The following is a 72,089-nucleotide window of genomic DNA, read 5'->3' as shown; positions in this document are numbered from 1 at the left end:
TTTTTGTGGGCTCCAAAATCACTGCAGATGATGACTTCAGCCATGAAATTAAAAGGCACTTACTCCTTGGAAGGAAAGTTATGACCAACCTAGACAGCATATTAAAAAGCAGAGACTTTGCCAACAAAGGTCTGTCAAGGCTATAGTTTTTGCAGTGGTCATGCATGGATGTGAGAGTTGTACTATAAAGAAGGCTGAGCACCAAAGAATTGATGCTTTTGAACTGTGGTGTTGGAGAAGACTCTTGAGAGTCCCTTGGACTGCAAGGAGATCCAATGAGTCCATCTTAAAGGAAATCAACCTTGAGTGTTTATTGGAAGGACTGATATTCAAGCTGAAACTCCAATACTTTGGCTGTCTGATGTGAAGTATTGACTCATTGGAAAAGACCCTGATGCTGGTAAAGATTGAAGGCAGGAGGAGAAGGGAACGACGAGTTTGAGTAAGCTCCAGGAGTTGGTGATGGACAGGGAGGCCTGGCGTGCTGTGGTCCATGGGATAGCGAAGAGTCGGACACGACTGATCGACTGAACTGAACTGAACTGAATCATAATAGTAATAGAAATTGACAGTAAAGAAAATCTACCCTGATCATTCATTGGAAGGACTGATGCTGAAGCTGAAACTCCAATACTCTAGCCACCTGATGTGAAGAGCAGACCCTGATGTTGGGAAAGATTGAAGGCAAAAGGAGAAGGGGGTGTCAGAAGATGTGATGGTTAAATAGCATCATCAACTCAATGAGCATGAATTTGGACAAAGGCTAGGAGATAGCGAAGGATGAGGGGGAGCCTGGTATGTTATAATCCATGGGTTGCAAAGAGTCAGACATGACTTAGTGAATGAGCGACAACAACAGTAGTAATAGAAATAATGTGCATTAAGATTTTCCTATATGTTGAGTCCAATTATAAGCATTGCTTATGTATTCACTCATTTGACCCTTACAGCAACTGCATGAGGTAAAGGTTATTGCTGTCCCCAATTTGCAGGTGAGGACACTGAGGCACAGGGAGGGTGCAATTTGTCTGAGGTTGTACAGCCAGAGAAAGGCAAGGCCAGTGGTCAACCCAAGTAACCTGTCCCTGGAACTCATGCTCGGTCACCAACTGGGTCTTTGTAAAGCATGGTATGTTTCCCCTTAGGAGCAAAGACATCATTGGTTGGTATATTCCCAACCAAGAGCTTAGCCTTGGATTAAAATAAATGGTAAACCTAAAGTCAAAAAAGTGAAGATATACCTAAGTGAATCTTTTCTCAGTAGAAATATTCAGTGGTCAAGGTGAGGTCCCAGTCAGTGGGTCCCACATGCTGGCCTGCAGAAACAGGCCCTAACCTCAGAGCTTGGGTTCAAGGCCAAGCATGAGAGTCTATTGCTAAGTTTCCTCCAGGTGATTCTAAAGTTAGGAAATCATGTTTAATTTTCAGATACTTAATGAGCATTTCCTATTTGATAGGTAAACGGAGGTTAAAAAAATGCAGTCATCACTTCAAGTGTTCAAAAATGTAGGTCTGTGTGAGGTGAGGGGAGGTAGGGAAGTAAACAACTGTAATATAATACAACAAACATGTCTCACTAAGTAAAGTGAGTGATAATTCCAAGAGAGGAAGCGGGGCAAGGATAATCAAAATGCTTGGGAGAGGAGATGACATTTAGGCTGTTATCTGAAAAGATGCGGATGAGATACTCAGGAAAGGAAGGTTGGAGGAAAAAGGGTAAGGAGGCATTTTTCTGGACACAAGGACATCTATTCGGTCAACAACCATGACAACTTATTGCATATTTGCCATGTGCTAGGAATTGATTCTCCTGGAGGAGGGCATGGCAGCCCACTCCAGCATTCTCACCTGGAGAATGCCATGGACAGAGGAGCCTGGCTGGCTACAGTCCATGGGGTCACAGAGTCAGACACGACTGAGCGACTGAGCACAGAACAGCGCAAGAACTGATTCATGTTCTGCACAAAGAATGTGCACAGAAGAACGCAGAAGTGGAAGTGTGTGACCTGCTCAGGGAATTTGGAGCAGCCAGTTTTGTTGGGAGGGACCCCTGCAAAAGGACAGCATGGTGAAGGAGGTCCCAGCTTCTACCAAGATGGAAATTAGCATGTGAGCTCCTTGTTAGGGTTGCCCTGAGATCAGAAATTGTGAGACACAAGGGGAGGAAGGTAAGACTGTGCAGACAGAACCTGGACCGGGAGCCTCAGCCAACCCTACAGGGAGCTCTGGATCATTATGCAGAGAGCAGAAAAGGAAACCTAAAAATGGTGACTGCTTCCCCTGTAAGTGGACAACATAGTGTGTGGGACTCCTCTTTGCTGCCATCACGAGAAGGAGAATGGGAAAGAGCAATGATGTTGTTTCAGATGCTTGTGAGTCTCTGAAGGTATTCTCCTCCCTGACCCCCCCCACCCCTTCTAACTCATAGCCCAGGGCCTTGCTCTGAGGGATGGTGCCGCCATCCAGGGTTCCTTGTCAGCTGAAAGGGGGGCCGCAGACAGTCCTCATCCCTGCCTCAAAACCGGCATTCGTTGTTCAGTTGTGAAGCCAGGCAAGAGAGCCGTTTATTTGGATGTCTCCTTGTTTATTTGACTTTGGCTGCGCTGGGTCTTCCTTGCTGCATGCAGGATTTCTCTGGTTGCGGAGCGCAGGCTTCTCAGCATGGGGCTTCCCATCTTCTGGAGCGCGGGCTTCTCATCGTGGGGCTCCTCTGGTTGCGGAGCATCAGCTTTAGGGTACCTGGGCTTCAGTAGTTGTGGCACACCGGCTTAGCTTCCCCATGGCATGTGGCATCTTTCCAGAACAGGGATCAAACCAATGTCCCGTGCATTGTGAAACGGATTCTAAACCACTGGAGCAGCCCCTGAAGAGAGCCATTTCATGTGATTAAGTGACAGTCTGAAGCTCACATTATGCAGAATAAGAAGCAGAGCCACTCCAAATAAATTACCTATTCATAACTAGAACATTCTTTAGTGCCAATATTAACAAACATTACATAGGGTTTGGCAAAAGCCCTCTTATCTGAATGCACTCACTATGCCCTTAATGTCTTAAGAGACAGGTGGCAAAAACATTAGTTCCATTTTGCAGAAGGACAAATTGAGGCAGGCAATGTGAAGTATGTCCACTGGCCTGATTTCCTCAGGCTGACGTGATGAGCTGCCTTCCTCACGACACTAGTGGCTCCTCCTCGCAGTCTAGGATGGTGCTCACTTGTGTGTGTGCATGCCAGTCTGCACCATCAGGTGGTAAATCAGTTGAGAGCAGGAGATTTGTGCCCCAGTCACCTTTCCAATCCCTGATACACTTCGTGTGGTTTGTGCAAGTATCCAGTGCTCATTTGGTGAGATGACCAGGGGAAGGGAATGAGTGAACTTTATAAAACAGTGGTTGATATAACTGTAGATGTAGCATGTGCCTGGGTTGTCTGCCTCCCAGATGAGTGTTCATCTCTAGATTCCTTTCTGATTCAAAATACGGTCTCAAGGCCAGCAATAATGCAAAGATGGGTCCCCTAACACCAACTAAGTCAGAGGCTGCATTGTCCCAAGATCCCCAGGTCATTCTCATGAACATGATTGCATGAGGAACACAGCCTTAGACAAGAAGTCCTCACTTTCAAAAGTATGGAGTCATTTACCTTGAATAAATGTACATCCATTGGCCTTCACTCTCCGTGCTTATCTGTATGGTTCAACCGTGGCCCAAGGGCAATAGACCAGGCTCACATGTGATAGCACCTAAGGAAACTGACATGCAGCAAACCAGCTGTGGAAATGAATGTTTCATTAAAACAATGCTAATAACAACCATAGTACTGAGAGACAACATTGACTGAGACTCTATATGGCAGGTACTGCCCTAAGGGCTTTATTATATTTATCACACTTACTGTATGTCTAGCACTTCTCTAAATATGTATACATATATTATTTATATGTATATTCAAAAATCTCATTGATTATATTTTTTCCTTTGCTTCTCATGTATCATTAAGTGAGACTTTACACACACACACACACACACACACACACACACACACACACGGGTCAAGTTCTCCTGTTGTTTCCACATCACAGGTGAGGGTGAGGACACTGTGTCCCAGATTCTCTGGCTAGAATGTGGCGGGCCCTGGACTCACAGTCTGGCTCCTGAGCCCCTACAGCTGAAATGTTGTACTTTATTTCAGGATGACTTGGTCTCTATGTATATTCTTTCCTCTGTCCCTGACATCTACACCAGGGAAAGAGCTTTGGCAAGACAGTCCTCAAATGCAGAAGAAGGGGAGGGGAGGACAAGTTCGGAGATGCAATGGGTTCTCTCTGCTTGGAATATCTGGACCGGGGTGTCAGCCCTCTGGTACCAACCCCCCCACAATTTGAGCACCATCTTATTTCCGTAGGGTCTCCCTGGTGGCTCATCTGGTAAAGAATCCCCCCTGCAATGCAGGAAACCTGGGATTGATCCCTGGGTTTCAAAGAGCCCCTGAAGAAGGGAAAGGCTACCCACTCCAGTATTCCGGCCTGGAGAATCCCATGGACTCTATAGTCCATGTGGTCACAAAGAGTCGGACACAACTGAGTGACTTTCACTTTATTTCCTTAGGGCTTCCCTCGTGGCTCAGCTGATAAAGAACCTGCCGGCCAATGCAAGAGAGACACGTTGGATCCCTGGGTGGGGATGATCCTCTGCAGAGGAAATGGCAACCCGCTCCGGTGTTCTCGCCTGGAAAACTCCATGGAGAGAGGAGCTTGGTGGGCCCCAGTCATGGGGCCGCCGAGTCAGACATGACCAGTGCACAGGCAGGCACACGTGCGTGCTCATTTCCTTGAATTCCGATCAGTAGTTTAGCACCTCCATGCTGTCGTCTGGCATTTCTGCCTCCCCCTTGACCCCTCGTCCTTATGTATCTATATGAAACTAATAAAGACTTGAACAGGAAATATAAAATCACCATGAAACTAAACTAAACCTGCAGCAAGACCTCAGAGGGCTCCATGCAATCAGAGCTGTGTGAAGCTATTTTCTGGGAGCCGTAAACCTAATAGCTTGCTTGGTGCGAGGCACAGTTGCAAGGCTCCGGGGACAGATATGCCCCTTGTCGGAAAACAGAAGGGCTTGTAAAATTATTTTCACAAATTTTTTCCCTTAATATTTTCCCAGATACCTCGGGCGCTCCTTCCCCTCTGCCCTACTTAGCTAAACAACTAGAGTCTGGGAGGAGCCGTGATGAAGGAAGAGTGAGATTTCCCCACTTATTACTACTGATAAATAGCAAATTGTTCTGACATCTTTTCTACTCAGTTTTTGAATAAATCACTTAAAAATTTTTTAATGTAAGGACTTTCTTTCTTTTACATTTTTTCCGGGTGCACGTGTGTTTTGGGAGGGAGTCATCCTAAGTTTGAAGTTTGCCACAGGAATATTCTCTTGCTTCCAAGGACATGGCTTACACCCAAGGCCGCCTTGCTTCTGCTTGTTCTGCTGTTGCCCACTCTTCATCTAACACAGACGTGGATTTCCCCCAGCTCTTCTCTCCTGTCTGCGCTCACAGAAGCCCTTTCTCTGGTGAACCTGCATCCCTGCACAGTTCTCTGTGCTTCCAGAGACGTCTCTTGATGTACATTTCTCAGCCTGTGGTCCTGGTCAGAGGGATTGGATGCTCTTTTTCTTGGCCTGGTGTCTCTGCTCACTTAGGCACTAAGGCTTTGGAATCAGCCACAGCCAGGTTCCAATCTTGCCTCAGTGATTACTACATCTATAATATAACTTTGAATGGATTACTTCCTCTCTCTCACACTCAGTCTCCTCAATTAAAAAAATGTGTTTAATAATACGCACCATTTGAGTGTTGTGAGGATCAGTGTGGGAATGCATGAAAAATGTATGGTGAATTGTAAGGCCCTCCACATATGTTACTTCTGTAAATATGCACCATTTTTATGGAGAGGCTTTTAGGAACAGTGATCACCTGTGAGTGTGAGAATAACTTAGAGGACCAATCTCATAGAGGAAAAATATATTGCAAATGATTTTAAAATATATGTGAAACTTTTTAGGCTCCTCATTTTTCTGACCCAGAAATTCTTCTATATTTATGAAATTTTTCTAAAAATTTTCCAGGCAGCTCTGTTAATAGACTTGTCCACTCTCTGTTAAGCTAGAAGCCACATACATCTATAGTCATTCTTCAGTTCAGTTCAGTAGCTCAGTCATGTCTGACCATGAACTTCAGCACGCCAGGCCTCCCTGTCCATCACCAACTCCTGGAGTCCACCCAAACCCATGTCCATGGAGTCGGTGATGCCATTCAACCATCTCATCCTCTGTCCCCTTCTCCTCCTGCCTTCAATCTTTCCCAACATCAGGGTCTTTTCAAATGAGTCAGCTCTTCGCATCAGGTGGCCAAAGTACTGGAGTTTCAGCTTCAGCATCAGTCCTTCCAATGAACACCCAGGCCTGATCTCCTTTAGGGTGGATTGGTTGGATCTCCTTGCAGTCCAAGGGGCTCTCAAGAGTCTTCTCCAACAGCACAGTTCAAAAGCATCAATTCTTCGGTGCTCAGCTTTCTTCACAGTCCAACTCTCACATGCATACATGACCACTGGAAAAACCCTAGCCTTGACTAGATGGACCTTTGTTGGCAAAGTAATGTCTCTGCCTTTTAATATGCTGTCTAGGTTGGTCATAACTTTCCTTCCAAAGAGTAAGCGTCTTTTAATTTCATGACTGTAGTCACCATCTGCAGTGATTTTGGAGCCCAGAAAAATAAAGTCTGACACTGTTTCCACTGTTTCCCCATCTATTTGCCATAAAGTGATGGGACCAGATGCCATGATCTTAGTTTTCTGAATGTTGAGCTTTAAGCCAACTTTTTCACTCTCATCTTTCACTTTCATAAAGAGGTTCTTTAGTTCTTCTTCACTTTCTGCCATAAGGGTGGTGTCATCTACATATCTGAGGTTACTGATATTTCTCCCGGCAACCTTGACATTCTTACATCTGTCTAAACTTTGAATACCAGACTAATAATAATAATAATGATGACATGCAGCATTTTAAGAAGTATCTACCATGTGGCCAGTCTCTGTCCACATATTAGCTCACTGAGTCTGCACATAACCCTTTAAGGAAGGAGCAATCAACATCCTGTTTTACAGATAAAGAGAGGAGAGGACAAAATCATGCCCAGGGTCATAGACACGATGGCCTGGAATACACTCATGGTTCTTATGACTCAGGAGCCCTTGCTTTTAACTACCCTGAGATGCAACCTTCCAAACTCTAGGGTTACTGTGAAGAGCAAAGAAATGATAACTATTGATTCCCCACCTGGCTCTGCGAGAATGTATAGTAAATGTAATTTCCCCTCCCTGGGTACATTCAGGTTTATGAGCACTGTCTCCTTCCTCTTGGGTCACACCTAAACTCAGAGTTACTGCACTCTGTTGCCTCTGCAACTCTATATGCATGTGAGAGTTGGACCATAAAGAAAGCTGAGGACTTCACTTTCACTTTTCACTTCCATGCATTGGAGAAGGAAATGGCAACCCACTCCAGTGTTTTTGCCTGGAGAATCCCAGGGACGGGGGAGCCTGGTCGGCTGCCGTCTATGGGGTCGCACAGAGTCAGACACGACTGAAGCACCTTAGCAGCAGCAGTCTTTATAAAAAAAAAGCTCTCTGGTCCCTGGCTTAGGGAATTATAGGAGCAGAAACTTCCAAGGCAGCCACTTGGAGGTGACTCTGCCATATATATACTTTGTGAACTTCGGAAAATTTCCTTCTGATCCTTAGTTTTTGCCTCGAAACAGAGAAAGAATGTTCTAACTCCCTTGTAAATGTGTGATCAGGTAATCCAGGGAAAGATGCAAGCAGAATACCTGACACTTAGCAATCATTGAATAAGTAGAAATTATTTTTAATGAAGCAAACTAGAAAAAAATCATTAATTAATTGGTTAGTTTGTATTTGAATCTTAATAAAAGTAGAAAAAATATCAAATTAAATTCATTTTTGAGTAGAAAACAAAGAAAAACTTTAGGCCTATAATCCTTCAACAGGAAATACAAGTTTTCAAAGTAATAAAATTGTGTTATTCTTTAAAAGTAACTTCAATTTTAAAATGTATTTGTACACTTAATATCTTTAGGCTTGAGCAGAGCCCATTAATAAACATTCATATCTTAATTCTTTAAAATTTTGCAAATCTTATTCAAAGCTTTTATTTCAAGCACAATCTACTTTTGACATTTTTTCCCCCTACTATGGACATTAAAGTTTGAACTTCGTGTTAATAAATAACAAGAACTACCATTCATTTCCCAATGTTTACATATATATTCACTGCTATATATTATTGTATATACATGAGATACATGTATTCTGTATTAACTGAAATGTGGTGGTTTAATCACTGAGTCCTATCTGATGCTTGTGACCCCTTGGTCCATGGGATTCTCCAGGCAAGAATACTGGAGTGGGTTGCCATTTCCTTCTCCAGGGGATCTTCCCAACTGAGGAATTGAATCTGGGTTTCCTGCATTGCAGGCAGATTCTCTACCAATTGAGCTACAAGGGAAGCCCCATTAACTAAAATGGGGAGGGTTAAAGGTATATAACTAAGGTTTCCATTCTATCTGTATTCACCTTGAAGTTGAAAACAACATTTTTTATTATTATTCATGATTTTGTGGTTTGGCTGGGCTCAGCTGAGCAGTTTTCTGTCATGTAGCACAGGTAAGGTTGCTTATTAAGCTGCACTCAGCTAGAAGATCTGCTGGTGGCTGAGACTCCAGGACAGGCTCTCCCCTGCCAGGGTGTACCTCTATGTGGTCTCCCATCAAGCAGTAGTGAGCCAGGCCACAGCAGTTTCCAAGGCCACAGGCTTCCAAGATGGGACGTTCCGAGAAGACAAGACTCAGCATGCAAGCACTTATCAACCTTCTGCTCACACCAAGCTTACTAAGCTCCTATTAGTTAATGCAACTCACGTGTTCAACCATACGGTCATGTGTAAGGAGCGTGAATATACCAGGGCATGAATACTAGGAGGTTTGTCCACTGAAGACACCAGTGTACTAATTAGTCACTACCAATAACTTCTGAATAATGATAATTCAGTGGATCTGGAACACACATTGATTGTCTAGACTGCCTAGATTTTTGTGGGTACTGGAGAAGGGCAATGACACTTATTTATTTCAACATGTGTCTGGAATCAATCAGAAAAGACAAATTTGTTTCTGAATGTTTGTTTAAGGACCTAGTTTGAATAATTAAAGCACAAAAGGAAGAGCTTCTATTTCTCCTATGTCCTCCTTTAGGGAGTTTGAGCACCAAATGCAGGACAGTTGTTTTGGATTAGCTTACCATCCCACACTAGGACAGCCTGAGTTTGGAGGGTGGTTGTATAATACACAGATTATGCCAGATTTTTCTGAGATGAGTCAAAAGCCAAGCTCAGATAATAAGATATCAAGGTGGCATTTGGCTGGTATTGTTGACACAGATAAAAAAATTGAAATGCCTCTCACCCAAACTTCTTAGTAATAAGCTGGGTCATAAATACAATTTAATGCTACAGTGATGGCTGATTTTTAATCCGCGGCCAAAATCTCTGATTCTTTATCACTTGTGCTGAATATTTGAGGAGATTTACACATGTTTTCCATCAAATGATACTGGAATCAATTTAGATTATATGGTAGTCAATGTAATAAAAATAAGAAGATATCATTGTCTTCTGGAAAGAATTAATTTATTTGAATGTGTTAGATACCATTATAGTCTTCTGGAAATCTGTTTCAAGTTCAGTAAGAATTTCTTTGGGGTTCTTGAGGGGATCTGCTTAGATATCCTTGAGTAAGAACTGCCTTCCTCTCTCTGAAACATCATCCTCTCTGAATAAATACAGAACTTCAGGAATGAATGCCTGTCACCCCAAGCAGCTGAAGACACCCTAGTGATCACTAGTCCCCAGAGGGACTAAAGGGTTTCTGTATCAGTCTCACTTCTGTGCAGTCTTGACCCAGCCTCTGCAGTAACGAACAGTCCCTAGAACTGAAAATATCATTCAGTTTGCAGATAGTCTAACAATAAATGCAAGTGGGTGTTTAATAAATGATTTATTTTGAGGGACAATGATGGTGCTGTAAGACTGTGTTGGTGAAGACAGAGAAGAAATTGTGAAGACCAGGGGATAGACTTCATTCATTCACTCACTCAAGGGACATTTCTGAGTACCCACTGTGTATCCACCCTGGGTATGTTGAAGAATTTTCCCTTCTTACAGAGTTACAGGGAAGGGTTTTTCTTGAATAGGAAGAGAGATTGCAGTGAGGGGAGCAGAAAATTTCTATGAATCCCCTGAACTGTTTCCATAATTTCTTAAGCAGTGTTATTTTTCCATAGTTTTTGCTAGATTCTAGCAAAAGAAAGAAGACCTCAAAATGTTAAAGCTAGTAGAGAATTATGAATGGCTGAGATCATGACTCATGGTCCTAAACCTCATTTTCTAGCCTAACTCTTTCATTTCTCAAGTGAGAAAAGCCAGATCCAGAAAGCTGACATGAGTACTTTGTTCAAAAATCACTCATCGGGTTGCTGATAGAGCTCCGTTTAAACATCAGTAGGTTGCACTGCCTTTTGGGTGGTTTCACTAGAAATGATGACTGTTGATTATCCAAATGTCCTATTGATATAAGCATCCCAAAACACAGAAAGGAATTGCATTTCCAGCCATGAAGATGTGTTATCCTAGCAGGAAATAAAACGTTTTGCCTGGTTTCCTAGATAAAGAACATTCTTGGCTAAGATCCCCGACAAATCTGGGAAGAATGGTTTCAGTGAATTGATGGTGCAGGTAAGAAATTCTGCCCGCTGACCTCTATGGAATGGCAGCTGGGAAAGTGTTGTGCTTTCCCCTTTCTAAGTTCCTCTTTCTTGGTGCAGTGCATCAGATTTTGTTGATTAGAAAACGATCCACAATATTAGTATACTTGGACACCGAGTGTGTTAGCTCAGAGAACTCAGGAGAATTCTGGAGGACATCAGGAGGAAGAGACAAGACCTAGATGGGAGGAGTCCAGCTCAATCACATTCTGTGGGCCACACGAGTAAGACCAGTAAGAGACAAGTCTCTATCAAATGGAGAAGAGTATCTAGTAGTGACTGAACTGCCGTAACCCACTTCCAGCTACATAATTACAGGGCTCCTCTTTCTATGATTGATGTTATAAAGGAAAAAAGAACCTCACAAAAATGAAGTAAGTTATAGTTATGGGTGGTGCAGTGGACTAACTCTACCATGAATTACTGTTTGGGGAAGAATTTGGGAGAGTTCTTGCAGCTGACAGTCAGCAGATCCACTTGAGTTATAATGAAAGAGGTTGTATTAAGTCTGCATATGTCAGAACTTCTTGGATACTATATACCTTCTCATTGACTACTCACACAATCATGGAGAGTGTCAGAATTAACTGTGTATCCCTGTGACCGCTCCTTCTTACCTGGTGATCATTGCAAGGTGGGCAGATGAGCCAGAGGAAGAATTTGTGGTGTTGCTGCTCATTTGAAGACTTTTAAAGACAGGCTTCATTCATTTGTGTGGATGTCCATTCAATCCATGGTCTGAACGTCCACCTCCACTGGGTAGATTCTTCTCTGGTCCTGTGGGTAGCCCAAGAGGAAAAGAGGAGCTCAAGCCCAGGTTCTGTCCATGACCATGAGATCACAGCAAGTTCAATGGTTACAGCCACTTTTCTGTGTGTGTGTGTGTGTGTGTTTTTAAATCACATAGAAAGAAATATTTTTAAAAAGGTGTATTTGTTAATGCTCTGAGAACCTGGCTACAATACTGCCTTGTAGGTGTAAAATAGGAATGCTCTTGGCACTGCTTGCTTTTACTTTTACCAACACCAGGATTTTTTTTGGACAAGTTGAACCCAGGAGACATCTTTTATGGGAAAAGAAAGTGAAGCCATAACTGCATTCCTTGGACCTGATGGTTCAAGGAAATTTACCCCAGGAGGACTCCTATAGGATGGTTTACTTAGCCCAAAGGTAAAGCAGTGGCAGAAAAATTGGGGTCAAAGTCGTACTTTACTGGGTATTAGGTCATCATGTTTGTCTGACGAAACAAGACTCCCCAGGAAGAAAACTCTGACTGCCCCATGTCTGAGTGACGCTTAGGTAAACGCCAACTCCACTCATCTGTTCCACCGACGAAGACAGACTTCCTAAAACACGTCTGATTCTGACACTCCTTTGCCTGAAACTCTTTGACGAATCCATGTTACCTTCAAAAGAGCCCAGATGTCTTAGAGTGAAATTCCAAGACTCTACCTTACCCTAATCTGCTCTTTACTAGCCTTCTCTCATCTTCTGCAGACCCCTGTCTCCAGCCATAATTGATAATGTCTCTTTCTCTGAAATTTCTGCCTTGCTCACACCTCATTCTCATCTCTCCAACTGGAATGTCTGATAATTCTCTACAATCACTCAAAGGTGTCCTTCTTTTTGTCCTAGCTAGGCTTTTCCCAAGTTAAAAAAAAAAAAATCTGTCCTCTTCTCTGATTCCTCTGTCCCCCTGTAAATGCCCTATTTTGGTAGATTTCTCTTTCTACTAGTGTTCGAACTTTGCAGGGATCATGCCTTACGTGGCTGTATCCTAAGCATTTGGTATGGTTTCTAGAATAGTGAGTCCTCACTAAGGTATGATGAAACAGTAACTGGAAGGCTACTGCAGACTTCAGTAGCACTCCCATTGAGAGTGTTTCAAATGTCTCACCCCTTGATTGAGAAGGAGATGCACAGTCAAAACTCTTTTCATGCAGTGATGCATAGAGAATCTCTTTTAATATAACAGTGATAATTCCACAGAACCAACTCCTTTACAGAAAAGAAACTAATGACACCTCCCACCACTTAAAAAGCCTCATCAAAGTCTGACCAATGCCAAAAGCATATCAATTTATGGGCTCATGGGGACCCAAGGTCTAGTACTGCAGGTTTTATGTTGAAAGGCAGCAGAGAGTAGGGGCTGAAATCATGGGTTGAGGGGAGATCTCAGCTTTGTCACCTACTAGTTGTGTGACCTTGGACAAATTACATGAATTCTTTCTGCTCTAATTCCCCTACATATAAAAATATGAGGATAATGATTGAACCTACCTCACAGATATCATGAGACAAGCAAGAAATCTGTTAGTGTCAAGAGCATGACCAGTGCCTGGCATACTACTCTATGAAGCAACATGAAGTAATGGCCAAAGGCGCCAATCTTAAATAGACAGTTCTGGCTCTGAGTTTTTGTTCCCCACTGACTAGCAGTGAGATCTTGGGCAAGTTGTTCATTGTCCTTAAACCTTAGTTTCCCTCTGTAACCTGGAGCTAATAATTATACTTTTTTTTTTGACCTTCACCTATTAAGTGAACTATCTCCCTAAAGCATTTATCATAGTAAATGTTCAACAAATGCTGACTTTTATTGCTATTACATAAGATAGGCTCTCAGCAAATGCACGCATACATGCTTAGTTGCTCCAGTCGTGACCAACTCTTTGTGACCCCGTGGACTGTAGCCTGTCAACTCCTCTGTCCATGGAATTCTCCAGGCAAGAATACTGGAGCGGGTGGCCATGCCCTCCTCCAGGGGATCTTCCCAACCCAGGGATCGAACCTGGCTCTCCTGCATTACAGGTGGATTCTTTACCAGCTCAACCACCTGGGGAATCCTCTCTCAACAAATATTTGGGGCTAAATCTTAATTAGATTAATAATATACACTCTTTCGGTAGCTCCACCTTTTCTCCCCATCCTTACTGGTATAAATTAAGAATTGAAAAGAGGGGCCTTTAGCCTTAGCACATGTGCTATGGATCTAGAATCACGAAATGTTACACTCGTAGCACCCAAGGTTATCGTACATTTTAACTGCTTTATTTTAGAACAGTGGTTCTCAACTGAGGGTGACTGTGCCTTCGCCCCTTTCCCTAGGGGACATCTGGCCAAGTCTGGAGACCATGGCAAGTGCGGGGGAGAAGGGTGCTACCGCATCAAGGGCTCAGAGGCCAGGAATGCTGGTCAACACCCTCAGAATACAAGGATGTCTCCCAGGACTAGGGATTACCTGTCCTCAAAAGTCAATAGAGAGGAGGTTGAGAAACTCTTTTGAATTTAAGGCAATTGAAGCTAAGAGAGGCTAAATGACTTGCCTGTCATTAGAGGGTTGATGACATTATGTCTGATTTCATTTGATCTACTGTGGAATTTTCCAGTAGTCATGTATGGATGTGAAAGTTGGACTATAAAGAAAGCTGAGTGCTGAAGAATTGATGCTTTTGAACTGTGCTATTGGAGAAGACTCTTGAGAGTCCTTTGGACTGCCAGGAGATCCAACTAGTCCATCCTAAAGCAGATCAGTCCTGGGTGTTCATTGGAAGGACTGATGTTGAAGCTGAAACTCCAATACTTTGGCCACCTGATTCGAAGAGCTGACTCATTGGGAAAGACCCTGATGCTGGGAAAGATTGAAGGTGGGAGGAGAAGGGGACGACAGAGGATGAGATGGTTGGATAGCATCACTGACTCAATCGACATGAGTTTGAGTAAACTCTGGGAGTTAGTGATGGACAGGGAGGCCTGGTGTGCTGCAGTCCATGGGGTTGCAAAGAGTCGGACATGACTGAGTGACTGAACTGAACTGTGGAATACCTAAACAAACCAAGAAGGCAGAAGAAAGCCCAGCACTGGGATTCCTTTGTCATCCTTCCAAACCCCTGTACTGTAATATGAGAGTACAGAGCTCTTATTTTTCTCACACACCCCATTGCCTCCATGCACCCAACACACACGGGCACACAGTACCGTCCCTAGAAAAGTAAAGCCAAGTTAGCCTTGTTCAAGCAAAGATGAATTTTCCTCCTGATTACATCTGTTTCAAACCAACCAATTTCATTACCACTGTGAGCCCCAACAGAAGTGGGATGAAAAGGTGATCAAAGACACAGATCTCCATGGCTCTCGGACAAGAACTGGGCCAAGGTGATCACGTCAAATAATCATGGCTTTGTGGTGAGCAGGGGCCACAAGCAACTGCAGAAATCCTGTGACTATGAGAATGAAGAATAAGAATAGCAAAGGGGGTAAGAGTTGATGTACATGCCGCACAAATTCACAGGAAGTAGACTTCATCAGTTCTAGTATCTGTGGTTTTCTTGAGTTCTCTTCAGATCTTATTCTGGGAAAAGAAAGTTATCAGGTCAGTCGTGGTAATGTACTCTGTTTTGTTTTGTTTCTGCTCTGTTCTCCGCAGGCAGAATGAGGAGATGTGAGCCCTCACATCAGACAGGGCCCAGAGATGAAAAGAGACCCTGAGAAGGAATCCATGAATTCATGCGAGAGGTGCGTAGAAGGAGGGGGAGGAAGGGAAGGAGAGGCAGCGTCCTGGGATGTGAAAAGCATGACTGAAAATAGCCTGTTCTCTAATATCACTAATGAAACCACGGTGATGTCACTTCTGATCACGCTGTCGTTCGAGGTGCTGATCTTGCGATAGGAAGCTTCCCTTTGCGCATTCACAGCAGTGACAGTGGAAAAGACCTTCAGGTTCACAGTGAGTAGGTGGAACTCGTCAAGAAAAATAACTTCACCACAACAACAACAAATGATGGGAGAGGCAGAAACTTCTCTGGGAGGGCAGAGGGAAAAAAGCAAAGTCTAAGTGTTATGACACATGTGAAAGAGGAGTCATTTATTTAGTAGGAAGTAACCCATTCACACAAATCTAGCTTTGTGGTCCCTCAGAAGTACGTAAATACTACCAATCTGTCCACCACAGGTTCTCATCAAAATTTCTTGGGAAATGCCTCATTAAAGAATCTTTAAAGAGTAGTATGACTGCACACGAGTCGAACAATTTCAGAAAGACAGTCAACGCTATCTACTGTAATATTAATTTCCTTCCCTTCCACGGGGACCACATTTTGCCAAATTTAGTATGAGTTTTGAATTAAGGCCAACCATGAACCCTCTGAACCACACTCTTCTCTGCAAGAGAAAGCTGTTTCCTGTTTCTAAGAGGAAGGCCTTACATGGTCTGAGGAAAACTTTTCTTTGGCATTAAATAGTTCTTCCCAGATGTCTTTACTGGATACTCGATGGGATGATTCTAGCTCATAAAACTTTACAGAAAATTACTGGTGAGAACCGGTTGAGGATTTTTCAATTGTAGACTTTGAAAAATAATTAAAAAAAAAAAAAAAAACAGATGCTCTCAGATCCACTCACCTTAATTGTTTGTTCATTTCTCTCTTATGCTGTATGTAGCCCTCAGGCTATTGAACCTGTGTACCTTCCACGAAGAGAGAGTCAGTGGTCATGCCGAGGCTTTAATTAAACATTTCATCAGGAAGATCCGCAGGTGACATGTTTTGAGTTACCAGGTTCACTGCCCGCCACCCACTGAAGCTGACCTCCGTGAGCCGCTGGCCTGCTGAAGACTACGTCTCAGTTCTGGGTCAGGGTGCTTCTCCAGGCTGGAGCTCCTGGTCCACCCAACTCACAGGCCTCCACATAAGCCTGTTAGAAAAGTGTGTCTGTGCCCAGTCCTGGCTTACTCAATCAGAACCTCTTGGCAAGTGGCATTCTGAATTTTACATTTTAACCTATTTCTTAAATGACTCTTATCTGTTCAGGAGTAAATGTTAAAGATTTACAGGCAAGAAAGTCAATCATGCTTCTCACACGCATGGAAGGGGAAAGAAGCAGGATTAAGGTAGCATAAGGAGACGTTTTGAAGAACAGGACTTTTTTATGAAGAAGAAAAAATGATACCGCCAAACCATGTGTGTGTGTGCATGTGTTTGTGCGTGTAACTGATTTCTTCATTTCATCCATATCTGGGCTCTTCTTACTCCTTGATTATTTTATTTTTCCATTTAGTCTGTTTTTACATCTCTGCCAGGAGAGGAGAAGGGGAAAAATTTAGGAATTTAATATGCTCTTAAAAGTAATTTAGCATTTTTAAAATGTATCTATCTTGACCTTTATAAGGTTGTTATCTGGCATTATCCAGTTTGTGTTTTATATAGTGTTACATGTTGGTTAACGGAATAGTAGCTAGAATTATTTTTTAGACCTCAGTTAATATTATTTGCCCTATTAAATGCATGTGGTTATTTACTTACATAATTATTTATTAGTTACTTAAGAAAGAGTACATAGAAAGCACAGGCCACTTGTTAAGTGTATGAGAAGAAACGTGAATTTTAAAAGTATGCCCCATGCTAAACCTTCATTGTCCTTCGATGGTTTTAACATACCTACTATTTTCCATGCCATAAAGGAACTGCAGGAATTTTTTCAACATTTTAGTATCTTGAATCTTATGAACACTGCTTCTAATAAAATAAGGAAAAAGTTCATTGTTACCAAATTCTAGACACAATAGCGATCCTGACTCTGCTCTCAACTGGATTTCCAACATGAGGGAGAAATAATGGTCTCTCGACCATTCTGTATACAATTCCCTGACTTTGAGGCCTGTATTTTAACTTCCAGCCTGTGAGGATTAAAACCTGAAATTATGTTGTTATTTTAGCTTAGAATTCTTAGTCTTCTCATAAGCATCGTTAGTGAGATTCTCGCTTTGTTCAGAGAGTTACTGTTACAATCAGCAGTAATGATAGCTATTACTATTAACAATGCGGGCAGACAATGAGGTCTGGACTGCCTCTGACGCTGGGGGTGCGCGGGGCCGGCCCGCGGGGCCCGAGCGCTGAAGACGGCCCTGCTGCCCGCCGTGTGGTCACAGCCACAGGGACCGGGGGGGCCGTGGTGAAGGGGTCAGCGGCGTCAGCCAGCCGGGGAGCTTGGGGACTGGTCCTCTGCTGACTTGAGAAAAGATCTTGAATGTGAATATTCACTAAGAGGTGAAAAACCACACTAGATTCAAAGTGTTCTTAGAAATATAAGGTTGCATGGCTTATATGGTTACAATGGGAAAGCAGTCAGCTTTCAGAGAGAGACTATTTCCTTTCCCATGTTAGGGAAGTTTCGGAATATAATCTCTTCAAATATTTTCTAAGGCCCATTCTCTGTCTATTCTTCTTTTGGGACCCCTACAATTCAAATGTTGGTGCCTTTAATGTTGTCCAAGGGGAGAAGCGGGTGGGGTGAATTGGGAGATTGGGATTGACATATATACATAAGCTGTTATGTTTAAACATAAACTACTGCTATGTTTAAAACAATAGGTAACTCATGAGGACCTACTGTATGCTACTGTACACGGTACACCGTATACTGCAGGGAACTCTACTAGCTGCTCTGTGGTGACCCAGGAGGAAGGAAATCCAGAAAAGAGGGGACGTGTGTACATGTAACTGACTCGCTTTGCTATGTGGCAGAAACTAACTCAACACTGTTGAGCAACTATACACCAATACGATTTTTTTTTTTTTTAAATAAGTAAAAAGAGAATGAGTTTGAGTCAGTTTGAGCTGAAGCAAAGACCGCTGAGCATCCTCCCAGCTTGCTTTCCGGCTCATCTCCCCTCAAGGACCCTGGTCCTCAGTCCTCACCTCTGCAGACACACACTTCCCTTTGCCCCTCGGGGTTCCCCTGTTCCAGCCTGACCCCTGAAGCTCCTCAAACGGCAGTGAGGCCCTCGGCTCCCCCGGGGTCTGGCACTCACAGGGCTGGTGAGGGCAGAGTCACTGCCTGTCAGGGGGTGTTTGTGTTTGGGGGGGGGGTCCCTCCTGGGAGATGGTTAGCACAGGATGGGGAGTCAGAATGCAAAACCAGACTCCGGGCGCTTAGCTGGAGCTCTGGTAGTCTGTCTTTAAGCATCAAAACTTTCAAACTTTGTTTGGGGTTTGTCCCTTCCCTTTGGGCTGCCCTGGTGGCTCAGCTGTTAAGAATCCGCCTGCAATACAGGAGACCTGGGTTCAACCCCTGGGTTGGGAAGATCCCCTGGAGAAGGGAAAGGCTGCCCACTCCAGCATTCTGGCCTGGAGAACTCCATGGACTGCAGAGTTCATGGTCACAAAGAGTCGGACACGACTGAGCGACTTTCACTTCCCTGGGACATCTGACCATAAAGGTGCCTTATCCCAAAAAGTGTTTGCTGCTGTCCTCCTCACCCCCACTCGCAAACGGTCCCCATCATATGCATATTTTGGCAAAGTTAATATACATGACTCCAGACTGTTTTCTTAAGAAAAATGAATGCTTGCGTTATTTCTCAAGAAGCACCTGACATAATTATTACCAAAAAAAAAAAAAAAAAAAAATCACAGTGACATACAATGAAAGCTAAGATTTTTAAAAACTCATAACAAAACAGATTTTAGGTCTAGGCTCCTATGGGGTTATTATAAGCAACAGTGAGTAATAATGATTACAAAAATGAGGAAAAATACATTGACAGTGTTATTTGAAAACAATTGTGTTAAGAGGCTTTTTACACACATTTTACACAGTGTGGATATCCAAAATGGATTTTAGATGATATTAAGAGGATTGTTTTACAAGGTATTAAATGCACAAAGAGCAGGAACGAAAGATGTGTTGAATGGGCCAGTGGACAGAATCCAGCCCAGGGACCTGATGTAGCTACAGGCAGATGGCAGGGAAACTCTACAATAGTCTCTGCCTCTCTGGGCTTATGGAAGTTCAAACATCTCTAAGTATTAAGTAATTTCCTTTAACTCATTTCCAACCTAAATATTCTCTTTTTTCCTCTCTCGCAGTTTCTTGCTACATGTGTGGATTTCTGATATTGGAGGTGAGTTACACCTGATTGTTGTGATCAGACCCACACCAAGTGTGGGCAACGCAGTTCCTCTTTTCGGAGGCCGAGTGACATCGCCCTGCCTCTCCCTCCCTCCCACTTCAAACCAGTTCCTCATCTTGTCTTCCGGATTTTAGAGAACCAGACCGTCCTCTTCTTGGTCAGCCAGGCTTAAAACCACAGCCTGCTGTGACTTCACCATGAGGCCACGTGTCACACCCGACACATCACTAGATTCTGAAGGCCCGTGTGTACTTAGTACACGCGTGAACCCCCGGGGTCTTGTCCCAACGCAGATTTCCTTTCTGTCAATCTGGGCTGGGGCCTGAGGCCGCGCATCCTTTACAAGGTCCTCAGTGACGCCCACGTGGGTGCTTCCTGGGCCACAGTATGAGGAGCAAGGAATTCGCTTTTGTAGTTAGGGAAGAGGAGAGATTTGTGCTGATACAATCCTCCTTTCTGGTCTTTTGCAGAGAAATCCCAGCCCAGTCAGGACTGAAATGATCATCCTGAGCATAGCATGCTTCAAGTTAGCTTTTGTTTTTAAAGGAATAAAATGAGGAATGTCATGAGACAGAAACTCAGGACGACTGGGCAGCCCATGAAGCATCTCTGTCTGCCTTCCCCTCTCTGATAGTGTCCGCAGGCTTTACTAACATGCTGGCGTCTCATCGTAGGCCTGTGCTGTCATCACTCATGGTCTATTCCTTCAACCAACGTTTTTTTGAGGGTCTGCTATGCATGAGACACTAAAGTACACTCAGAATAAAGGAAACAATACAATTTCCCACCACCAACAGCTTGCACTCTTACACAGGAAAGAGCCAGATAAGCAAGGCAATGCACATTTCTGTGCCCAGAATGTTCTTCTCACGGTTATGAATTCTTTTTTCTCACCTCAAAACCCTCATTGTCACTCAAACACTTTAGACTGGAGTGTACACCACTAAATTATTTATAATTCTCTACTACAAGTCATGACTGTAATCCTTAGAAGTGTTCTGCTCTCAATGATCCAATTTTGATATATTTTCAAAGCTTTCATTATAAAAACTGTTCTAAAGAGAGGGGCTATGATTTTTGAGTCTGGATTGTCTTAAGATTTACAAAGACTGAAAATTCAAAAATAAGTAGGACTGAATATACAGTACAAAACTTTAAAAATCACTAGGGAAATGTCGTAGATAAATGTAGTAAGTACAATAAATCCTGGTAATAATGTGAATTCGAATGTAACATGATGGCTGATGGCTCTATCTTCATCACGGTCTCTGTTCTCAAATCGAGCCTCCTGGAGGAGTAAAAGCAGGTGTAGGGGAGACTAGGTTTTGGACGGCAGGGGGAACAGTCAGGCAGCTCCCTCTTGGCAAGGGCAGGGGCAGAGCACAAGGCTCAGGGACCCTCAATTCTTCCCAACCCATTTTTTTTTTCCCTTAGAAGGATGTATTTACTACTCAGAAGATTCCTGGATATTTCGGGTAGCCAGAAGATCTAGAAGCCTCCCCACTCATGCTCAATCTATTTCTAGATAGTGATATTAATAACTAGAACCAGAACTGGGGCAATTTGGGATCATGCAGATCAGGAACTGTAGACGGCAGCAGAAATGCCCAGATGCCCGCCTGATTTTGCAGTGCCACCATGATGCTCCCCCGCGTCTTACACACTTGGAGTTGCCTCTGATGGATTCCAACGTGCTTTTTACCTCTACTGATGGCATTTCTCTTTCTATCTCATCAGTACAAAGCTCACTCATTTGATCTTACTTTTTGTTTATTTCACGATAGAGCCCAGAGCCATCCAAACAAAAGTAGCTTGATCACTACTAATTCCTGATGAAGACAACCCAATATATCAGTAGCAGAGACATCACTTTACCAACAAAGGTCTGTCTAGTCAAAGCTATGATTTTTCCAGTGGCCATGTATGGATGTGACAGTTGAATTATAAAGAAGGCTGAACACTGAAGAATTGATGCTTTTGAACTGTGGTATTGGAGAAGACTCTTGAGAGTCCCTTAGACAGCAAAGAAATCCAGCTAGCCCATCCTAAAGGAAATCAGTCCTGAATGTTCATTGGAAGAACTGATGCTGAAGCTGAAACTTCAGTACTTTGGCCACCTGATGCGAAGAACTGACTCATTGGAAAAGACCCTGATGTTGGGAAAGGTTGAAGGCAGGAGGAGAAGGGGATGACAGAGGATGAGATGGTTGGATGACATCACCAACTCAATGGACATGAGTTTGAACAAGCTCCAGGAGTTGGTGATGGACAGGGAGGCCTGGCGTGCTGCAGTCCATGGGGTCGCAAAGAGTTGGACATGACTGAGTGACTGAGCTGAACTGAATTGAATCTGCTAATGCACCTCACTAGCCCACCATACATCATAGTAAAATATAAAACAGAGTGTTATACCAGGCATCACCCTAAGTGTCCTAGAGGAGCTTACTTACTTAATCCTTGAAGTAGCCTTATGAGCCCTTTACTACCCTCATTCCCATACTACAGATGTAGCATGTAAGGTTCAGAGAGGTTAAGTAATCTGTCCAAGGTCACACAGCTGGTAACCGTCAGAGCTAAGATTCAAGCCTAGACAGTCTGACTTTGGAGTTCAGACTCTGTACTGTCTGTCAGTCATGAAGACTCTTGTATGCTATGTAGGGTTGTGTTTAGTTATTATTATAGTGGCAACATGGAGTCATTGTTAGATTTTCAGAGAGATGTGGTCAGATTTAATACTTAAAAAGACAGAGAGGGGCTGGAAGATGCAAGATTGATACAGAAGTTAGAATCGACAGGGATTGCTGGTAAACTAAAATGGCAGGAAGCTGAAATCAGTTCCTTTTTATTTGGAACAAAAACTGTGACTCTATTCTTTACTGTGTAGTAGCTGAGGATGAAATCTCTGGATTTCCTGGGCAATCGTTTTGACTTTGCTAACTTTTTGTGGTTAACAGCCTAGGCCGTTGAATCCAACAGGCCATGGCACAAATTCCTAACAATAACAGCAAACATTTTATGGAGTGTTGCGGAGCCTCCAAGGTAGTATTCACATGGATTGTGGCTTTTAATTGTCATAATAAACCTGAGGGAAAACTACTCCTCCCACCTTTTCAGATGAGAAAAACCTGAGTTCTCAGAATGGCTAAAAAAATGTGTCCAGAGTTATACTGCTAAGATGTGGAACAGAGATTTTAAAAAAGCAGGTTATCGAATTAAGCAGCTGTTGTGTAGCCCACTGAACATACTTTCAGTTCTGACACTCAATGGTGGTCAGACTTTGGCATTCTATTAACTGTGTCTTAACTTCTGTCTTCCTAATCCAAAAATGACATTGTAGCATAACCTCCTTCCTGTCCATGGGATGACAGAAAATAAACAATGAATGGAAACCTATAACATGCGCTCAGAAAATTAAAATCTTAACTAATAAAAATATTCTTAATATTTTACTCCTTCAATAGGGAGGTGGCACCAGAGAAGCAGAGATGCTGGGCTTCGCAAACTAGATACTAGAGATCGAATCAGGATGCCTTGCTGATGGATTGAAAATGACAGACAGCTGAAACTAATGCTCTTTGTTCCTCTGAATGAAAACCATGACTCCCTTCTTTCTTAAATGTATAACTGAATTTCTTTTCAGACGTACATTTTACCTTGCTTGTGATTCCAAATATACAAGAAGTACTTTTCAAATCTTTCTCATGAACCCTGTGATGTGTGTTTACTTTGAGTACAATAACCTCCCTTTTCAGTCATTTCCTAAATAAATTCTGGAATAGTTGCATGTTAGAGCTTTGAGATTTTACTCGTAATAAAAGAGAATCCCTAAAGCTTAATACATTAAGAACTAAGGTGTAATAACCCTGTGTTTTTGGTTGATGGTCAGACTTCCTCATTTCTTCCTGGATTAAGAGTTCGTATAAACAAAAACACTGTGTTTCCTGAGTCTGTGGTTTTATTTCCACAACAACTGTAAACACATTTCAGTGTAACAATGTCAGAAAACCATTGTCAGTTTTTAGTATTAATTGCTGCTATTCCTGTTAGTAACAATGATGGCAGTAGTATTCATGTGATTAGTAGTATTTGCTTCATTATTAATCAGATGGTAGCATTCCTGACCACTCTTTAAAAGAGAGAAAAGACTGAAGACTCCAAGCAGTTGAGTGAACTGCTCACAATCACGAAAGAAGACACTAGCATAACTAGGTTACAGAATGATGAACAGAAGCCTGACTCCTGTTCTCTGTGTATTAAACAATGAATTCTAATAAAAGAACTCTTAATCATTGGTTGCATAATAGCATCCGCAACAATACCGTTAATTGCAAAACAACCTCCTCATGTTGGCACAGAGCTGTTCATCCTAATGGCAAGGTTTATTCCATCTCTCTTTTAGCTTTAAGTTCCCATCATTCATTTCCTCATTCATTTGTGGAGCAGGTGGTTCCCAAGCCCATGTGCTGTTTCAGACACTGTGATGAGTACTGGGAACCAGAAAAGAGTCAAGTCACTGTCCCTCATACAAGGGAGCCAGAGCCTTCAGTATGTGTTACACAGAATGCATTTCTCAGTTTCCATTTCCATGTATTGGTAACTCCTTAGAAATAGCCCCAAGTACTTATGACAACTGACCCTCTTCATTCATTCATTTATTTGGTTTTTCAGTAATATTTATGGAAAGCTTATTATTTGCTATGGGGATAAACTGATGCACAAGACAAATATAGCCCCTCTCTCATGTACCTTAAATTTTCTAGTAGAAGAGACAGATTTAAAAAAAAAAACAAATTAATTATCAATTATGATAAACACTATGAAAGAGACAAATAGGAGAGATGTTATAATCGGGGGATGGATTTTAGATAGGATGGCTAGTTAAGGCCCCTTAGTGGGGACATTTAATCTAAAATTTGAAAGATGAAAAGGATTTATCTATGTAAAGGATGTAAAAATCATTTCAGTAAAATAGTGGAACATGGGGACCTTGAGGCAGAAAATAGCTAGGATTTTTCTAAGCAGAAAAGAGACCTGATCTGATTTGGACTGTAATTTTGCCTGACATAATGGAATAGATTGGAGTGTCAAGAATGAAAGCTGGGAAACTTTTTCTTGGTTAGAAGATGGCTGTGATAATCTGGACAAGGGATGATGGTGGTTGATGGTTAGGGTGTTGGCAGTTGAGATGGATAGGAGCAGAAAGACGCAGAGAGTTGCTGGAGGTAGTGTCAATAGCACATGTTGGTGAGTTGAAAAGGACAAGGTGAAATTAGTAAGTTGGAATGTTTTCCAACTTTTCATCTGGTATAACTGGATGATCATTGTTATTACTGGCTGAGACAGGAAATCTTGGGGGTTGAGAGGCAGATTTCGGGGGAAAAGAAAGCAGAAATTGAATACAAAGGAAGAAAACATCTAAAAGCATCCCTCATATTTATAATTTAGGAGTTATATATATAGACACACACACACCCCCACAGAGAAATGGGAAGAGTATGTTGAAAGAATATGTTGACCTCATTCTAAAAGTAAGATGCACAACAGCAAAAATATCTCTAGTACTCTGGAATAACATCATCACAGAATATTTTGTTTGAAAGAGTATTAATATGAAATACTCCTCTTTTGCTTAAATCTCCTCTGCTACATCCTTATCAAGGGATCACATAGCTTCTGAACAAGCATAGTTACAAAGGATCTAAAGTAAGAGTAATAACAAATTCTTATGAGACACTTGAAATGTGTCAGGCACTCTTATAAGGAGATCTATGTGTCAAGCAATTCTAATACTCATTAGGATTCTGTTCAATTGAATCTTGAGGGCCCCCCAAAACATGGCACCCAAAGAGCATACTGGCAGGAGGAACATGCAGGGCTTCAGCAATTTCCTGTTCTCATCCTGGCTCATTCACCCTCCTGATGTTGTAGGTGTGTTTTTTTTTTTTTTCTCATTGTTCAGTAACAAGATGGATGAGATGAGCTTTGAATTCCTTTCTAGCTCTAAACTTCTACAATTCCAGAGTTTGTATCTTTACTTTTAAATGAACAAAGGATTATGCACAAACTATGGGAGAATGAAACTGGGAAAGGACTAAGACAATCCAACCTTACATTTCCTACATGCAAATTTTGTTTTCAAGCTTTATAACAATAAATGGAATCCTTGCTCTTTTTAAAGGACAGAAATGCCTTTCATTTCTGAACTATTTTGCGATTTCTGTACCAAAATTCAGGTTGAATACATTCTTTACTGTCTCCCCCTTCCCCACCCCCCACCCCCAGGGACCCATCTGATGACTACTTTCCTGAGTTCTAAGTATCTCTCTGCAGACAAGAGTATATATTGCATGCCTTTCTCAAGTGCCATGTCCTAACTGAACGTCATTCCAGGAGAACTGCTGGTGGAGAAGGGATAAGATAGAAGCTCGCCAAGACACCGCAGAGTGAAGACAAGACAAACAGGTGCCCCTCCCCTTCCCCGCCCTCCCTCACTACTTCTTCAAGAACAGAGGAGACCTGTGATAAGGAATGCCCACCCAGGCGGCCTGGGGTGCAGGGATTTAACGTGGGGGCCACAGACATGTGCCGCGATTTGTGTCACTGACGATCAGTCTGGAAAATGATGCAACAGTAACTCCATAGAGAACGCTCTCTTCCACACGTGTGCTAGTGGTGAGCACAATTACGCGATGTACCTCCCACCTCAGTTCTCATTGGCTGAGAGCCAGGATGAGGCTGAGGCTGCAGGTGGTGCTCCGCGTCGTGGCTCGGTGGAGGGGAACTGCAGGCAGAGCGCGGTGTGTTTCCCTTTTCCACTTTACTGCCGGGGTGTGCAAGCCTCAACTCCGATTAGCAGATCAGCTCAGGTGTCCCGTAACACTCAAGCCTTTAGTCCAAATAGCCCTCACTTATTTACGATTGTTTTGTAAGGATGCTAATTACCCCTTAACTGGTGTGATGTGCTCAGTCTGGATGTCTCTTCTTAGGAGCCTATGAGTTTATGTTTCCGCAAATTGTGCAGCATATTCTCCAGGAGGCAGATGTATCGAACCCTGTGTTAGTTCATGCCAGTTGTGTTACAGCTATTATTACAAAACAGATTTTAATTAAAAATTCTATAAACTTTGAAATATTAGTGCTGAAAGAAATAGAGGCATGTCTGTGGGAACAAAGTTGTACGTTCTGGAATTATTTAATATGTTAAATTGCTAAAAATCATGATATAGAATTAGGCCTGGGAGGGGCATGTGGAAAAGCTAGGGGTGGGGAATCAGTTCTCCAGAAGGATTCCACATTCTGACTGTTGTAAAAATATCTTTAAATTCTTCCTTCATTTTAAGGAAAACAAAACTTGACATTTCAGACAGTGCTGAATTATGAGTATGACCACATATTCCAAGAAAAGACTTTTGTTCTGCATCCAGCTACTGGTGCATGGATGTATATCTTTACATTCAAGGTAAAATAGAATTATTCAGCTATATATCTTCTATTTACGATTTCTTACATTATCTGATTTTTTTCAGTGAATCAACTGTTATTACAGATAATAGAATGTTTACTATAACAATCAATTCATGAGTAGGAGGGGTAGAAATCTAAAAATATATAGGAAGGAATAAAAATTAATACACCATACTTAAAAGGTCCCATGTCAATATTTCAATGTGGCCAAATTAACTTGATAATCAAGTGGTGGGATGGATGTACAGGACACATGTTCACTTACCTTGGGAGTACTTTAGAGGAGTTTTCCTCTAGTGATCACAGTGCATGGATGAAGACAAGGCAGGCTCACTCTGACTTCACACACTATGATAATCTCTAGGCCTATTGTGTTGCTGCAAAAAGCACTATCCTTTATATACAAAATCTAAAAAGAAATGATACAAATGAGCTTATTTACAAAACAGAAACAGACTCACAGGCTTGGAGAACAAACTTATAGTTATGGGGAAGGATGAAGGGAAGAGACAGGGAGTTTGGGATGGATGTGTCCACAGGGCTGTGCGTAAAATGGATCACTGACAAGGACTCACTGTAAGCACAGGGGGTCTGCCCAAAGTCATGTGGCAGACAGGATGGGAGGGGAGTTTGGGGGAGAATGGATACATGTTTATGTATGGCTGAGGCCCTTTGCTGGCCACTTGAAACTATCATAACATTGTTAACCTGCTATAGCATAAAGTTTTTAAAAAATAAGACAGACTCAGAGCTGCAAGCTCAGGTGTCTTTGGAAACTGATTTTAGCCGGTTGCTATGGTAACGGAAAGATTCTGGAGTCTGGAGTTAGCCAGACATAGGTTTCATGGCCCAACTTCATCTCTGGTCAGAGTGTGATATTGGACAAGTCACGTAACCTTTTGTAGCCTTGGTTTTCTCACCTGTAAACCAGGACTAATAATTCCACTCTCACAGACCTGCAAAGAGAATTAAGCCCAAAAATCTATCCACAAGGCAGCGTAGCCAAAAATCTATCAGACACTCAAGAGCAGTTTTCCTTCTCTTTCCTGTTTTTCTCAAATGCAAAAATTAGCATTTGGGGTTCTTGGTTAAATATACAAACATCCAGGTGATCACCCCATCACTTCCTCTGTTGTTTTAGCATGAGAGTTTTTATTTGGTTATTCTCTATATATAAACATTACATTAAAGAAGCATTACGTCAGTTCTTGGCCCTTGAGCACATAACAATTCTTAAAATTCATAATTTCCCAGTGACATAAAGATGACTCTCTTTTTAAAATTTTATTGAAGCGTAGTTGATTTACAATGTCGTGTTAATTTTTTCTGTGCTGCAGTGATTCAGTTATGCATATATATATATTCTGTATTGTATTCTTTTCAGTAATGGTTTATCACAGGATATGGAATATACTTCCCTGTGCTATGCAGTAGGACCTTATTGTTTGCACATTATAGATAATAGTTTGCTTCTGCTAGTTCCAAACTCCCAATCCTTCCCTCCTCTACCCCACCCCTCTGCCCTTGATCAAGCACAAGGCTGTTCTCTATGCCTGTGTGTCTGTTTCTGTTTTTGTTCATTTGTTTTGTGTTTTAGACTTCACATACAAATGGTATCATGTGGGGTTTGTCTTTCTTTTTCTGACTCAGTCTGCTTCGTATGACAGTCTCTGGGTTCATGCTTGCTGCTGTGAGTGGCATTATTTAATTCTATTTTCAAGGGTGAGCAGTATTCCATTGTGTGTGTATACACCACATATTCTCTATCCATTCATCTATCAATGGACATTAAGATTATTTCCATGTCTTATCTGCTGTAAATAGTGCTGCTAAAATGGAGCAGGACCCTAGGGTCCTCCCCCACCCCTCTGCCCCTCTTCCTCAGCCTGTCTTTTTGCCTGTGGAAATTTAGCCAAAGAGTAAGTTTAATCAGAGAAGTGAAAAAATGCAGATACAAAGGAAAACAGTCCAGCAAGACTAAATAATAATCATTTAGCCATTAAGCATAGTCGAGGACATTTAGTTCCTTCTCAAAGGCCATAGATACAATTCTGAGCTGTAACCTATGACCTGTCTTTCAGGTACTGAAACATGTGGAAGAAGTTACTACCTAATGATGAAACTGTAGCCATGACCATGTGTGTGTGTAAGCTGCCATAATTCTGAGAGCTGGCCTCGTGAAAATGGGGAAAAATCGACCATGGAACTGAAGATTAATTGCACTTGAAACAGTCAAGGTGACACTGGTCCGACCACTGGGTGACCAATTTCGAGATGACTGTCAGACTGCGCTGTTTCTACATGGAGTCCCCCTCCCCCACCTATAAAAGCTCTAGCCCGCTGACTGTCAGTGGGGGGATCGCCTTTGGACAGGCGGCCACCCTCCTCCCTGGTCTCCAGCATCCTCCTTAATGGCTGTGAGCAGTGGGCAACCAGACCCCACTTTCAGTTACACTGCTATGAACATAGGGGTGCATGTATCTTTTATCCGATATATGCCCTGGGTCATATGGCAGCTCCACTCTTAATTTTTTGAAGAACCTGCACGTTGCTTTCCACAGTGGCTACACCAACTTGCATTCCTACCCAAGGGCGGGAGGGTTCCTTCCCTTTGCCCCACACTCCCTCTAGCATTTGTTATTTGTAGACCTCTTCACGGTGGCCGTTCTGACTGGTATCAGAGAGATATCTCTTGACAACTCTTGTTTTCATTTTTGTATTTGGGGAAAAAAACAGTTTATTGTTAACATAAAAGACCCAGTTTAAAAGTTTTTTCTCTGACAAATTACACATTAGAAAATGCACCTATTTAAGGGGCAATATAACCTTCAAACATAAAAATTAAGGACAGGGGTTGCTTTTAATTCGCTCACATAATATTGCAGACACTCTCAGCTTATTAACTAGTTCAGACAAGAAATGACAAAGGCCTTCTGCTCCTATGATCTAAGCCTGCAGGGATCAGTGTGGCAAATTAAGACACAAGTTTCATTTGGGGGCTTAGGCTCAGCCTGTGTGTGTGTGTATGTGTGTGTGTGTGAAGTGGCTTCGTTTGTGTCTGACTCTTTGCGACCTCCATGGACTGTAGCCTGCCAGGCTCCTCTGTCCATGGGATTCTCCAGGCAGAAATACTGCAGTGGGTTGCCATCTCATCCTCCAGGGAATCTTCCCGGCCCAGGGACTGAACCCCAGTCTCTTATGTCTCCTGCATTGGCAGGCAGGTTCTTTACCACTCACGCCACCTGCAAAGCCAGGCTCAGCCTTGGTAGACATAATTACTGAGCAATATTTCAATGTGTTGGTCTTTACATTTTTACACATGCCATACTCACCCACCACCTTCTTTCAAGTGACTTTGGAATTTCTGCTTAGGTGGAGAAACGCTGTTTTAAAAAGGCCCATGGACATCATTTCACGGGGCGCCCTGCTCTCTGGGCCATGGTAAATCTAGGCCAGTAGACTGCTTCTGGTCGTTGACAAATTCTACTGTTGCTTCCTTTTTTTCCTCCATGAAGTTTCAGATAAACAATTAACCTATTTCCAACACAGTGTTTGGTATTGATTTAATTTAGCATGTGTTATTCATCTGCATGCCTCACAACGGTTGCTTAATTGTCTAAATCTTCCCCGTGCAGAGTGCACTGCCTATGGAATCTCTTTCCAGAGAACACTCTTAGCGGAGTGTGGCTTACTATTTCCATAACATCTGTCTTTTCTACTAAAGAGCAGATTAACAATTATGCTCCCTTTAAAGGTGTGTTTGCAGACGTGTGTGTTTGTGGGCGGTGTGCTTAGAGGAGGTTGGGCAAGATATCTCTTCTTGTCCGAGTCATTTTCTGGTGCACTAGTTTAGGCTTATCAGCAGGTCAGAGACTTCGCTTGCACCCACAATGCAGCCGGCAGGACTGCCCTTTTCTTGGGCCTGACTATGTCATAGAGGGCCACCTTGTCGCCACTAAACGTGGTTGTCTGCAAGCGAAGCAGCATAGGCAAGCCCCCCTTGTGCTCCCGCTCCCCATCTCACACACACACGCGCACACACATGCACACAAAGCTCCTTTCAATTGTGTTAAGCAGTAAAGCAGAAGGATTTCTTAAATTAGTGTTTTGTTTTGGCAATGGTTGCCGATGTGTTCATGTAATACAGTTTTAATCAAATCCCCAAAGCTGAAGACCTTTCAGCGTATCTTAGGCTGCACTGTGCACGGCTTATTCCACTTGAAGTGGCCACCGGGGAAGTACGATTAGCCGTTCCCATGGAGAGGTTTGTTACAGTAATAAATAATAACCAGCACAGGTAGCGATGGAATCAATTAAGATATTTTTGACCGTCTAATGGTTTATGGGAACGCTAAATAATTGACAACAACAAGTTTGGGACTACGCTTTCTGTCTGCACATCTTGTAACTAAACATTGGCCACACACTCAGGACACTGTCTGAGGTCACTACTTTCTCCTCCTTAAAACCCCCTTGCCAAGGGTATGATGGCAGGAAAGACAATCGCAGCCCTTACATAACCAGGCTGATTTTTAGAGGGTTAAAACTCTGCTGTAAATATTTGCTGCAGGCGGAAGTCTAACATATGAAGCAGGAGAACAAATTGTGTTATCAGTTTCAAAAACAATCTGTTTCACCATTCCTTTATTTATTTTTTTAACCAGTGTAAAACAGAACAATAGGAGGTGACTGGCTGAGAGAGCTTTGTGCTTTGTCTTTGGGTTCTAACAGCTTCGATGTTAAAATAGAAATTTGGCAAGTGGGACATTGGTAAAGTGTTCTACATGTTTTTGGAATCTTGACAGGGAAAAAAAATCAAAATGGTCAGGCTACCTTGGTTTGAAATGGGTGTGTGTGTACTCACAGCCCACTCTATAAATAAAATCTCAGAAGGAAATAGGACGGATAGGTCTATTCTGTATATTCAGCGAGGAACTGATATGCCTCACACCACCTAAAGCAGGTCAGTGATCCATGAGCTTAGCAAGATTTACATGAAAAGACACAATGGTTCCTCCAAAATTCCTGGGTAAGTGACATATGGCCTCAATGCCAATGTGGGTATCAATGGGAATTTGTCAGAATAAACAAGAGCTCAAGGTTAAATCACAATTATCATCATTTGATTATGAAAAGCATTCAAGATTATAATTGTAAAAATGCCCTCTGTGAATGGGTTTACCTTACTGCAGACTGCTTTACTCTTTCCTCTCTAAAGTCAACATAGGCAATGCAAGGGTAACAGAAAGCCAGGATCGGCTGCTGGGTCTTGAAATTTTCTAAACACATGTTAGTTACTCCTCAGGGAAAATGTAACTTTAATAGCACCTTTAAGTTTAACAGGGATTAGCAAACTACAGACCATAGGCCAAATCTGACCCTCTGCTTGCTTTTATTAGTAAAGTTTTATTGGAACAGTGACATTCATTCATTTACCTATTGTCTGTGGTTGCTTTCATGGTATAATGGTAGAACTGAGTAGTCACAACAGAGATTGTACATGGAGCTTGCAAGGCTGAAAATATCTACTACTGGCCTTGTACAGGATGAAGCAGGCCAACCCCTGACTTACAGAAGCCCATAAACTGATGATTAAAACTTGACCTATTAATACTCACCATATTCTTTTGAGGAAAACCTTTCTCTTTCATCCCTCCCATCCCTACTTTTCAGACCCGAAAACTGAAAGGCAAGGACTCTGAGGATGATCAGGTGATCAAAGAGGATATCAGTGATTCCTGGTGCTTTTTTGGCCACAGCGAAGGATTGAGAATGTCAGCAGTTATTGAACAGTATGACCTGCCCAACAGAGAGATCCATCCTGTTGGAAGGATCAGACCCATTGTCTCAGCTAAGTAGCTGGGTCACTTGGAAGTTTATCAGGACAGCAGGGAATCTCCACAGGTGAGAGAGCAGGTCAAACCAGGCCAAAACTAAAAAGGGAAGAAGTAAATTGGCTCTAGAATTCAGAATGAGTAAGAAACACACAGGCCGGAGCAAAAGGCTTCACAGAAATTGCTTGAATGTGAGGGGAGTGTTTGGAATTTCTTTTCACTGCTGATGGCTCCTTGCTGGTCATCCTGTGGTTGCTGGCAGGTTTCTGCATTTCCACAGGAGCTCTAGTCGTAGAAAAGGGAGGGCTGGTCCCTTCCTCCTTTGCCACATACAGGATGAGCTGCAGAGAGTCATCAGAGGGTGAGACACAGACAGGTGGTCTTTGTTTGCCCTGAGCCAGGAAATCACCCAACTTGCAGCCACACGGTTTGAATACATTAACACCACCAGTGTTTTTGGTTTTGTTCCCCCCCCCCTTTTTTTTTGTCTTTTGAGTGTTCGACTCAAAATGTAGAGTTGGTACATATTGTAGAATTATCTCATTAGACAATTTCTGCATCTTCTCTAACTAGGCAGTGATTAGTAAGTGTGAAAAGAGGTTAAGATTCCTTCACTTACAAGAGAAGGACTGTCTTACTGGTACTGCTTCATTGTTATTGTTGAAGGTTACTCAGTAAATAGGATAAAGAGCATCACATGAAAAGAAAGAAGAGAGTGGCTTGGTCCTTACTTTCTTGAGATTCAAAGGCCAGCAGACACTTGATCTGCCTCCTCCAGCTGCTCTGCACTTCCTTGAGTCCAGAGCTCACCATCCCCTCTTCCCTTGCCCAGGTGAACTCCCCATCTGCCCCATCTTCCTCTGTGTGTCTCACTTACCCCTGGACCAGTCCTTCCCGGATGTCTGCTTTGACATCTCATACAGAGAAGGCTGGGTCTTCCTGTCATTCGATCCATCATGCCCTGCGCTTCCCATTGTAGAGCCTTCTCTGTGTTCTTATCATTTCTCTTCTAGACTGTAAGCTTTATGAGGGATTCTTCTTCACTGCTGGTTTCATCATGGCAATGTAATGCTTACTCAACTTTGAAGACTCGATTTTGAGTCTGGATCTCTAAAGACCAAAGAATTTGCAGAATTTGTTAAGCATTTGAGTTCCTCTCAGTTGGAGAATCTTTACAGCTCTACCGTAGGGTTGGTGAAAGTGATCGGACTAACATTTAGGGATCAGCATCTTTGTGCAGATATTGTACCTCAACTTCTAGAGCATTATCTCATTTAACCACCTCTACAAGCCTGTGTGGTTAGGGCACCTGTGATTGCACTGCCTCAGAGCAGGTTCAAAGATGTTAAGTGTCGGCAACACTCAACAGCAGCAGGGTCATGCTGCCAGGAGATAAAGGAGCCGAAATCTGAATCCAAGCCCGACAATTTGTACAGTCCATCTTTTCTCACTGAGCCCTGCCACTGCTGGCGAAAGGCTTTTTCTGGATGGGAGTCAAAGAAAGTCAACATCTTTTCTTGTTTCTTTCTTTCTCTTCTTTCCTTCACTCTTTTTCTTTTTATGTCTTTGTGTCTTTTCTCCTGGCAAAACCTGAGACCTGTCAAAAGTGCTCTGTCCTGTAACTGAGAAGTTGTTAACCTCTGCTTTCTGGGCTGAAAATAACATATTTACTTCTCATTCTTGCCACCCAACATCATGCATTTTCAATCCCCTAAAATGTTTGCAAACTCATAATTAGGTCTTGTGTAAACTTTTAAGGGTTTCATTTTCCTTTGAGAAAGGGGTGTTAAGATTTGGGTGAGGACTTTGGCACACTCTATCTTTACTTTTTTCAAATAACTTATTAAAAAGCAACAACACACATACTTTTTAACAAAGCACAAGTAGGAATTTAGCTCTCCAAAGTCAACATCTCTACCCAGTGTTCTATAAAATTAGCAGAAGATTGGATAGAAATTATTAATCAAGGATATCAAATGGGAAAAGCAAAATAGGTATTTGTTCTAAGTTGTTTTGCCTTTATTGTTATCTAAGAACTCGAGGTATGACTTGTTAAGGAACTCTTCTGAGATCCTTCCATAAACTAATATTTCATCTTTAAAAAAGCCTAAGGAAAGAAAAATTGCTGCAAATCAAGATAAATCTGAAGTTGAAATTATCTTTGAGTATAGCATTTAACTTTTGAGAACCGGTGCTACCCAGTCACTCGTATCTACTATTCTTCTGCTAATGTAGTGAAGATGATCTTCCTGAAGGATCGAGGCATGGGTTATGACCCTTCAGGGTGCTCAGTTTTAACCTGTATTTCCATATCCTTTCAGTCGCCTTTATGACATACAACTTGGGTCAGCAGGTTAGCAGAGGCTGAGTAACCATCTGATTTTTAACGTCATTGATCAGCTAGGAGCCTTGCACTCCTGGTTCACCCTGGAGCCTGTTCCCTTGTCCAGGATTCTCCACTGGAGTCCACACCTGCCTCCTCAGCTTTATCTTGTGTGGTCCCCTACCATATTACTCCTAGGAACATGAACAGGGAGGAATTGCTCAAACAGATTGTCATCTTTACGTTGTCTCACATTCTATTCTCTTTCGACCAAAATCAACTCTTTCTTCTCCTAGTTATTCTTTACCACCATGCTCAGGCACTGTTTCTCTTTAAGAAACTGGCCTCAGGTCTTACTCCACTTGAAGCGAATCCCTCCTTCCTCTAAGCTACTTCAGTCCCTCATTCACGTTTATTTTTTTGCATTGCATGGGTCATACTGTCCAGAAATTATTTGTTAAATGTTTTTCTATCCAAAGGGCAAATTCCATGACCTTCCTTTATTCCCAGCATTTACCTTAGGAACTAGTATTGATCTTCTTTGGGAGGTCTTCCTACCCTAGCTTTGCATAGACCTGAACTGATAGGTAGATAAAGGCGAAGTTATCTGGCTCCTAGGAGATCAGACACAAAGCTTGGCCCTTCTAACCTGCCAAGACAGTTTAAAATGTCAATAGTTTGTCATTTTCTCTATGAGGATTGCTTTTGTTAGTTCCTATAAAGTTAACTACTGGGCTAAGATTATTGGAGGTAATAATTAGGTGATAGAGTAAAGCTTACTTTATTAATGGCTGAATTTCAATCAGATTTATTAATGTTTTAGAAGCATAAGCCAAAACTTATATTTAAAAAACTGATATAATCTCATATCTGCAAAAGCAACAAATACACACAAGTCCCTCCTTCTAATGAGTCACTTGGATGCAAAATCAACTGTAACTCAAGAAACCAAAAACACCCAGGGCTGAGCTTTGTCAGACTGGACCAACCTGTTCTACTTGTTGTGGACAAAGAAAGGCCTGGAGGTCTCAGGGTGCAGAAGTCATACCTTGGGTTAGTTACAAGGAGCATCCTGTGTCTCCCCCTGCTGGTTGGTGGGATAACTAAATGCACCCACCCCCAGGAGTCAGAAAGGCATGGCCTCGCAGCTTCCCATCAGCCAGTCACCTGGTCTCTCTGAATTTTTAAGGAAAGCTGATCAAGAGTTCATGTCAGGATATTTTATTTCATCCTCAGCTCTCTAACTCTGGTTAATTAGCACTCTGCATTTCTTAACAATTCTAACTTCACATCCCATTGAAATAAACCATTAAGAAATCCACTTCTTGCATATTTTAATTCCAGGCTATAACTACATTTTGATTAGATTAAAATGGTTTTAAAAAGGTTGTGTTTGAAAATAATCTCAAGTGTTACCACAAGGGATATCATTTCCTCTAGTCTTCAAAGGATTATTTAAGTTCACCAGTAAATTTGGGGGAAAAAAAAAAAAAAAATATATATATATATATATATATACACACACACACACATAAGTAATTCTTATAGACAGCAAAACAAGGTAAAGTGAATCCACAGAAAATGTAGGGGGAAAACATTATCCAAAATTTATTTATATTATCCTATTATCTTTATTTGGTGATTGTATATCTGACAGACTCAAATTTCAAAAGAATTTGAAAAGGCTTTTTACCATGAGTATTTATTTGAATGTTCTTGGCAAGACTTGAGCCGAGTCAAGAGCCCACAAAGAAGATATTGTATAATAGATAGTTTGCAAACTAGAAAATGCTCTTATTTCAATGGCGATAGCTAAAAAGATCTCAAGCCTTGCCATTATCAGCTGGGAAACAAAAATAATACAACAAAAAGAGGGGAAAGACAAAAATGGTAGAAGTGGGGATTCTTGCGTCTCAGATTAGATATGAGGGCCAAAAATGAAACACCAAGAAGTCAATGCAATAGTGACCAAAAAAACTAAGGTCAGAAAAATGGAGGAAAGAAAAGAAATCAGGAGGAGAAGACCGGGTTTTGAAAGGTGCAAAGGGCACACAGCAGTGTACACCACCGTCTTTACAGTTACGATTGTAGAGTGTAGAACAATATTTTACGTTGGTGGTTAAACTGTGTTCAGTGTATCTTGTTTGCTAGGTTAGGGAGCAGTGTTATGTCTTTTAAGGAGAGTTTGATTAACAATAATACAAAATTTTAAATTTCCTAATTGACAAATATTTATTGAGTGCTGTATGGTATGTTAATTCCTTTAAAAATTCTAAATTATCGGTAGCTTAGTGCAAGGATTTATTTCTTGCTTGTGTCACACTCTGGTGCTGGCCACGCTGGGACCCATGCCTCTTCTGTATCCAGGTGCTGCCATCTGTAACAAACGGCCTCCACGTTTGCTGAACAGGAAGAGAGACGGAGATCACCCTTGAAAGGTTTAATGGACCAGCCGAGAGGTGGCTTACAGCCCTTCTGCTCACATTCCATTCACCATAAATCAGTCACATGACTCTAATCTAACTGTCAGAGGTCCTGGAAAATACTGTCTTCCTACTAAATATTAATATGAATATTACAGCCACAACATTCTCTGAGGGTCTAGAAATTTATCAGTGGATGGAGGGTTGGGGAAACAGACAAAAGTCCTGCCTTTATGGCGGAAAATAAACAGTAAGTGAAACAGATAAATGTATAGCATGTGGGGTGATAAGCGCAGAGTAGAAAACTACAACACTCAGGTAAGGAGGGTCCGACGTGGGGCAGGACTGAATTACCACTTAAACAAGGCAGTCAGGGAAGGCTTCAAGGAGGAGACATTTGAGACAAGGTCTGAAGGAGGCAAGGCAGTCAGTGGCTATCTAGAGGAAGCGCATTCCAGACAGAGGATACTGCGTATCCAGGAGTCCTGAGGCAGGAGCTGGAGGAAGCCAGTGTGGCGAGAGTGGACGGAGTGGAGTGAGCTGGTGATGGCGGGAGGGAGATCATCCGGAGAGGCGGTCCGGGAGGCAATGGGAAGGGCAGACGTACATGGCCAAAGGCAGAGTATGTCTACATAGGACTCCGGCTTTTTCTCCAGATGAGACTAGAAGCACTGGAGGGTGTTGAGGAGGGGACAGACACACAGGTACCTATTTTCTACTGCCATCACTCTAGTGGCTTAAGAATAGAATGCAGGGAACAAAAGTGAATGCAGGTAGGCTGACTGGGAGACCATCCTAATAATCCAGGTGAGATGGTTAGCGTGAAAGCGATAAGACTATATCCACTTATCCAACTGGAGTCCACCAGTGGAGTCCGCAAGATTTTCTGGTTGATCAGAGGTACGGCAGAGAGAAGAAAGACCAGATGTAACTCCAAGATTTTGTGTCTTAGCAAGCAGAACAGTGGGGGCAGATTTTTAGAGGGGAAGTAATTTTCAACAAGTTGAATTTGAGATGGTTGTTAGCTCTTCAGGTAGCAATCTGAGATGGGTCCTTGGCTACAGTGAGTCTCGATTTCAGAGCAGAGGCTTGGCTGGAGTTAGTTATCAGAGCCTCCGCAGATGAGAGAGCTTGGCGTGAGAGAAGTCCTCCAGGGCTGAACTTGAAGCAGGGGCACTCCAACATTCCAAGGCTGGAAGGATGGGGAGGACCTACCAGAGGAGACGGAAGGACGTGACTAAGAGTGGAGGGAAGATCCTCAGACATTTAGGGAAGGGAGGGCTTGGGAAGAAGGCCGGGAGCAAGGGGAACACCTGTCACTGATAGAATAAGTGAAAAAGAAACATGGGGCATAAAGGCCACTCAGGACCTTGACAAGGGTTTTCTTTTCACCAAGTGCTGAGAATGAAACTTGTCTAGAGAATGGAAGAGAACGAGAGGAGAAAAAGTGAGGCCTGTGAGTACAGACACTTCTTGTCTATAAAGAAAAGGAGAGGAAATGGTAGTGGTTGAGACAGTTTATCCTTTAGACATTTATACGCTGATGAGTAAAATTTGAGGGATGGGGAGGTGTTGCTTTAGGAGAGAGAAAACCACTAGAGCGATTTTTCGGAGGCAAAAGAGGATGCGATCAAGTGCCCAAGGGCAGAGACTGGCCTTTCCTGGCCGGAGGGATGCGCCTGCAGAGGGAGAAGGCGGCGGCGTCTGATGCAGGCGCAGGGAGGTGACCGGTGCAGGGCTGAGAACGTGCGGAGCTTCTCATCCGATTCCCTCCATTTCCTCAAAAAATGAGGACGAGGACAAGGGAGGACTGGTTCAGCATTTGAAGGGAGGAAAAGAGGTAGGGAGCAGTCATCTGGGAAAGCCGGAGAGTGAGCGGACTGGGGAAACGCGGTGTGGCCGTCCGGCCGCCGTAAATGCTCTCCGTGGAGGGGAAGCAGGGCTTTAACGCGAGGCCAGTCCGCGGCCCTGGGCTTATTTCCAGCTCCACTGAGTTCCACGTGGGCAGGTGAGGATAAACAAGAGTTGGATTCGAGCTGCGTGTTTCAAGTGAGTAAGCCAAAGAGAGAGAGGGGGCAGGGCAAAGCAAAGAGCCTGTGCCGGGCAGTGATGATAAAGACCAGCTGCGCAGGTTCTCCCGGGTGAGAGGCGAGCCGGGGTCAGACTCACAGAGCATATGGGGCCTGCCGAGGTGGCCGGAGGGTGCGGAGGACGTGCTGGAGTTTGGGGCTGGAGGACTCAAGCTATTCTGTGGACAACGGATAAGCAACCAGGTCCTATTCAATACCCTGTGATAAGCAGTAACGGAAAAGAATACTGAAAAGGATGTATATGTATGTGCAACTGGGTCACCCTGCTGTATACAGAAATGATCACAACACTGAAGATCAACTACACTTCAATAATATTTCAGCTACACTTCATGGGCATCATCCCCTGAGTGAACATGAGTCTCAGCAAACTCCGAGAGATAGTGAAAGACAGGGAAGCCTGGTGTGCTGCAGTTCATGGGGTCGCAAAGAGTCGGACTCGACTGAGCAACTGAACAGCAAATAGTTTAGTAAAATAAATTTTTAAAAAGTGAAGTGAGGGGGTAAAGAGTTAAGAGGCAGTTTCAAAGACAATATCTACGGATTGTAGATGCCCTTGTTGAGTTGGAACATTAGAGGATGTAAACAAGAAAGATTGAAGATGGTGAGCAGAGAGAGGTGAATTAAGATGAGGCCCTAGGTTCTGCTAACTACAGGTCTAAAACATATGCAACTGCAAGAGGGGATGCTGAAATAATGTGGGGAAGAGTTCAAGAAAATAAGAAAATGGGGTTTGGAAATTGTCATCCAGTGACAAAGGGGTCAGAGCTGGAGAGAGCAAGGAGGTGCAGAGGGAAGGATTTGATGTGGTAAGAGAATTAAAGGCGATGATCACCTCTCAACCAGCCTCAGGGGTATGCAAGAGAAGGGTGAGGGGAAATGGTGTTCCCAAGAGAACCTGGTTTCACCCTGAAACACAAGATAAATGAGAAGAGATTGAAGATTTTCAGAATTTAATGGTATCCAACAGTGAGTTCTAAAGGGCAAAGTGGAAAGGATTCTGATGATCAAAAGAAGTGAAAGCTATATTGTCATACTGAGTGAAGTAAGTCAGATGGAGACACAAATATTGTATGATATCATTTATATGTGGAATCTAAAAAAAATAGTGTTAATGAACTTAATGACAAAATAGGAAAAGTCCCAGATGTTTTCTATAAGCATATGATTACTGAGAGGAAATGCAGGAGAAGGATAAACTGAGAGTCTGGGACTGACATGCACACGACTGTGTATAAAACAGATAACTAAGAAGAACCTTGGTGTAGCACAGAGAATTCTACTCTGTACTCTGTAATGATCTACACAGGAAAAGAACCTTGAAAAGAGTGGATATATGTGTCCAGTTCAGTTCAGTCACTCAGTCGTGTCTGACTCTTTGCAACCCCATGGACTGCAGCACGCCAAGGCCTCCCTGTCCATCACCAACTCCCAGAGTTTACTCAAACTCAGGTCCATTGAGTCGGTGATGCCATCCAACCATCTCATCCTCTGTCGTCCCCTTCTCCTCCTGCCTTCAATCTTTCCCAGCGTCAGGGTCTTTTCCAGTGAGTCAGTTCTTCACATCAGGTGGCCAAAGTATTAGAGTTTCAGGTTCAGCATCAGTCCTTCCAATGACTATTCAGGACTGATCTGCTTTAGGATGGACTGGCTGGATCTCCTGGCAGTTCAAGGGACTCTCAAGAGTCTTCTCCAACATGTCAGTTCAAAAGCATCAATTCTTCGGTGCTCAGCCTTCTTTATAGTCCAACTCTCACATCCATACATGACTACTGGAAAAACCATAGCTTTGACAAGATAGACCTTTGTTGGCAAAGTAATGTCTGCTTTTTAATATGCTGTCTAGGTTGGTCATAGCTTTTCTTCCAAGGAGCAAGTGTATTTTAATTTCATGGCTGCAGTCACCATCTGCAGTGATTTTGGAGCCCCCCAAAATAAAGTCAGCCACTGTTTCCACTGTTTCCTCATCTATTTGCCATAAAATAATGAGATCAGATGCCACGATCTTAGTTTTCTGAATGTTGAGTTTTAATCCAACTTTTTCACTCTCCTCTTTCACGTTTATCAAGAGACTTTTTAGTTCTTCTTCGCTTTCTGCCATAAGGGTGGTGTCATCTACATATCTGAGGTTATTGATATTTTCCCCAGCAGTCTTGATTCCAGCTTGTGCTTCATCCAGCCCAGCATTTCTCATGATGTACTCTGCATATAATTTAAATAAGCAGGGTGACAATATATAGCCTTGGCATACTCCTTTCCCAATTGGGAACCAGTCTGTTGCTCCATGTCCAGTTCTAACTGTTGCTTCCTGACTTACACACAGATTTCTCAGGAGGCAGGTCAGGTGGTTTGGTATTCCCATTTCTTGAAAAATTTTCCACAGTTTGTAGGATCCACACAGTCAGAGGCTTTAGCATAGTCAATAAAGCAGAAGTAGATGTTTTTCTGGAACTCTCTTGCTTTTTCCATAATTCTACAGATTTTGGCAATTTTATCTCTGGTTCCTCTGCCTTTTCTAAATCTAGCTTGAACATTTCAGTATGTGTGTATTTGTAACTGATTCACTTGGCTCTACAACTGAAAGTAATACAACATTGTAAATCAACTCTACTCCAAAAAACATTTGAAAAAAAAAGAAAAGAAAAACAATTACACAGATCAATACAAGGATTAGAATATGGGATTAAGTTTTCCAACTGAAACATAGGCACTTAGCTAAATTTGAAATTGAGACAAACAGTGGTTACTTCTTTGTACTCAGCTCAGTCTTACCATTACCCTCTCCCCCAGCCTTGTCCTCTGAAAACCACTAATCTGTTCAGCGCCATTGTTTTGAGAATGTTGTATAGATGAATTTATACAATATGCAATGTTTTATGATTAGCACTTTTCACTATTAATAGTAAGAATAATGACCTTTACGTTCATCCAGATTGCTGTATGCACCACTCAATTCTTTTTATTACTGAATAAGATTCCATTGCACATATATGCCAGAGTTTATCCAACTATTTCTCGTGTAAGGACATTTAAGTTGTGTTACGGACTGAATGTTTATGTCCTCCAAAAATCATATGTTGAAACCTTAACATAAATAAATAATATGTTATTTATTTATTAAATAGTATTTGGAGGTGGCATCTTTGCCTTAGTTGAGGTCATGTGGATGATCATCTCCAGTTGCCTAAGACAAATTGTTTTTAGTATTTTACTATTACCAGTAAAGTTGTCATGAATATTTCACATACAGGATTGCCACTGTCTTCTTAAAGTTGGTTTTGCTAGAAGCTTCCTTGAAATCATAGGTTTGAAGTTTCTTATTGTGTTCTTTTGCCTAACTATAAATAAATCCATGATTATTAAAAATGTTAAAAAGGTTAATCTCTGGAAAAAACATTTAGACACATCCTATAGAATGAACACACACACACACACCAATCTGAATGGCTCTTGTGCACATAATGGTGAGGGACTAAAGCCAGTCATGAGAGTTTGATTACTTTTATACAGACTCTAAACACACAGAGTTCACTGATACTTTCAGAAGTCTAAATAGCAGTTACCCTTTAGAAGAAGCTGTCAGTGGCTTTTCAGTGCCACTAACAGAGACATCACTTTGCCAACAAAGGTCCATCTCGTCAAAGCTATGGTCTTTCCAGTGGTCGTGTTATGGATGCGAGAGTTGGACTATAAAGAAAGCTGAGCACAGAAGAATTGATGTTTTTGAACTGTGGTGTTGGAGAAGACTCTTGAGAGTCCCTTGGACTGCAAGGAGATCCAACCAGTCCATCCTAAAAGAGATCAGTCCTGGGTGTTCACTGGAAGGACTTGTGTTGAAGCTGAAACTCCAATACTGTGTCCACCTGATGTGAAGAACTGACTCATTTGAAAAGACCCTGATGCTGGGAAAGATTGAAGGCAGGAGGAGAAGAGGATGACAGAGGATGAGATGGCTGGATGGCATCACTGACTCGATGGACATGAGTTTGAGTAAGCTCCAGGAGATAGTGAAAGATAGGGAAGCCTGGAGTGCTGCAATCCATGGGGTTGCAAAGAGTCAGACACAACTTAGCAACTGAACAACAACAAACTTTCTGTTCCCTGATCTGGCTGATGGTTTCATTGGTCTGTGGGTGAAAATTTGTAGATCTGTATGCTCATGAGAGATGCACGCACACAGACATCCCAATAAAGTCCAAAAATTGAACATTTGCCTGCAATTCAAAAACTTCCCTGAAGTGTTCCCTTGTTTTGTTGCACATAGTAGGCTGGAATGCTTGATTCCATTTAAGGTCACAGTCATCAATAGCATGCTATTTTCCAGTGTGGTTTGAGAGAAAAGGGGAGAGCTGTGTTTCAACCGTGGTGACCTGACCAAACTCCCACTAATTTCCTTATAGTGGTATCATTGATTTCATCTGTAATTCTTTTTTTCCTATAATCAATCTCTCTGTCAAAACCCAACCTAAGAACAATGGAATGGGTAAGTGGATTTTTTATTTATAAAAAGGGCACCGTCTCAGAAGCTAAATCACAATTTAGTTGGGATAAATTGTCTTATAACTTCAATTTTTTTACATTAAAGCTATAATTGAGGGGCATTATATGCTGTTTATCACGGCAATGAAAATGTAGTCAGAATGAACTTCTCTAGGCTGTTAAACTGCCTCTTATTAGCATTGAAACTATACTCACAGCCCATTATCTTGGGCTATACTTTTTGGTATAAAGGAATTGCTATCAAAGTGTACTTAATCTGAAAGGAATTGGTTTATAATTGGAGTCTTTGTGAAAGAGGAGTTAAAATTATTTGGTATTGCTGTAAGGTAACAACGTACTTCTGGAATATCAAAGGAATGTGGCAGTGACCTTGGGAGGGCGTACTGATCATCATTACTTGATATCACATTATGCTCTGCATTTTTGCTCCTAATCAATCCGGTTGCAAAAGAGAGAAAATATTTATTTATCGATTCATCTAATAGACCTGTTTTTTTTTTTCAAAGTCCATTGAGGTGTTTTCATAATGCTCTGTTACCAACACTAGACATCATTTGTTTCTTCTTCACTAAGGAGTGTTAGAATCTGAGTAAGGATTGCTGTATTTGGAACACAGTAGGTGTTTCATAAATGCCAGTGAAATAATCAGGTCTCTAAGAGGTCTGAGTAAAGGAAAACAATATTTCTTCTAATAATAAACAATATATATTTTTTCTATTGTTATGCCTTATTGCAGGCTTCCCTGGTGGCGCAGTGGTAAAGAACCTGCTTGCCAATGCAGGAGATGTGGGTTCGATCCTTGGGTCAGGAAGAGCCGTTGGAGAAGGAAATGGCAACCTGCTGCAGTACTCTGGTCTCCCATGGACAAAGGAGACTGGCAGGTTACAGTCCACGGGTTTGCAAGAGTTGGATATAACTTAGCAACTAAACAACACATGTCTTATTATAGTTATTATGGAGCTGATAAAGACTGCAAAGGTGGCAAAATAATGGATGTAGGATAATTTTACCATTTTTATATTGATAGGCTAGGCTAATTATTGCCAGGCATACCTGTCAAAATAAAAATAAATAAATAAACACTGTCACATAATCTAGATCAGAGTCCGGCCACCTCTTTTGGGAAGGACCAGATAAATATTTCTAGCTCTGGAAGCCTGGCATGCTGCAGTCCATGGTTCACAAAGAGTCGGATGAGACTTAGCGACTGAATAGCAGGCAGCAGAGTCCTTGTCACAGCTACCCAACTCTCCTGTTATAATTTGAAAGCCTCCACAGACTGCACAAAAATACATAGGTACAACTGTGTTCTAATAAAACTCTAAAAACATAGCTAGCTGAATTTGGCCTGTGGGCCTTAGTTTACAGACCCCAGCTAGAAGATTACCTGTCAACTTTGTGATTGTAAGTGGGAAAGCAAACCCACGCACTGAAGTCTCAAGTCTGTACGTGGTCATAAATTGGCATCCAAATGCAAAATATGGCTTTATTTGTTATAATGATATTTATTATATTACAGTATTATTAAATTGTAAGGTAATTGTAATGCAACAATTTATTTTAGCTGTAATAGGCTAATAGCGCCTATTATTATCATCAGAAATAAATAGCACTCCATTCTTCTCTCTTTGGAGACACTGAAACACAAGCATCCCCTACTCCTAAGTAGAAACACAAAAAGCAAGCTAATTTAACTTCTAAACCAAGAATGGATTTTAAGTTTAGTTTCCATTTTGTTCCCTCTCCTCCCTTGATGTAATGTAGCACCATTTCCATGTGTGTGTTTGAAGTACTGACTGAAATGCACAGCTGTAGCTACAAGCCTTCTCCAAGTCACCATTGCTTTCTCAAAGTCTTTAAATAAGGCAAACTGAGAGCCGGTTTGTCTCTGCTGATTTATGAGCAGCATGTGGCGTTGGCGAAGCAGAAGTTCCAACAGCATCTTGTCTCAGCTTCGAAGCACTGAGGAAGCCTGGGCAGAGGGACTTCCCACCAGCGGAGATGCTAGAGGCCCACGGCTGACCCAGGTCTAGAAAGGAGAGTGGGCTCAGAGATCAGTGACTCGGGCTCTCCTTGTGCCACCAGCCTGAGAACGGCGCAAATCACCGTGTAGCCAACCCCTTGACCTGTCAATAGCCAGGCCCTTCGTCTGCAGAGCTGAGACGACATTCCCGCTTTGTAGGGTAGACGCGAGCGATGCAGGCGATGGGACATGCAGGTGCTCAGCTCAGACAACCAGGAGCTCATGTCGCTCATGTGCTTGGCCAGCTCTTCGTTCAGGGGCTGCTGCTGCTTTTGCTGGTGGCCAGTACTGAGTAAACCACAGGCCCTGAGAAACAATCACTGCTGTATTTTCTCACCTCTCCGTTTGCATTCCTCTTCGAAATCTGTGGGCTGACACCAAAATGCCGTGCCATGTCGTCCCTGCGTCTTTTAGCCGCACAGGCCGTCTAGGGCGTGACCTGCAGTGCCTTTCCCAATTCTTATATTTCCAGTACTTTTTTTGACATTTAACACATTAGAACATGCTGCAGAATCCAAGTACTGCTTCTTCAAGGTAAAAATGTGTTTTCTCATATCTCAGTGTGTTGAATAACTTTTAGATGCAAAGTTAGCACAGCAAACATTGACATGATGCAAGCAGCTAGGTGCAAAGTACTTACAAATAAATAATAGAAGTTTTTATGCTACCAAAAAGGAGAGTTACACACTTAGTGGAAAGACAGCTTTGAGGCTTACAGATTTGTAATATTCTGCTATTGTCTTTGATTCCAGATATGCAATGGGTTAGAAGACACGAAATAGAGTTGTACTTATTCTGTATGTACTTTACTTACACAAATCTATCCATTTACTTTGGGGTCTATGGCTTTAAAAGCTTTCTGGAGGCTTTTAAGTTTGGCTATTTCAACTGGGACTTTGATTTATGGGGCTCTGCAAGGCCACGTGACTTTAGAGTCAGACCTTTTGGATCTGAGTCCTTAACTGAGCTTTTAGGGCAAATTGGATGATCTTTGGTTTTCTTCTTGGTCCAATTATTGTGCCACCCTTCATGGAAGAGTTTCTAATATTCCTGCAAGATGACAGCAGCCATACTCTCCGCCCTTGCCTTCTTCTTGGTGTGGTCCTTGGGAGAAACTCCCTCGTGGGAGATGAGATCTTTTCCAAGGATGCTTCCTGACTTCAAGCACCATTGTTTTTTGGTAGACATTCATTCCCTCTCTTAATGAAAACACTACTTCTAAGATCTTTGGAAGCCTCCTCTTCCTTATTTTCAGCCTTAGAGTTTGATGAGATTGACCCTAGTTCAATTTCACTGGTGGATCTAGATTAGTTGAAGCAAATCAGTATATCCTATCTCCCAATCAGGGTGGATTGACTGAAGGACAATTAATCATCCCAATATCAACTTAGTGGAAGAGTCCGAGTCATGGATCCTTTCCTGGGACCATCAAAGAGCATGTGAAGACTTTGGCTTAAAGCTCTGACTTCTCTGTTGAACATGAAGGTAGATGCAAGTGTCCTTGGAGAGCCTCTGGCAGTCATTTTTGGAGTGAGATATAAAAATAACTTGGCTTTTGGTGGCATTTTAAAGCCATGGATTCAGCTTTGCTTAAAGTCAGGGTTATCTTTATATCATAAGTTGCATGAACCAGCCAGCTCATTTTAGAGCTGAAGCTATGTGAGTTGTACTTTTGTCATGAATTGAAAGAGTTCAAAGTGAAGTAGAAAGACTCTCCAGATATACATATATATCTGACTCTGAGGGTAGACATGGAACAAACAAACAGCTTTAGTTGCAAATCAAAGTTCAATACAAGATTAAGGGCTGCATCAATGCTGTCACCCCTATATCCCCCGCCATCCAGTTTTCTAAGTTTCTTTCCTTCTGTCTACTAAATTTTAATACTTTTTGGATGTTCAATATACATATTCAATCCTATTGACTCTTTTATTTCTGATAATATTAAGATAATTATTTAATATCTACCAGCCTAGACACTGCACTTACTGGGTGCTTTATAAGGATGCCTGATCTCTAACAACCCTGTTAAGTAAGCATGATTATACTCACTTTAAGAGTTTAGGATAACTAAGTAACTTACTCAAGGTCACACACATGGAGTTCAGGCCCAGGCATTTTGGTACCAGACTTTGTGCTCTAACATCTTCTTGATCTGATGATCAGTTTATTGGCTTGTTCTCAGCACATGAGGCAAATTGATGCTTAGCCTTCCATGTGTATTAAATTCAACAAATATTTATTGAATGTCTAACATGAGCCAAACTCTTATGATGGGTAGATACAACTGTCACCAAGCCAGACACAGATGCTTCTGCACTAGAGCGTACAGTCTAGCAGGGACACACATCAGGTAGACTCATTATCAATGCAGTGTGGTTAGAGCTCCAGCTCCATCACAGAATCTGATAGAAGGCAGGGAGCAGTCACCTAATCCTTCTTGGAGCCCAGGGGGCGCTTCCAGGATAATGTGGAGCCTGTGCCAGGATTTGGTGGGAGGAAGGAAATGGCAACCCACTCCAGTGTTCTTGCCTGGAGAATTCCAGGGACAGAGGAGCCTGGTGGGCTGCCGTCTATGGGGTCACACAGAGTCAGACACGACTGAAGCGACTTAGCAGCAGCAGCAGCAGAAGCCAGATGATGGGTAAGTGAGAAGTATTTCAGAGAAAGGGGATAATGTGAACAAAATCCTGGAAAGAGCATGGTGGGTTCAGAGAACCAGGAGCTTTCTGAGTTACATAGAGAAAGTGGCCAGCAAAGAGGCAGGATAGAATCTTGGGAACCCAGTCCTAGAATTCAATCTTCATCTTCAGAATGGCGGCAAGGATGAAACATGCGGTCTAGGGTCTTGATCAGAACAGTTGTTTAGAAAATCACTTTGATTGTTTGGAAAACACATTAGAATTGGGTGTGACCAGGATCAGGAGACTATATAGGGGGCTAGGCAGTGACATGGTGAAAGATGGAGCGGTCTTAACTCAGAGGGTAGGAGTGGAGAGCAAGAGATGTGACCAGTGTGAGACTTTTCTAGAAAACAGAAGTGGCTCGGCTTGGTGACTGATTGGACCTGAGGACTGAGGAGGAAGTGACATTGAGTCATTCTTGGGTTATGTCTAGGGTACCTGGGCAGAGAGTGACCACATTCACTGAACTGAACAAGAGAAGAAGAGGTGTGGAGGGAAAAGAGATGAAGTCATCCTTGACCATGGCAGTGGATTCTGAGCTTTGTGGTACCTTTCCTTTAATATATATATATATATATAAGTATAGTTGATTTACAATGTTGTGTTAATTTCAGGTGCACAACAAAGTGATTTAGTTATACATATATCTACTCTTTTTTAGATTCTTTTCCCATTTGGGTCTTTACAGAGTATTGAGTAGAGTTTTCTGTGCCACACAGTGGTTCTTATTAGTTATCTCTTGTAGATATAATAGTGTGCATATGTGTGCCCTTCTTGATTTAATTTTCTCCTTCTGATCGGTCCCTATGTAATGGCAACTGTACCACTATACTTGGTCAAATATTTGTCTAAGTTTTTCAGAAAACTAAAATATGAAGGAACTGCTAGCATCATCTCATACAAAATTCACCTCAGTGAGGAAGGAATCAGAAGCTCCTCCAGACCAGAAGCTCAGAATTCCCCAATTACACAGATTTTCCGTGAGACAGTTAATTAAATAAAAGCAAACAAGTGGGTGGTATTTGAAACTTTTAAGTGATTTTGGGAATAAGCAATAGATTTAATGTGAGTGTTAAAATAATGGTATGTTAGGAAAAAAAGGTATAAACCAACACTTCTACGCCAGTCATTTTCTTAGGCTTTTAAGCAAATTATCAACAAACCTTAATGAGGAACGCACATAGGAGAAATCCTTTGATGAGCCCAAATTAAAGGAGAAAAACAATGGACTTTTTGAAAACCAATTCCAGAGTTAGCCTTGCAAAAAATTAAGCTACTTTCAGTCCAACTTCAGCATTTCATGCCCCACACTGGCCCTCCTCTTTCTACCCTCCCCAGTGGTCTCAGCTCTTAGCTGAAGGAAACAAATACATCTGTCTACAGCAAATAAATCCAGTAGTCTCCACAGCACAGACTGAGAAAAGTGAATATGAAAATTAATAAGAGGCACAGGATGCAAAGCTACTGGCCAGTGATGTTTCCTAAAGTCTTGTTGACAAAGGACTGTTGACAAATATTTTCTTGATTCCTCCCATCTGATTTTAACTCCTTTTCTTCAGCTTTCTGTTACATCGTCAGATATACCATAGAGGATGAGAGCTGCACCCAGTTAGTCATGACCTGTCATTCAATGAGCCCAGTTGAAACGTTGGAATCCTTCTCAACACAGCATTCCAGGAGGTCAGGCAGCTGGTAGAAACTGGCCAACACTGTGTACTGAGTTATCGGCTCCCGTTGTTTGTCCCTCCCTGTATCTATGCCCTTTGTCAAGGAATTTTGCCTTTCTTCCTACTTTCCCTTGTCTTGACCACGTGCTAAGTCACTTCAGACATGTCCAACTCTTTGCAATCCTTTGGACTGTAGCCCACCAGGCTCCTTGGTCCATGGGGTTCTCCAGGCAAGAGTACTGGAATGAGTTGCTATTTCCTACTCCATGGGATCTTCCCGACCCAGGAATGGAACGCACATATCTTGTGTTTCCTGCACTGACAGGCATATTCTTCCCCTCTAGTGGCACCTGGGAAGCCCCTCTCTTGACTGTAGGATGGGACACATGACTTGCTTTGGCCAGTGGGATCATATTAAACTGATACAAACGGAGGCTTCAGCATGCCTTTGTGATCATACTTATTCCTCATTCTATTGACCTATGGGGACAAGGACCAAGTGGGAAGAGACTACAGGGGGAAATCATGGAAACTGGGAAGGGTTAAAAAACTGGAGTCAACATTAAAATTTGCCACTAACTTAATCACTGCTTTGTTTTGCTGCTAACAGTTAAAAGGAGAGTCAAGAGAGAATGTATTTGGAGTGAGGAAAGGTTGGTTCTTTATGCAGTTTATGGGAAGCATACTTCTCACGGCAAGTATACGGGGTGGTTTGCCACTCCCTCCTCCCGCAGATCACATTTTGTCAGAACTCTCCACTCTGACCCGTCGTCTTGGGTGTCTCTGCGCAGCACAGCTCATAGCTTGCTTAAGTTATGCCAGCCCCTTTGCCACGACAAGGTGGTGATCCCCGAAGGGGAAAAGTGGAAGCGGTGACAGATTCCCTCTTCTTGGCTCTAAAATCATTGCGGATGGTGACTGCAGCCTTGAAATTAGATGACACTTGCCTCTTGGCAGGACAGCTATGACAAACCTAGACAGTGCATTAAAAAGCAAAGACATCACTTTACTGACAAAGGTCTATATAGTCAAGGCTATTGTCTTTCCAGTGGGCATGTATGGATGTGAGAGCTGGACCATAAAGAAGGTTGAGCACCAAATAATTGATGCTTTCAAACTGTGGTGCTGGAGAATATTCTTGAGAGTCCCTTGGACAGCCAGGAGATCAAACCAGTCAATCGTAAAGGAAATAAACCCTGAATACTCTTTGGAAGGACTGATGCTAAAGCTGAAGCTCCAATATGTTGGCCACCTGGTGAGAATAGCCAACTTATTAGAAAAGACTCTGATGCTGGGAAAGATGGAGGGAAAAGGAGAAGAGGGCAACAGAAGATGAGATGGTTGGATGGCAATGGACATGAGTTTGAACAAACTCTGAGAAATGGTGAAGGACTGGGATGCCTGGCATGCTGCAGTCCATTGGGTGGCAAAGATTTGGACATGATTTGGTGACTGAACAACAGCAAGGTTGGTTTAAGTAAGATGGTCAAAGAGGGCTTCTCTGAGGAGTAATAAATAAAAGGTGAGAGGAAGCACATTTGCTTAGGGCTAGAGTAAGGTTGTTCGAGGCACAGGGGCCACTGCAGCACACACAGAACCTGTGCATGAACTAAAAAGGACCCCCATCTGTGAAGAGTTGAATCACAAGGGATGCCCTTCCACTGGGCTCTCTGGCTTGACCAGCAAATCTGGCTCTAGATTTCAGGTCCCTTTGGTTGTGTTCCAAATGGGACAGCATGCTATTGGAACTATCAGAAAGCTGCCATGTCGTGCAAACATGATCAGGTGGGAGTCATTATTTATATCACAGAACCATCCACTATACCGTAAAGACGAATCCTGAGGGTACCATGAACATCTGGGTTCACTGTCCCCGCCTAAGTAGCATGCACTTGAAGTTAAAATGTTAAGAGTCACTGACCAATATTAATCACTGATATAATCCAAGAGCCTTGGGAAAAAAAACACCTGTTCATGAGAAAATGCAGTTTGAATTTTGAAGGTTCGCATGTGTTGATTTAAAAATACACCTGTAAGGTAAGACAAATCGTGACTCAGGCAAAGACAGAGAACTCATGTTGTGATTCAAGCCCCAAGGAAGCAATACGGCCCAAAGAAGGAGATGGGAGTTCCTTGCGGGGTTTTTGAGATCATGAGAGGCATCCCGTCATCTGGTAATTGGAAAATGGGGTGAAGGTAAAATTGGAAAGTTGAGTGAGGTTGGGTTCCAGCTCATCCCCTTCCATGAATCATCTGTTCCAAGCATCATGACTGACCCTAAGCACTGAGCGGAATGTGCCATTTCTGCCTCACATTTTAGAAATGTTTGGCTTGTATCATTCTGGTGTAGAAGCAGAGGGTAAAAGGGAAGGATAAAATTTGATAATCCTTGCTGGAAATACCATGAATTTTGGTTCAGGAGTTCATGGGGAATTCTGAGACTGTGTTAATGACTCTTGGTTCATGGAAGACAGAGAAGAGGGGAAATGAGGGGAAAAACATTAGGAGAGAGAAGGGGATGGAAGCTGAGCCTTCTGCAGTGACGAAGCAAGCAGCTGGTGTGTGGCTGGACAGCTTGAATTCTCTGCGGGAAGATTGGATATTTGGATGGAAGGGCATGAGTTCCTGGGCTTTGGCTTTCATTGTGAGCAGCAGGTGTTATAATGGGCAGCCGGGATCGTTTTTTTTTTTTTTTTTTTTCTTTTTGAGAGGCTGGAGAGGAAACCAGACTTTTGTCATTGCTAGTTTTGTAGCAAAACATTTTTTTGCTATTGTTTCTAGTACAGCCATTCAGAATCTCATCTGATGGGGTTAGACAGAATTAAGCCATTTGAACAAAAGTGGGCAGAGTTGTGTATTTTAGGAGGGTCACGTGTACTTATTTGAACACTTAGATATTATTTTATCTTATTGCCAGGGGTTTTAAAATGAGCAGCGTTCTTTTCAAAGAATGATCATGTGAAAATATATTAATGTTCTTTTCTTTAAGAGAAGGAGATCCGATCTGGTGTTCACCTGAATTGTGATCCCCGCCTCTGGTAGATTTTGGAGTAGAAATCGCAACCAGGTATTTTTGTTACTGCAGACAGCTCTTCATTATATTTACCTATTTCCTTTTGAAGGCTGCCTGCAACTTATATATACTGACACTAGCTCCAAATAGTACAGAATAAAAATTCAGACAGTTTAAAAGTGAAATGCAAGAAAAGAACAACGGAAATCTCTCCCTGCACTGCCCCTCTCCCCGGAAGATCAGGGGTCCGCACTGGGACCTCCGCTGGGAAAAACAGTAAGTACTTCAAGATCCAGCTGCACCTTCCATGGAACGTGAGAAGATCCTAACCCATCTCACCCTTGCTCTCTGTCAAGGACCATTTTACGGCACTGACAGTTCTCCCAGAGTCAGGTGGCAAGGATTTCCCCTGTCTGCCTGCTCCTCTTTGGACAGAATGCCCTCTGCAATCGCTGCGGCGGCCGTTGCCCACTCACAGCGTGAGCCAGGCAGGCCGGCAGGGCCTCGCTTGAGCACCAGCACGGAATGTCTCACTGGTTGGGTAATGGTGACAATCTGGGAACAGGCAGTGACTTATGTTGATCAGCATCTCTCCTGCCCAAACTGATGGCTGGGAAGCCAGCCCCTTGGCCCATGGAGAGGACAGCGTGTTCCCTCTCGCGCTGGCTGCAGGGCGGGAATCGCTGCTAATCTGAGCCACTCGAGCCCGTTAATCTTGGAATTATCTAAGAAAAGGCAATTGCCTGGCACCTCCTCAGCTCACAAAGCCGAAGCCACTATCAGTACTGCCATCAACGGGGTCTAATCGGACAGAGGCATCAAAACAGCTGAATAATGTGCACTGGTGTCTGCTGGCCCCGGAGATATACGCTATCTGAGTTCCAGACGAAAGTGGAAATGCAGAGATGCGTGGAGGCTGATTAAAAACTCTACACAAGTGATTTTCCAACTTTGGTTGGAGATCTTGTTAAAAACATAGGTCCCCGGACCCGTCTCTAAGAATTCTGACTCAGTAGGTCTGGAGTGCCCCACTTGGGCCTTTGAATTGCTAACAAACTCCCAGGAGATGTTCCCGCTGCCTGCCTGAGGACCACACATTGAGGTGCACTGTTCTACACTCTAGAGGATTCACAGTTTCCTGGAAGTTCCTGCTTTGCTGCAAAAGTTCTGGAACTCCAGGATTTCTGTTCACGGGTCTCTGAGATCTGATGGGACCACTGCTTCATAAATGGCTCAGTGATTAATAGGTTTGAAGTCAAAGAAAGTTGATAAACATGCATCCATTAGCCACCTGCTATTGTTCCCCAATGACAGGATCTGTCCAGTGTAGCAAAACCTACCATTGCTAGGGGTGGAGAAAAGAGAGAGATACAGAAGTGTTTAGCTTTCTTTCTATTTTCATTTTCTACTAGTGCAGTGGAGTTTTAAAAAGTTCTTTCTCCATCTGCTTCTCACAGAAAGATGTGGGTTGAAACAAAGTGATGAGGGAAGCCTACCCAGGGTCCTTTGGTGTTAAATTCAGGCCACTCTGCAGTTACACCCTTCAGAAACGTGGATGATTTTGAGAGGATCCCTTGATACGGAAAACAGAGGAGTGCATTGATTCCTGCTGTGACCCGGCTGCTGGAACATTTGACTGACTCAATAATAATTATCCCCATAGTCTTCTCAGGTAACTATTGTGGAATTGCTGGCTCTACATTCAGACCCCCCTCCCCCAATTAGTTTTACTCTCAACACTACTTAAACTGATTTTTAAAGAAATATCATACTCGCAAGCAAAAGTCAAATGTTAATGACCCTTGTTATATATGTCATGACAATCCAGGTAAATAATTATCAGTAGCCTAGGCAGGTCTCCAAAACTGTGCAATAAAATCAGTAGATGAATAAATAAGTTTGAGTGTGCTTTCAAGCTAAGCATGCAGAGAGAAAAAGGAACAAGTTCTTATCTTGCTCAAGCATGCATCATTCACCACATTTTTCTATCTAGCTCAACTGTGAATGTGTGTGTATATATTTTTCAAATCCTGTAACAAACCAAGAGAAGACTGATATGATCGAGTGTTCATGTGTTAGTCGGGATAGGCTTGGAGATTCCGCAGTAACAAATAGCTCCCCAAGTCACGGTGGTTCACATGACTTGCCCAGCCGTGATCAGCTCTGCTCATCTGAGTCACACAGGAACCAGGCTGATGGACAGTCTGCTTTGATTCGTGTGGTCTGGATTAGAAAGACAGGCAAGGTACAGAGTCTTACAATAACCATTAAGTGATTTGGCCCAAAATGTGACACTTGTCATTTCTGCCTACCATCAACAAGCTCCCTGATGGACCAGGAAGTAATCATGACCTTGCCTGTCTTCAAAGAGATAATGAAGCACAATTATCCATGAAGGAAACTGGATCTTAGTGAACAGTAGAATGGTCAGCCTCGGGTAGAATCTGTACAACAATTTGAATATGGAAGCAAAGAAAATGGGAATTTTATTAGCCTACAAACTACAAATGCATGTCAGTTTGATGGCTGGAATCCAGGCCTGACCAGAGCTTTCTCTTGAAAAGATGAGATCTTTTTTTTTAGAAAATGGTGTTATTAATAGTTAGATCAATCACTTTAAGATAAAAGATGTAGACCACCAGGTTAAACCTCTTGTGCTATTAGTCTGTAAGATGCGGTGGGAAAGGCATGGATGGGAATGAGACATGATTCTAGCCTCATACCTACCACTCTATAACCGTAGACAAATTGTCTCATCGCCTCTGCATGTGAAGTGGTTAGACGAAATGACCTCTTAGCTTCCTTTTGGTTCCAAGATTCTGTAATTCTATGAATTACAATCTTCACTTGGATTTATATAAGAGTCACCAGAATACAGTGTGGTGGAAAAAAGATATGGGAAAATATTAATGATAATAGTGCTGGCCTTATAATGGAGCGTATATTAGTTGTGTAATGAGTTCCCTTTCATAGTATGCGTATTTCTCTTTGGTGCCAGCGTTGAGTTATTGCCCCCAGACCAACTGAAATGCCAAGATTCCAGCCTGGATGGAAGTCCCTTATATAATGCTGAGAGGTAGCAGAGTAGTGATGAGCAATTACAGAGGACAGGGACCCTGGCTTTTCACCTGCCTGGTCACTCCAGCTTTCAGGGTCCTGTCTATTTGGATCAATCATCTGCTAATTACAAACTGTCTTTGGAAGACTCCTGCATACTGTCTGGTGATTCATGCTTTTGCATTGATTTTCACATAAGCTAAGATGCAGTTGCATCATTTAAGCACTTAGAAATTGGGCATCAATGAACTATTTTGGACTTAATAGATTTGATAACACTTGGAGACTCTTTACGTTTTGCTTTTTGAATTGTACTACCTAAGACAGTGGAAGCTGAGGCTTATGTCTTCCTTGCTTACATTTATAAAGAAACCCAGCAAGGATAGGACCTGATTTGTGGCTGGACTTCTATAGATGAAACGAACTCTAAAAATTAGTTTGGTTTGTCCCAGTCTTCCTATTCAGAAAACATTTATCCTATTTTAACCTGACTATGGCAATTAGTGAAGTAGCTTTGTTTTAAATGGAGAGTCCCCTGCACTTTGTTAGGACCTTAATCGCCAAACTAAAAACCACATCGAGTCCTTTAGGTCATAAATGTTAATTAAAAAAAAAATTGAAGTCATTAATTTATCTAAAAGATATCTGGAGTGACTCATTCAAAACAATGTTTTTATGTGTTTTTTGAGTGCTGAAAAGCAAAAGATACTTGATAAGTGTAGAGTTTGTAGAGTTGATCTGAAGTGGGGTTCCTGCCTTAATTTTTGAAATCCAAAGCATTCTTCTGATTATCCCAGGTTCTCCTAACACAAGTTGGTGGCATGCAAAAGCACACAGGAATTCCTCCAGAATCAGTGTTCTTACTGCTTAAAATTGCACTGTAGCATATCGGTCAAGTGTCTGGACTTGGAGGCCCTATCTTGAGATCTAGATCTGTTTTGAACTCTTCTGTTTATCATAGGTTTCAAATCTAACTTCTTTAATCCTGCTCCCTTATGTGCAAAATCCTGATAATTACATCTAACTTAAAAGAGCTCTCTGGAGGGGAAAATGAGAGTAAGAAAATTAGTAAGATACCTTGGCATGTGGTGCTGGAAAATACTCTTGAGAGTCCCTTGGACTGCAAGGAGACCAAACCAGTCAATCCTAAAGGTCAACCCTGACTATTCATTCTGAAGTTGAAGCTCCAATACTGTGGCCACCTGATATGAAGAACCAACTCTTTGGAAAAGACCGTGATGCTTGAAGGAAAGATTGAAGGCAAAAGAAGAAGAGGGTGGCAGAGGACTCTGGGAGATGGTGAGGGACAGGGAAACCTGGCGTGCTGCAGTCCATGGGGTCACAAAGAGTTGGTCACGACTTAGCAACTAAACAACAAAAGCAACAATCACTGTGGCATTGTAGTAAGCACACAATCAATATTAGCTTTTTCTCCTCTTAATAAGCTGTGTGTCTTACTAAGGAAGGGCTGCCAAGTTGAATAAATTAATAGGACAATTAATGCTGGTTTTACACCCTAAATTTAAGAAATAATTTATATGCAAAGGGAAAGAATCAACACAAAAGAATTAAATACAGCAGATGGATGGAACATTATTTCATTCATCAAATTCATTCCTTCCTGTGTAACTTGTGTTATTTATCTGAGTATCCTAAAATCTTCCAGTATTGTGAAGTCATTGTTTTTTAGTTGCTTAAATAAAAATAGTTTGAAACCATCCTATGAATACTAAAGTCCCCCATGGGGATTCTTGGAGTCTGGTCATTTCTCCTAAATAACTTACTTTATTTCCTGCTTCTACTGAATTTTTCAAATCCTTTATGTTTCTCCAGTGGAGAAACCAACCGCTGCAGAAACCTCTGGTCCTGGCTTTCTCTCAAGCACCACTTACGCAAAGCAGATGTGGAAGGTGTGGCAACACAACCTTCAGTTTAAAACTGTACCCACAGCATCCTTATTCCTACACGTCGTTACTTACCTCCTGTAACGTGTTTTACATGTCAGCTAGGCTTGTTATTCAATCAAATGCTAGGTATAGCTGGGAAGGTACTTTGTAGCTGTGGTTGACAGAGATAATCAGTTGAACTTAAATAAGGGAGATTTTCCTCAATAATGTGAGACAACCTCACCCACTCTGTTGAAAAGTTTTAAGAGTAAAAAGGAGGTTTCTAAAAAGATGAAGAAGATCTTCCTACCACTGTAACACTGGCTTCCATGTAAGAGTTCCAGCCCAAGTACCAGCCCTATGCAATAACTGCGTGCATGCTCACTCAATCACATCCTACTCGTTGCGACGTCCCCAGACTCTAGCCCACCTGGTTCCTCTGACCATGGAATTTTCCAGGAAAGAATACTGGAGGGGGTTGCAATTTTCTTCTCCAGGGGATCTTCCTGACCCAGGGATCAAACCTGTGTCTCCTGCGTCTCCTGGATTGGGAGGTGAATTCTTTACCACTAAGCCACCTGAAGTAAATAAATAATCAGTTTATCATCTATCCATCTCTCTATTTTATTGCTCTTGTTTCTCCGGAGAAAACCAACTACCAAAAGCAGCCCCACTCCCACTTGAAATTTCCCGTTCATTTCCTCTCATAAAGCAGACTTCAGAGGAAAAAAAAAAAAACTTATGGCAATAATTTATAACACTCATTATTATGAATAACACTGGCTGTTATTTAGTCAACACTGGTGGCATCAGACAAGTCTTTATTACCATACCTTGCTGTCTACCTGTATTTAACCACCCCTCTGTAGTCTAGATAATACAGTTTTGAAGGGACCATTGTCAGGATTAGTTCAGTTCAGTTCAGTCACTCAGTCGTGTCCGACTGTTTGCAATCCCATGGACCGCAGCACGCTAGGCCTCCCTGTCCATCACCAACTCCCAGAGTTTACTCAAACTCACGTCCGTCAAGTCGGTGATGCCATCCAGCCATCTCATCCTCTGTCAAGAAACATCCCCAAGTGCGCTACTTCAGCACTTGAAACTCTACTCATTCCTTTGTGGGTTTTTGTTGTTGTTGTTGTTTATAGATTGATTGACTCTTTCGACAGTGTAGGGTCTCAGCTGCAGCAGTCAGAGTCTGTACTGCAGCAAGAGGGATCTGCATTGTGTCCTGAGGGACCTTTTGCCACGGTGCACAGACTCTAGTTGTGGGGCGTGAGCTCAGTCACTGAGACATGCAGACTTGGATGCCCCACAGCATGTGGGAATGTAGTTCCCTGACCAGGGATGGAACCGTTGTCCCTTGCATTGCAAGGAGGATTCTCCAACCACCAGGGAAGTCCCTCCTCTACTCATTTCTTTGAACAAAGGTCTTGAAAAAAGTCTTTTGGTGGAAACAATACATGGGTGAAGAAATAACATGTCAGCTGCTAGGTCATCTAGTATTTTGTCAAAAAAATCTCTTGCTAGACAGGCATGAACAATGACCTATATTTTTAATTAATATAGTCTTGAGAATTGTCCCCAGGGAGCAGATCTGGGTGCAGCTCCCCAGTTGGGGGGCCACTGGACACCTGCAGGATGAGGTAAAAAAAAAAAAGATGAGAAGAAAGGTGGGAGGCTGCCAGAGGAAGCGCCAGCTCCTTCACACTTGAACTGGTTCCAACCACACCTGCTCCCTTTAGGGGAAGCCTTTCCATTAAACAATGATTGTGACAACTTGGCAGGCAGACTGGGTCTGGATGCAAGTAGATTATCAAAGACATTTTCCCCTAGGAGCCCTCCCTGCCCCTGCATGGCACAGACCTTTCTCTGCCCCGCCTCCTTTCTCTGGACTCCCCCGGGAAGGGAAAGGGGGTTATCTTCCAGTCTACTGTTAGTTCCTCCAACTGTTCCCTGGACTTCATCATCGCCTCTTGCTTTCTCAAGGATATTTTCCCCTCTGTCTTTCCTTTGTCTGTCCTTCCTCCACTCTTGTGTCTTCTTCCTCTGCTTTATCCAAGTCTCCTCCGTCTTGACATGAGCATTTCCCACAACCGGCTGCTTCCTCTCTTAGCTCATTCTGAAGTACGTCTTTATTTCCTGTCTTCATTTCTTCGCTGTCCTTAACTCAAAGCAATGCAATTTCTGTATGTCTCATTGTTTCAGGACTCTCCACGAATCCTTTAACCAGTTGTGAAAAGCAAGAGTCTTGTTCAGTTCTTGTCCTACTTGGACTCTGTTGAACCCTCAGCATGGCTGGTCAGTGGAGGGTTCAGCACTTGTTTTCACTCTGCCGTCCTTGACACTTGCTGACGTTTCTTCATCTCCCCTTTATTGGTAGCATTTCCCTTCCCATCCCCTCAACGTCAACTTACTCAAACATTTAAATCTTACTTTTCTGTAGTTGTATTGAGTCAAGATATATTCCTCCACTGAAACTTTATTAACTCTAGATGGATAAGCCTCTCACTATAGGTCTAGAACACTCACCTACATTTCATTTCCACATAATTCTCTGGCTGGCTACTGGTTGTTTATACTTGTAGGTTTTTCTACCATATCACACTTAGAGTATCTTCAAACAAGGGTCTTGTCCATATTCACAAACTGGTATATCTTTCCCATGCACTCTTATTTTTCGCCTAGATATTGTGGCTACAAATTCTAGAGCTTCTTTATCCAAACCTATGAAATAATTTTGAGTCTTCCCTCTTGATGACTTGTATAGCATGTTATTTTTTATTTATTTATTTTTTTAACTGCATTTCCCACCACAATTCCATCGCCAATCTTCAGCATGCCTGTCAACGGTCATGTCTGACTCTTGAGATCGCATGAACTGTAGCCTGCCAGGCTCCTCCGGCCACGGACTTCTCCAGGCAAGAACTCTGGAGTGGTTGCCACGCCCTCCTCCAGGGCATCTTCTCGGCTCGGGGATCCATCGAACCTGCATCTGCTGTGTCTCCTGTATCGCAGGCAGATTCTTTACCACCGAGCCCTCAAGGAAGTCTTCAGCACCTAGATCCAGATTATAGACCTCCTCCCTCACCACTCTGTCTGACAAATTCATACCAGAGAAATTATATTTATAATACCTTTTTGGGCTCAGCTAATCTCTCTTCTATATATAATGTTTAAAGGATAAGGTTCAATTTCCTTTCCTTTATATTCAGGACCCTCTTCTATTTGATCCTAACCTTATTCTCTAAACATCCATGTACAATGATCCTAATTATTGAAGTTGATCCCTGCATCAGGAAGATCCCCTGGAGGAGGGCATGAAAACCCACTCCAGTTTTCTTGCCTGGAGAATTCCAGGGACAGAGGAAGCTGGTGGAATACAGTCTATAGGGTCACAAAGAGTCAGACATGACTGAAGCAACTTAGCTTGCACACAGGACATATCATTACCTTGCATTCCTGTCTCCAAGTGTAATATTTTTCCTTCATTGTAACACTTTCCTCCCATTCTTTCTTCTTGCTCATCCTTTGGTGCCCACCAAATTTGACACTTGTTTTTCTGCTTTGAAAGTGAAAGTCACTCAGTCTTGTCTGATTCTGTGACCCCATGAACTGTAGCCCATGGGATTCTCCAGACAACAATACTAGAGTGGTTTGTCATTTCCCTCTCCAGGGGATCTTCCCGACCCAGGGATCAAACCCCACATTGCAGGCAGACTCTTAACCATCTGGGCTACCAGTCTTACTTTATTTGTTCTGCTTTAGTTGCCAATAAGTCCCATCTTTTATGAATTTCTGAAACATGCATAAATGCAAAAGTGTCTTTATCTAAATATATTTATGCCAATATCTGTCTTGCTGAACAACCTTCAGCTCTTTTCAAGTCAGGGACTAGCTCTCTGACTCTTAAATCCCTGATACCAAAAAGAGTATTTGCTGCTGTTGATGCCAAGAGTCTTCAATAGATTTATTTCTACAACAGAAAGAGAGAGGCCTTTCATGGTGGTTAAGAGCACAGGTATCAGACTTGAGACAAACATTGCAGCTGTCAGCCCTTGGTCAAGTTATTTTAACTTGCCAAGCCTTATCTGATCTTCCTTGGTGGCTCAGCTGGTAAAGAACCTGGCTGCCGTGCAGAAGACCTGGGTTCGATCCCTGGGTTGGGAAGATCCCCTGGAGAAGGGATAGGCTACCCACTCCAGTATTCTGGTCTGGAGAATTCCATGGACTGTATAGTCCATGGGGTCTCAAAGAGTCGGACACTACTGAGCGACTTTCACTTTCAAGCGTTATCTAAAAAATCTACAGGACAGTAGTACCTGCCTTAAACATCTATAAGAGTGAAAAGATAATATATGCAAAGTGTTCAGCACAGTGCCTGGCACACATTAGGCAGACAGCACATGCTATTTCACAGTGGGCACTCAACATGCAGCGATGAAGGGCTGAGTCGGTATTGTATCCCATGTGGCACGTCAGTGAAGAACCCGCCTGCCAGTGCAGGAGACGCAGGAGATGCGGGTTCAATCCCCAGGCCGGGAAGATCCCTTAGAGTGGGAAACGGCAGCCCACTCCAGTATGCTTACCTGGAAGACCCATGGACAGAGGAGCTGAGTCCACGGGGTCGCAAGAGTCAGACACAACTGAGCACTCACTGAATTAGAAAATTATACCCTTTATAATTTTAACATGCTTTTCAAGTCATAGTTCTATGTGAGTTTATCAAAACTTGAAAGACTAAAATGAAGTAAAAGACTAAAATGAATTAAGTGCTGAATTACTTTTTCACCAGGCTTGGGCTGGTAAAGTCAGTAATATTTATTGTGATTGCTGAGTGCACCTTGCTGTAGGAAGCTTATAGTGCATTTGGGTATAGAGTAAATTGACTTCATATTTCAGTAGAAAAGGCAGATTGGAAAAATTTAAAGTCTTAACTCTGTTAATAATTAGGTTGCTGATTTAGGGGGCAGATTACTTTACCTCTGTGAATTTTAGATTTTTAGCCTTTTTTTTTTTGAAATGTAGTAAGAATTAAGTAAAGGAATATACTTAAAATATTTAAACATTATATATAAAAACACTATGTGATTGATTCTCTTCCTTGAATATTACCTTCAAAGGGTTGTAATGTATTTTTTAATAGGTTTTAAGCTCTTCCCCTTGATTTTGTCATTTGAAAAAATTTTATTTTTAAATCATGGACTTCTGTTTACTTGGAGCATCTTTCTTGATATATAATATAAATGTACTGAATATTTATGGGTGCCAGGAACTGTGCAAGGCATACACAAATGCATACACACATAGGCAATGTGGTAGTGTTAAAGCATTACCAAAGTGAACACAGAATAAAGAGTAATTAAACAAGACACAAAAAGACAAATATTACATGATCTCACTTATATGTGAAACCTAAAATAGTCAAATTCATAAAAGCAGAGTAACATGGAGACTGCCAGGGTGTGGGAGGAGGAAGTTAGGAGACGTGTCAAGGGTACGAAGTTTCAGTTATGCAGGATGAGTGAGTTCTGGAGATCTAACGCACAGTGTGGAGATGATAATTAATGCTGCGTTATATACTTGAAATTCGCTAAGAGCACAGATCTTAAATATTTTCACCACACATATACACACAGTGAAAACTATGTGTACGTGATGGATGGTGATCTTTTCCCAATGTATGTGTGTATCAGAACACCAAGTATACCTTAAAAATATGCAATGCTATATGTCAAAGATATTTCAAAAAAAAATGTTTTATAAAAAGGGAAAAGGGATAATTAACTTTTCTCTTAGAGGGAAATAGCGAAATTATGAAGACTTACCATTTTTCCTGGACCTTAGGGGTTAAGTAGGAATTCGCTAGATAAACACATCGGTGGGTTTCTTTGGCAGTATTCATAGCATAACCAAAGGCAAGGGGGAATTTGTGCTCACAAAGTGCTATTGTACTCATGGAATTTAGCTCGCCTGCTGTGATCATGGTGTTGAAATGTGTGTGTGTGTGTGTGTGTGTTAGGATCAGTGGTGTGTTGGTGTTAGCTCACACAAGCTCACTCATAAGAGCCAATTGTTGACGTCGTTTCTTGCCTTCGCATCCACTGATGCCATGTCGGAAGCTTGCAATTGGTCACTGTGGGAGTGTTTACACTGGCAAAATTGGTACTGCAAATCAGTGTTTGGTTGTTACTGCTGTTTCCCTCCAGAGCCGAATGTTAAAACGTTCATCAGCCTTCAACTTGTCAGAAAGGGGCAGTTTTGACAGAGTTAATCTGAAAAGTTAAATAAGGAGATACAGTGAGTGACTCTTTAGTTCTTCCCTTTCTGCCATAAGGGTGGTGTCATCTGCGTATCTGAGGTTATTGGTATTTCTCCTGGCAATCTTGATTCCAGCTTGTGCTTCATCCAACCCAGCACTTCTCATGATGTACTCTGCATAGAAGTTAAATAAGCAGGGTGACAATACACAGCCTTGATGTACTCCTTGCCCAATTTGGAACCAGTCTGTTGTTCCATGTCCAGTTCTACCTGTTGCTTCTTGACCTGCATACAGATTTTTTAGGAGGCAGGCAAGGTGCTCTGGTATTCCCATCTCTTTAAGAATTTTCCACAGTTTGTTGGAATCCTAAAGGAAATCAATCTTGAATATTCATTGAAAGGATTGATGCTGAAACTGAAACTCTAATACTTTGGCCACCGGATGCGAAGAACTGACTCTTTGGAAAAGATCCTAATGCTGGGAAAGAATGATGGCAGGAAGAGAAGGGGAGGACAGAGGATGAGATGGTTGGATGGCATCACCGACTCAATGGGCATGGGTTTGAGCAAGCTCTGGGAGTTGGTGATGGACAGGGAGGCCTGGCATGCTTCAGTCTATGGGGTCACAAAGAGTCAGACACAACTGAGTGACTGAGCTGAACTGAGTGAGTGGCTTTGCTAAGATCAGCTTCATTGTTGTTCAGTTGCTCAGTCATGTCCAACTCTTTGTGACTCCATGGACTACAGCATGCCAGGCTTCCCTGTCCTCCACTGTCTCCTGTGGTTTGCTCAAATTAATGTCCATTGAGTCGATGATGCCATCCAACAATCTCAGCCCCTGTCACCCTCTTCTCCTCCTGTCCTCAATCTTTTCCAACGAGTCACCTCTTCACATCAGGTGACCAAAGTACTGGAGCTTCAGCTTCAGCATTCGTCAAGATCAGCCAAGGCAGCTGAACTATAAATAAGCTCCATTTGTGATGTATGTTGACATGGGGCATTTCATGGGCAAAACCTCTGAAAAACAAAACAAGGCAAAGGGGTAGCACAAATGTATCTAAACAGAAACCAGATTGTTGAGGGCAAATGATTGCAAAGTGGGTGAATAGATCAGCACTGGCAATGCTCAGGGTAAGGAGTAAAACCATTTGGAAAATATTTGATTGCCTTGTCAGCCAAAATAAAATGTTTTCTGCAGTTGTAAGAATTCTAAGAGTCAGTTCTACTATGTAAACATTTCTTGCTTCTGCTGACATTTCCTCTTGACAACACTTCATCTTTTAGGCAGTAGCAAGTAAACTTTAAGCCTATAAAATTATTTTTTAAAAAATTTTTGTTCTTGCATTCCTTTTAGAAAAAGTGACTAATGAAGTCTTTCATATGTAATAAGGAAATATACTAAAATGTAAAAATGGCAAATTAGATAATGTCCTTTAAGCAGATGATCAATCACAGTTCTATGGGGCTTGGTTGTTCTTGAAATGATCAAAGAGAGAAAGCTAAATACTGAACTGATCTGGAATATGTTTTAACTGTGTTATACAATCTGAAAGGAAAACCATGAACAAGGGGAGGTCAAGAAAGAAGGCAGAGAAAAAAATTTTAAAACACCATGAAAGAAAATGGCATAAATTTGAATATGTCCACACTAATTGTTATTAATAGGTAACAACTTTTAAGGGCTTCCTTGGTGGCTCAGTTGGTAAAGAATCTGCCTGCAATGTGGGAAACCTGGGTTCAATCCCTGGGTTGGGAAGATTCCCTGGAGGAGGGCATGGCAACCCACTCTAGCATTCTTGCCTGGAGAATCTCATGGACAGAGGAGCCTGGTGGGCTGCAGTCTGTGGGATCACAAAGAGTTGGACACGACTGAATGACTAAGCACAGCACAATAACTTCTAAAGCCTAAATTTGAGTAAAATAGTTTGTCAATAAGGAAAGATGCACTTATTGGGTGCTTGTTATATGCCAGGATTTATTTTGAATGCTTTACAAGTGTTTTCTTGTTCAGTATTCTCAACAACTTCATAACAGAGTTAATTCTTACTGTCTCTCAGTTCAGTTCAGTTCAGTTCAGTCACTCAGTCATGTCCGACTCTTTGCGACCCCATGAACTACAGCATGCCAGGCTTCCCTATCATCACAAACTCCCGGAGTTTACTCAAACACATGTCCATTGAGTCGGTGATGCCATCCAGCCATCTCATCTTCTGTTGTCCCCTTCTCCTCCTGCCCCCAATCCCTCCCAGCATCAGGGTCTTTTCCAATGAGTCAACTCTTTGCATCAGGTGGCCAAAGTATTAGAGTTTCAGCTTCAGCATCAGTCCTTCCAATGAGCACCCAGGACTGATCTGCTTTAGGATGGACTGGTTGGATCTCCTTGCAGTCCAAGGGACTCTCAAGAGTCTTCTCCAACACCACAGTTCAAAAGCATCCATTCTTCAGGCGCTCAGCTTTCTTCACAGTCCAACTTACTGTCTCTACCTTGCCGCAAGTAAGTATAGGCACAATGTCAGAAGAAGAGTAAGTGGCAGACCCAGGATTCAAACCCACATGATCTGTAGCTTTAGCAGCAACACCACTTAATTACCATCCTATAAAATAGTCTTTTTCAAAGTGTGAGCCCTGGAACAACAGCAGCAGACTAACCTGGGAGCTTGTTAGAAACACAGATTTTATAACAGGAGGAAAGCTGGAAAATTAAAAAATGCATAGCAATCAAATAACACACATTGAACAACAAATGGATAGAAGATAAAATCAAAAGGAAAATTTAAAAATGTCTTGAGATAAATGATAATAGAAAGACAAAATACCAAAACTTACAAGATATAGCCAAAGATGTTCTAAGGGCTAACTTTTCAGTAATGAATGCATGTATCAGGGAAGAAAAAAGGTCTCAAATTTAAAAACCTAACTTTATATCTCAAGTGAAATAGCTAACAGGAATACAGTAGAAAAAAATAACAAAACTGAGTTGATTATTTGAAAAAAAAATTGACAAACCTTGAGCTAAACTAACCAAAAACAAGAAAGAAGAATCAAATAAATAAAATTACAACTGAAAGAGGAGACATTACTGTTGATGCCACAGAAATATAAAGGGGCATAAAAGAATACTATGAACAATTATATGCAATAAATTTGACAACCTAGAAGAAATGGATAAATTCCTAGAAACATAAAACCTACCAAGACTAAATCATGGAGAAATAAAAAATCTCACCAGATCAATAATGAATAAGCAAATTAGATCAATAATCTAAAATATTCCAACAAAGAAAAGACCAGGACCTGATGGGCTTCTCACTGATTGTTTTCACCAAGTATTTAAAAAAGAATTAATACCAATCCTTGTCAAAAATTTAAAGAGGTAGGAACACGCATAAACTTATCTTATGAGGCCAGCATTACCCTGACACTAAAGCTAGATAAGGACGCTCAAAGAAAAGAAAACTATAGGTCAGTGAATATAGATGCAAAAATTCTCAATACAATGCTAGAAAAACCTAAATCAAAGCATATTAAAAGAACCACCCAGCATAATCAAGTCAGATTCTTCCCTGGGATGTAAGGATGGTTTAATATACACAAATCAAAAAGTGTGAAATATCACATGAATTGAATGAAAGATTAAAAACTTATGATCTTCTCAATAAACACAGAAAAATCATTTGACAAAATTCAACATCCGTTCATGATACACACTCTCAACAAATTGGGTATAGAGGGAACATACCTCAACGTGATCAAGGCCAACTCTGACAAGCTTGCAACTAACATCATACTTAGTGGTGAAGACTGCAAGCTTTTTCTAGGATCAAGAACAAGATTGCCCACTTTCCTTACTTCCATTTAACATAATACAATCAGGCAAGAAAAAAGAAACATCAAAATCAGAATAAAAGAAGTAAAATTGTCTCTTTTTGTAGACAATGTTTTCATATATATATAAATCCCAAAGACCACCAAAAAACTGTTTGAACAACTAATGAATTCATTAAAGTTACAGGACACAAAAGTCAACATAAAAAGAGCTGTGTTTCTACACACTAACAATGAATTCTATAGAATAAAGAAAGAAAACAATGCCATTTACAATAGCATCAAAAAAATGACAAAACACTTAGAAATAAATTTAACAAAGGAGGTAAATGACCTGTACTCTAAAAACTATAAGATGTTAATGACTGAAATTGAAGATACAATGAATGGAAAGTTATCCTGTGTTCCTGAATTGGAAGAATTAATATGATTAAATTGTTCATACTACCCAATGCCATCTATCAGTTCAGCTCACTCGCTCACTCGTGTCTGACTCTTTGCGACCCCATGAACCGCAGCATGCCGGCCCTCCCTGTCCATCACATACTCCCAGAGTCCACCCAAACCCATGTCCATCGAGTTGGTGATGCCATCCAACCATCTCATCCTCTGTCGTCCCCTTCTCCTGCCGCCGTCAATCTTTCCCAGCATCAGGGTCTTTTCAAATGAGTCAGCTCTTCGCATCAGGTGGCCAAAGTACTGGAGTTTCAGCTTCAACATCAGTCCTACCAATGAACACCCAGGACCGACCTCCTTCAGGATGGACTAGTTGGATCTCCTTGCAGTCCAAGGGACTCTCAAGAGTCTTCTCCAACACCACAGTTCAAAAGCATCAATTCTTCGGCGCTCAGCTTTCTTTATAGTCCAACTCCCACATCCATACATGACCACTGGAAAAACCATAGCCTTGACTAGACGGACCTTTGTTGACAAAGTAATGTCTCTGCTTTTCAATATGCTTTCTAGGGTGGTCATAACTTTCCTTCCAAGGATTTTATATAAACTTTATCAAGATTCCAGTGGCATTTTTCTAAAAATAGAAAAAAAATCTTAAAATTCATGTGAAATTACAAAAGAACCAAAGCAATCCTCAGAAGACCAAAGCAGGAGGCATCACATCCCCTGATTTCAAACTATATTACAAAGCTATAGTAATCAAAATAGTGTGGTATTGGCGTAAAAATACACACATCAATCAATAGAGGGGAATTGAGAGCCAGAAATAAAACCACACTAATGTAGTCAGCTATTATTTGACAAAGGAGGCAAGCACACTCATTGTAAACAATTGGTTCTTTAATAAATGGTGCTGGGAAAACGAGATAGTTGTGTGCAAAAGAATGAAATTAGACACCTATCTTAAATCACTCACAACATCTCAAAATGGTCTAAAGGTTTCAGTGTTAGACTTGAAACCATAAAACTCCTAGAAGAAAGCTTAGAGAGAAAAGTCTCCTTGACACTGGTATTGGCAATGAATTTTTGGCTATGACACTGAAAGAAAAAGCAGCAAAATAAAAACAAACAAGCAAGCGTGAGTATGCCAGACTAAAGAGTTACCGCACAACAAAAGACACAATCAACAAATATAAAACGTAACTTATGGAATGGGGGAAATATTTGCAAATCACATATGTGGTAAGAGATTAATACACAAAATATATAATATAAAATAGATAAAGGAATTCACACAACTCAAAAACACAAAACTAAATAATCCAATTTTAAAAAATAGGCAAAAACCTGGAAAGACATTTTTCCAAAGAAGCTATTCAAATGGCTAACAGGTACATCGAAAGATCCTCAGCATCAATAATCATCATGCTAAGTCACTTCAGTTGTATACAACTCTTTGTGACCCTATAGACTTTAGCCCACCAGGCTACTCTGCCCAAGGATTCTCCAAGCAAGAATGCTGGAGTGGGTTCCCATGCCCTCCTCCAGAGGATCTTCCCAACCCAGGGATCAAACCTGTGTCTCTTATGTCTCCTGCACTCAGAGGCATGTTCTTTACCACTAGCACCACCTGGGAAGCTCTCACTAACCATTAGAGAAAGGCAAATTAAAACTATGATGAGCTATCACCTCATAACTGTTAGAATGGTTATTTCAAAAAAGACAAGAGAAGACCAGAGCTAACAAGCTGTGAAGAAAAGGAAATCTGTGTGTACTCTGGGTGGGAGTGGAAATTGACACAGCCAGTATGGAAAATAGTTTGCAAATAAAATTAAAAACAGAAAGAGTAATATTAATTAAAAATAGAAATGCCATAAGATCCAGAAATTTCAGTCTTGGGTAATATCTGAAGAAAATGATATATCTGGAGATATATATATCTATATATATATAGATATATCTGGAAGATATATCTTTTCATGGAAACATTATTCATAGTAAACATGGAAGCTAACTAAATGTTAATTGGTAAATGACTGGATTAAAAAAAATGAAATGTATATATAAACCAATTTGAACCATATGACTCTTTAAAAAAAAAGAAGTGAAGATTTTTTTAAACCCCACCCCAGATCAAGTGAATTGGAAAATCTGCCGTGTGGTCATCATCTGGATTTTTAACAAGCCTACCAGGTGATTCTGTCCCCCTGCTCCACTGCTGTGGTACACTGCTTTTACAGGCATGTATGAGGATGACTGATTGTGTTTTATTAAATGATCTTCTGCTAAACAGCTTGTGGATGTGTGCCAAAACAAATGGCCTGATCAGAAAAGCCTGTGTTTGCTGGAAAGTGGAACTGACACTTTATTCCCACTATGACCATGTGCCTCACATTCCACAGTCAGAGAAAGTAACTGTGAACTAAGATGGATTCCAACTAACAGGATCACACTGGCTGGTGCAGGCAGGTTCTCCAGAGAATAAAATCTTTGTTCTTTTTATTATTATTATCCTTGACTCTAAAAAAAATTAAATAGAAAAGGAAAGAAAAGAACATCATTTGATCCCTGTATTTGCTTCTGCTGATGTCTGAAGATATGTTATAACCTTCTTGAGTATGACAGCCATCTAAGAAACTGACTTTTTTCACCATGATCAGAATAGCATAAATATGCTTACATTGGTAATTTTATACATGTGCATTTTAAAATACTTGCTGTGTGTTTTATTTGGTGAGCCAGGAGTTCAAAGTTTGATGCTGTTCCATTTACCTACTACTGCTGTTGCTAAGTCACTTCAGTCGGGCCTGACTCTATGAGACCCCATAGACCACCAGACTCCC

This window comes from Dama dama, chromosome 19 (genome assembly GCF_033118175.1).
Source record: "Dama dama isolate Ldn47 chromosome 19, ASM3311817v1, whole genome shotgun sequence".
In the NCBI taxonomy this organism is placed as follows: Eukaryota; Metazoa; Chordata; class Mammalia; order Artiodactyla; family Cervidae; genus Dama; species Dama dama.
The sequence above is the reverse complement of the archived record's forward strand: the minus strand, read 5'-3'. Positions refer to the sequence as shown.